At 38.8% G+C, this 72,089-nt stretch overlaps 1 protein-coding gene across 1 annotated transcript; it reads right to left on the reverse strand.

Moving 5' to 3' along the window:
- Positions 1 to 6,497: 6,497 nt before the first annotated feature.
- Positions 6,498 to 10,099, reverse strand: zfp64 (zinc finger protein 64 homolog (mouse)). The gene is made up of 6 exons (XM_053481995.1): positions 9,785 to 10,099; positions 9,499 to 9,654; positions 9,138 to 9,281; positions 9,004 to 9,066; positions 8,654 to 8,905; positions 6,498 to 8,219 (listed from the first exon to the last, which is right to left on the reverse strand). Exons 1-6 carry the CDS (start codon positions 9,831 to 9,833, stop codon positions 6,790 to 6,792), a joined length of 2,094 nt encoding a protein of 697 aa, XP_053337970.1. The 5' UTR covers positions 9,834 to 10,099; the 3' UTR covers positions 6,498 to 6,789.
- Between the last annotated feature and the right edge of the window lie 61,990 nt (positions 10,100 to 72,089).

The raw sequence follows: 72,089 nt of genomic DNA on the forward strand, positions 1-72,089 counted from the left end.
TTCAAAGGTCTTGTGGAGTCCAGGGCTGATTAGGTGGCACAAGGACAACCTATATTGCATTGAGGATAATGTTTTAAGGTTATAATGTTATGGCTGATTGGTTTACGTTTTTTTTCCTCTGCAATTTCCCACTAGAGCTAATCAAAGAGGTTGCACGGACACCTAAGAGTGTCTGTCAGTGCTTTTGTAATAGGTCATTATATGAACTTTAGTTTGCCAGGACACTTAAATTCAGTCAAATAACAACCAAGATGGAACTCATTCAAAATGTAAAAACCATCCAGCATTCCGTAACTGTGAGAAATGCATTGTAATTATAAATATAGAACAGGAATTTGGTCCAAATCTACATCAATTTAAAAGGTCATCAGTATAAATATAAAAGACTTGGGCAGAAATTGAAAAGAAGATCTTGGAAAAACTCCTGTTCCTTTTGTCTGCCCGGGATTAGGTACGTCTGCAAAATAATACATTCAGCTAAGAGAAATCCTTGGAATTTTCCCCCCAAATGTAGCAATCATCTTTACTCTTAATAGTGTTTTACAAGGGCTCAGGGCTGAGTGCTTTACTGCAGGGACAACAAGCTATTCATCTGGGACAATAAAGCAGAAGAAAGTTTCACACAGATCAATAAGGCTCAGGATAAAAAAATAGTCAATTTTATAAGAATACGTAGCAAATGGCCACTCAGAACAATCAATACATATATCTCAAAGCTCACTTAGAACTTTTTGGGTTGTTTGTCTGTTATGAATTGAAATACGAGTTGTAAAGCCAGTAAACAGCTGCAGGACTCAGCGCTCCAGCAAATATGAATCATTTGTGGGGGAAAAACAGCAGTCTAAAAATTAAAGCATATGATGGGTCCCATTCCAACATTTCCCTCAACTCAGAAGCTGATCAGTGTGATTGGGTGAGGAACATGTTCATAGTGGAGATTCACTGACACCTATAGGCAAATTGGAGTCACGTCACTCAATAGAAGTACATAAAAACTCAGTTAATTCAATCTTGCAGGCTTTACAGCATCCCTGGGGGTTTTCTGTTTAAAATAATACTTTACAGGCCCTCACAGTAGATTGACACAAATCTCTTGACAGAAGATAAATGCTGATTGTAATTATTATGACTTATATTACAGCGCTGTTGAGTTCCTGCTGTTGAATAATATCATTATTATAATTTTTGATTTATCATTTTTAATACATCAGCTTGGCTCTGACTGTACTTCAGGCTGCAAGGCAAATAAGAGGATTCTATCAATGCACTCACTCTATTGAACAAGGATATCTAAAAATCAAAAAGCCTAATATTAAATAGATTTAAATTTGTTAACGTATACACTGGCCATTTTAAATATCTATTCAGCCAATCACATGGCAGCAACCCAGTGCATTTAGGCATGTAGACATGGTTAAGACACTCTACTGAATTTCAAACTGAGCATCAGAATGGGAAAGAAAAGTGATTTAAATGACTTTAAACACGGCTTAGTTGTTGTTGCCAGATGGGCTGGTCTGAGTATTTCTGAAACTGCTAATCTACTGCAATTTTGACACTTAACCATCTCTTGGATTTACAGAGAATGGTCTGTAAAAGAGGAAAATCCAGAAAGTGGCAGATTTCTGGGTGAAAAAGCCTTGTTGATGCCAGAGGTCAGAGGTCAATACCCAGACTGGTTCCGAGCTGATAGAAAGCCAACAGTAACTCAAGTAACATCTTTTTACAGCTGAGGTATGCCAAAAACATCTCTTAACTCACAACACATTGAACCTTTAAAGCAGATGGTCTACAGCAGCAGAAGATCATTCCGGGTGCCAATTCCGGGTGCCAACAATTTGCATGGGCTCGCCAAAACTGTATTGTAGAAGATTGGAAAATGTTGGCTAATCTGATGAGTCTCAATGTCTGCTGTGATATTCAAATAGGACTGTTAAAATTTGGTGCTTTGTATCAACAGTTTAGGATCTGAGTATTTTTGATCACCATGTCCATCTTTTTATGACCGCAGCATAACGCGCTACTGTATGTCACAAAACTAAAATCATCTCAAACTGGTTTCCTAAACATGACAATGAGTTTACTGTACTCAAATGACCTCCACAGTCACCAGCTCTCAATCCAATGGAGACTTTAGGCAGTTCTGAAGGAAAGATTTGTGTAACCAACCAAATGGACCCCCAGAGTGCACCTACAGTAGTATAGTGGCTGGTGAGTATAATTAACTATGACGAAACTATGATGAAAAATAATCAATGTTGTACAAAATCACACCAAGCATAGTGTTAATTATTTTCCTAACAGCCAAACTTCTATTACATTTGCATCCATAAATCTATAAAAAGATGCCTTCTGTGCATGTAATGTCCGAGATGTGTAATATACAATAATAACAATCATCTCATCACAATGAACTCAACTACAGTCACTGTTACATTTATTTACTTGCTGCAATGAAAAACTTAATAGACGTACCTTTTGATAATCAAATCAAAGATATGCTAAGCTATGACCTATACATAGGTCTAGGTGTGTGTGTGTGTGTGTGAGAGAGAGAGAGAGAGAGAGAGGAAGAGAGAGAGAGAGAGAGAGAGAGAGAGAGAGAGCGGTCAGTTTGACTTGATAAAGCTATTAGCAATGGCAGAAAAATCAATGCACACTTGCTCCTGAGAGTTGCACTCAGATGAAGCCTTCGCTTCGTAAGAATATCCTGAAGGAGGATTCTGTAGACAGTGGCAACAAGGTCACCAAATATTGACCTTTTTCTTGTGCTTTTAGAAATATAATGGAATTGACTTGCTTTTGAGCTGTTGAGGTCTTGTCCATTTTGTATCATGCACTAATAGTGCTGAACAAATATGATCAGACTGAAGCTCTTGGCTTATATAGTGCATGTATATATATATATATATATATATATATATATATATATATATATATATACAGGTGCAAATTTATATATTAATATATATATATATATATATATTTGTCACGCGTTCACATCCCGAAACAGGCAAAAATTTATACACACTTTAGGGAAAGACAAACAGTATGATGTATATTATATTTCTCACTCTTACTCACTCATCTTCTATACCCCTTTTTGTATTCAGGGTCGTGGGACCTGGAGCCTATCCCAGGAGGCTTAGGGCATGAGGCGGGGTATACCCTGGACAGGGTGCCAATCCATCACAGGGCACACACACAAACAAACACAGACTACAGTCAATTTGGGAACGCCAATTAGCCTAACCTGCACATCTTTGGACTGTGGGAGGAAACCGGAGTACCCGGAGGAAACCCACCAAGCACGGGGAGAACATGCAAACTCCATGCACACAGAGATGGCAATCGAGCCTGGCTACGAATCGAGCCCGGGAGGGGCAAAGCGACAGTGCTAACCCCTACTTCACTGTGCCGCCCTATCATATTGCTATCATTTAAACAATATTATCATATCTTTTTTTTTCTGAAGAGTGTATACATTTTTTGGCTGACTCTGTATATATTTACGGCAAAGTACTAAAATCTTCTCAACAAAATGTTTCTTTGAGAGTTGACTGTCTTGCAGGCAGAGAAAAGAAGAGAGGAAGAGGCCACAAACATTATCAAGGTGGATTTGCTCGGCTAGTGGCATAGGAAATAGGTGTCATATGAAGTCTGGTAGTCAGGAAGATGCGTAGACATCGCAGTCATATTTCATGTGTTTGTCTCTGTATCTCCTTAACTGCCTCCGAGATCTTATCTCACAACTGTCACTACACAACACACAGGAAATTAGATTCACACATGTTCCGGGGCATAGACATACCGAGCAACTGTTCGGATGTGGAGGTGAACTTTTATCAGTGCGACAGATCAAGAGCTGTGTGTTAATAGTGGCCCTAATGGATCAGCTTAATGACAAATCTCTATCAAAATATTAATCTCATATGAATTATCATATAAAGTTGGATGCTATCATTTCATAAAGTAGTCTTAACACAGCGGCAACGCTTATTGTTCTTCTGGTTAAAATCACACAGCAACAACATTTTGAAATTAGATAATTTTATTAACTTTCATTTTAGTATAAAATGCTGTCAATCAATTTTTTGCTTTTGATAATGTTTTAAAATCTCTCTACTGCCATCTTCAGGACAAGATAGTGGAGGGATGTACGGAGTCATTAAACAAACACTTACATATGAGTTCATATATTAGAGTGCTTGAACAGCTTATTTGTTCCTAAAATTCAATGGAAATAATATCATTATAAATTATGATATAAAACCATATGAACAGGACAGGTACAGTTTAGTACCTGAGAGTGTAATATAAGGTTTAACATAATACCTAGCCTGCAAACCTTTAAACTAGTTTTACCTGTTGATGTTCCTGACAAATGATCTAAACAGACTTGTCTTGAACATCTCTGATATGACTTGCCGATCATAGGTTACAAAAGGAAAGCTGCATTAAGGCTATGGAAGATGAGTAGGTCAGTTTGTATGAGTTGATGATCATACACATGCACATGTCTAACAGCCTGAACTGCTCTATAAACACTTCAGCCAACATAAAACAAGCCCTAGTGCACCGTCATTATAAAACGTCACCTCAGTAGCCTGGACCAAGCTAAGTTCCTGATGATCACACCAACAATAAACATCATCAGCCATAACATTTACATTAACACCAGGTGAACTGACCAACCTTGATTACCAATTATACAGGGTTGACTGGGACCAAAGGCCAACCCATTCGGTCTGATTCCACAGAAAAGCCAAGGCAGCACAAATTTTTAAAATAAAGTTAATGCCCACCATGCATGGCACCCAAGCAGACAAAGAGCCCAAGGCTGCCGGTCCAGTCTCAAAACGTCCCAGATCTCAGTCTGATTCATTATGGCTTATGAAGAAAAAAAGAAATAAACAAAATATAGCCCACCAAAACCCAACTGCACAACATGTACACATACAGCAGTGATCCTAAGTGGCCAGGCCACCATATGGGACACCAAGTACAGTCTCAGGACTCACAGTGACCACCTCATCAACAGCTTACTGCTCTCTGCAGTAAGGCAGGGATATCTTATCCAAAGCCATCCTTATCATAATCCTCCTCAATGTGTATGGGCAAATCTACATATAACTTGCTTTCCATATAGTTTTTTAATATTATCAGGCATGCCACTTTATCGTTTTAACTAGACATTTGGCCACACAATAAAGTCATTGTTTATGGCTTAGATTATTGAACATAATCGATTATGATACTGCAGATCTCAAGATAATTACCATTACCCAACATTAAATGTTGCTTTTTAGTGACTCTGGTGCATTAAATCACCAAATCCCCACTCACAAGCCTGAGCAGAATTTATGAGTGGCTTTCAAGTTGAACCAGAATGAAACTAAGTTTCTCGTAAATGAAGGCGTAAAACCGATTGACATTTACAGAAGACCTCAAGCACAGCACTGAGATGGGACTCTTAGCTGCAGTAAAAAATCTGAATGATGGAAACGTTTTTAAAGAAGGTCATACATCCGTTAACGATGATCATAGCCAAGGTGGCTTAGAGTCCACTGCAGTTGCTTCCGTGAACATTCAGCAAGTAGGACACCTGATCTTTGAACATCAACTGACTTGCAGAAGAGATGCATCTATCTGTGAGAACTGTACACACAATCATTCACCCCCATACAAGTCCTGACCGTGGCCCAATCCCTTTCCACATCTTTGGGCCATTAAAGGAGTTCCTGGGAGGCCAGCATTACAGATGTGAAGCAGGCAGTCCAACTATGACTCTGGTATACTGAAGGCTTTCTGCCCTGATGGTATCTATGAACTAGTGAAGCAATGAAATAAGTGCATAGAATTGTATAGAGAAATAAAGGGATTTTTAAAAAATAACTGGGCCATTTTGATAGAAAAATCTGTACATCATATCAATTAATATTGTAGAAGCATCACTCCACAGATACAGGTCAAAACCTCCCACTAATTTTCACACCCAACTGTTTTTGCCAAAAAGATGTGGTTTAAATATTGCAGAAACTTTTGATCATTAGACTTTACACTAAGTATGATTAAAAAAAATACTTGAGCAGTATTTCTGTAAAAGGAAACATAGATAAAAAAAAAGAAGGATGTCTGGTATGGTTTGAGTTTAAGGAGCCAATAGTAACTGAAATAAGCAACCGTTAACAACCATGGTAAGCAGAAAAGCATCTCAGAATGCAAAACATGCACAACAGCAAGGATTCACTCCTGTTAGCCAAGAACAGGAACCTAAAGCTGCAGTGGGGTCAGGGTCACCAAAACTTAACACTTAACAGTTAGAAGCAACTGCAGTGGACTCTAAGCCACATTGGCTATGATCATCGTTAACGGATGTATGACCTTCTTTAAAAACGTTCCCATCATTCAGATTTTTTACTGCAGCTAAGAGTCCCATCTCAGAACCAAGACATTTTACTTATGTCTTTGTGATTTTATCCACTTCATTGTTTTGACATGATCGATAACTGCATGAATGAAAGGGCCTAGGGATGGTCCGATTAAAGTAAACAGTGTGTGTATACAGTATATGGACTGACACAGTTTAGAGGAGTAAACTTCAAATCTAGGGTTAAACCATTTTAATCTTGAGAAGGGGGGAAAAAAAACGTTCAAAATTTTCTATATTCCACAACCGTTATATTAGTTACAAGAGCCCTAGATAAGCAACATGCCACAAATTTTTATAAAAATATCTCTGTTAAACATAATCAAATTAAAGAATTTATGAAAAGTAAATGTGCTGGCTCAGTCCTCAATCTTGTCTGATGGATTAGAGTCAGAGAAGATCTGATGGGGTGAGAGCTGGTAGATGGATGCCTGTTGATCATGCTCTGACATTGACAAAGTGACATTGTGTACAAGAATGGAACTAGACGACTCAATGTTTATATCAGACACAAGACCATCGTCCAGTGCTGGATTCCCCTCATCTGACTGCTTCAGGTCATCCTCACAAGATGGCCCTTGAACATCCAGTGGAGATTCAAAGGTGGAGCTTGCTGTTGCTGCTGTAGTGATGGAGGTGTGGCCCTCAGTGACCACAGTGACCTCGGCACCACCCTGCTGGATGAGGGCGTGCAGGCTGTCGAGGTCTGAACATGAGGTGATGAATGCGTGGCTGCTTTCTGAAGATGAACTGGAACTGATAAAGGTCTGGGTCTCTATTGGGGTGTGTGAAGAAAGGTTTGTCTGCAGTAGAGGGTTTTCCTCACTGCCACTGATGTGAGTTAATAAGACAGTCTGGTGCTCGAGGTTGCCCTCTGCTGGGGTCATGTGTTGTACTGGGGTTAACAGACTAACCTGTTGTATTATTGGGTTTAGAATGACATTCTGCCCTTCTGAATTGAGCAGAACTGCTCCAGGTTTCGAAGATGGGACATCCACTGCTGCCTGGATGAACGTTCCCTCCTGACCTGGAGGAGGTGCTACAAAGATCTTCACCTGAGTATTTGCATAGGAAGGAACTGACCCATTTGTGAGAGTCAGTGAAATCGGCTCAGACTCTTTACCTGTTTGTTTTGCAGTACTATTTTGCATCTGTGTACTTTGTGTGAGTCTAAGCTGCTTTTCTGTATTATTATGTTGCCTCTGGTGACTTCGTAACGAATCTTCTCTCACAAATGATTCATCACACAGGTTGCAGCGGTATGCGCGCGATGCTTCGAGTCTCACTCGGTATCTTGAACCGACAGGACTGGGTGACTCCCCTCCTGTTTTACCTTGTTTGGCTCCTTTGCTGCGTCTCTCTCCAACTTTCTCACCATGGCACTTTTTTATGTGGACGAGCAGGTTGGCACGTTGCTTGCTGGCAAAGGGGCAGCAGTGGCAGGTGAATGGGCGCTCATCTGAGTGCACACGCTCGTGTCTCTTAAGCGCCCCCTTGCTGGTGCAGGAGTACGAGCAGCGGGTGCAGCGTAACGGTCGAGCGGGTGCATGCTGGCGGGAGTGTGCACGCAGCGCTGCCTTGGCTGTGCACCGGAAGTCACATTCTGTGCAGGCGTAGGCACCGTGGCGCAGGCGGGCATGCGACTTCAGGTTGGCCTTCATAGCACAGCGGTAATCGCATAGCTCGCATGCATACGGCTTCTCGCCTGAGTGCACACGTGTGTGACGCTTCAAGTCCGAGTTGATTTTAAATTTGGCGCCGCACTCACCACACTGGAATGGGGCATCTCCTGTAACGTAGTACCAAAACAAACAAACAAATAGCTTCAGCTCTGACTAGGACACACATAAAACAGGAATGATGCAGTCTTGCTGTACATCAGTTTTATGTAACTTGTGAACTGTGAATAACTTCATTAATGCCAAAGGCATATTAATGAGGTGTTCAGCAAGCATGTGTGGGTGTATTATGGTTAGATGTCCACAAATTTTTGGCCACATAGTGTATCCTCTGTATATTTAATGCCTTTGTGTAGATGCATGGCTCAAGACCATAATAAGTATGGACATTTAGAAAGCAATGCCATTTCTAAACCAAAATTCCTTCGATGAACAGGGCACTATTTTGAACAACCGCCAAATATACCATGCAACATTCATGTTTGGGTATTAGTATGATTTCTGGATGACTGTAAGCATACACACTTTGTGTGTGCGCGCTGACCTGTGTGTGAGCGCAGGTGCACAGTGAGCTGGCTGGAGTTGCGGCTGGCGTATGGGCAGATCTGACACTTGAAGGGCCTCTCGTCGTAGTGCACACGCAGATGCTTCTTCAGGCTGCTGCTGTCTGCGGCAGCGTACGGGCAGTGCTTGCACTTGTGTGGCTTTTCCCCGGTGTGCGAGCGGCTGTGCAGATTAAGCTTGTCCCGCCGACTAAAGCGCTTGTGGCACAGTTCACACTCAAACGGCCTGTCACCTGGGTGAGAACCCTCAAACTTATTAAACTATTTAAATAAATTCTAAGAATTGAGTAATTCAGGAATAAATTCAGGAATGAAGGAATTCAGTTCTTACCAGTATGAGTTAGCATGTGTCTTTCCATATCCTTTTGGCCGTACTGGGTTTTGAATGTACAACCTAACAGAAAGTTCTGCGTTAAGATTGGCAAGATCTTGCAGAGTAACCTAACCACAGTGTTAGTGACTCACCCGAGAAGGTGCAAATACGTCGCTTCTGACTGAGTGCAGGTTTCAGCTTTTTGGAGGCTGGTTTCTGGGTTTTTACAGTCTTCTTCACAGTCTTAGACACACAGGTCTGTAACGTGTCTTCCAAAGGAAACTCTTGCACAATTTCTGTATAATGCACATATAGAAAAAAAAAGAATATAAAAGTTAAACTCAGTTATTGTGATGAGAGCATAACCAGTTTTTCTGCAGCTTTGCTTATTTGTGTTGGACCAAGCCGAAACATGGATCACATTTATTTTTTAGCAGTCAAACTCTTTTTCCCTCTCAATTTCTCAGAGTGTGTTTTCATCCTCATTATGCCAGCAGAAATGAGAAGACCTACCAGCAGCTCCTGTACTTGTGTCTGAGATGTCTGTGCTGGGAAGCTGACATTCATTCTGCTTGTGTGCAAGAAACACTTCAAAATTGTTGTATTGCTGCTTGCAGAAGCCACAGATGTGGATGTCAGGGCTCACCTCCATCAGCAAATGGTTTATTTCTGAACAAAGAAAGAGACATACAGCTTTAAGCTCAAGCCAAAAGTTTAGCTCTTAACCACGTGATCTACTATTTTAAATCACAATTCTAAAGCTTTCAGCTGTAAAGGTAACTGTGAAAAATGAGGTTACCGTCTCGGCTAAAGGATGCCATTGTCAATTCTACACTTGAAACATACATAAAACCTGAACGTTATTATAATAAAATATGTGACATATTGCACATATTAAGTTTTCAGCCCATTTCTAAAATTTGCGTGTTTACATCCATCCAGCCTACCGCCAGAACACAACGGTGATAGGTGCGACATCTTTACGACAATTACTTAGCGCCAAATTTCGGTCACATTCCATCCCGCTAACTACTCAAGCTATCAAACAACGGCTTATTTAAGATACACAATAGTGCACTATGTATTTAACAAAGCGGTATTTGATATACAGCCTTCTTTTGTTCGCTCGCTCTATCAAGCAACCCAAGCGCACTGCTGCCCTCTTCTGTTGCGGAGGACTGCTACAGTATAATCAGCAGTAGTAAGTTTGCATTCATGTGCCTGATTTTATATTTAAACAATTTAGTTTATTATTGCTTTGAATATTCTATGAATTATAATAGCATAAAAGTCACCCCAGAAAACAAACAAAGAACCAAACGGGCATGAAAAATATGCAAGTAAAAATGTACACTGTGCAGAATTATGGCCCAGTACACAGGCCATTAAGTTACCTTCCTAGGAGATATTTATGAATGTAGTTAATTGTATATATATATTTTTTACAATAACAGCTCTGACAATAGTGCGAGTTGCAGACATATTGTATACATACAGTTATATAAATATGCTTATATCGCTATAGTTATAAATTTTACCATAACTGTGACTGTGTGTTTTAGATCAGGTGACTTTGCCAGCTGCGTCATGGACCTGGGTTTCATACAGAATCTCATAAATCAGGCCTGAAGCTTGGGATTTTGATTAGAAACATTTTACAGAACTTAATTAATTACTAAATTAGTAATTCATTCATTCATTCTTTTATTCTCCCTGTGCTCGAAGGGATTCCTACGGGTACTTCGGTTTCCTCCCACAGTCCCAAGATATGCAGGTTAGGCTAATTGTTGTTCCTAAATTGGCCGTAGTGTGTGAATGAGTGTGTAAGTGTGTGTATGTGTGTGTGCCTCGTGCCCAAAGTCTCCTGGGATAGGCCCTCCCGTGATCCTGAATACAGGATGAATGCGATGTAAGATTATTGAGTGAGTGAGCAATTAATAAAAAAAATAGTAATACATTCAGTCTTTCGTTTTCCCCGTGTTTGAGGGGGTTCTTCCGAGAATCTGTATTTCCTCCTACATTCCTAAGACATGGAGATTAGGCTAAATGGCGTTCCCAAATTGCCCATAGATTGTGCATGTGTGCCATGTGATGGAATGGCACTCTGTCCAGGGTGTAAGCTTATCATGTCCGAAGCTTTAGGCTCCCATGAGACTTACAGGATAAGTGGTATAAAGGATTAATCATAGTAAACAAGTTAGGAGTGAAGCAAACTTATTGAGTTAAAACAATCATTTTATTCATTTTCAATAGATACAAAAAATGTATATCTAAAATAATTGTGCAAAAACATTTATATGATTAAATATAATTAAATGGAAATCAGATTAAGTGAAAGGGCAGTAGTTTCAGTTGTAGATTAAAAGACACCAGTGAAGCACTCCCACTTAAGAGGAAAGTACAAACAGAAAGGTTGTAATGATGAGTAGCCAGCAGAGGGCAGCACTGCTACAGCGTCCACACTGGGGAAGGCTCTGTGCTTCTCACACTGCTGAGTTCAGAGAGCTGATCACAGACAGGATGAAGTGCAGGTATTGCGTTATGATTTGCAACACTTTTGCATCGTTATGGTTAACTTGTTAACTACAGGAGAAAGAAACAAACAGAAGTGAGAGGACTAATGTTTCTAGCAGCTAGATTAAGAGTAAAAAAAAGAGGAACTAACCAGTTTTCTGTAACTGTATGTGGAAACAAAGCACTGTGTTTAATTCATCAATAAATGTCCAAATTATAATAACTGATTAATTGATGTTTGTTAAAAACAAAACAAATTTTTTTTAGGGTGCTATCAAAGTAATCAACAACAGCAAGGTCCAACCTGAGTTACTGATATCAAACAGCCACGCGTGACATCTTTCTGCTTATCTCTTGTACAAATACAGAACTGCTTATTGGACCGATGCTGCTTTCGGTAATAAGAAACGTAACAATACGGATTGTTAAAAAACACAGACGTGAAATAGTTATGAGGGGTGTTCAAGTCAAACCGGGACTTCTAATCATGCAGAATAACATAACACAGTTATACGAGTAAAAACTATCTTTATTTCTCTATACAACCCCATGCTACACTAATGCACTAATCCCAGCATTTCATTAGTGCTTGGACAGTAATAGAAAAACTTCATGATTTGATCACCAAAGACAGGACAATGCACAACCTTATATACAGGAACTCAGCTGGGAATTATTGCCACATTCCCGTACTGTCCTGACCTCGCTCCAAGCCATTTCCGCATATTCGGGCCATTAAAGGAGTTCCTGGGAAGCCAGCATTTCAGACACCGCTCAGGCAGTCCGATCATGGCTCCAGCGCACTGAGGAAAACTTTCTACCTTGATGATATCCAAAGATTAGTGATATAGAGAAATTTTTTTTCCGTGTTCTGTGATTCACCACAATCAAAATCCCGCTTTGACTTGAACACAACTAATATTTTATTATTTATAAATATATATTGTTGAAATGTGTAACACTTGGTAGTGCATTTCAAACAATATTATGTACCTCAGCTGCCTGAAGCGCATTCATTAACAAACAGCAAACACAATACAAATCGAAATATCCAGTCCATTTGCTTCTTTGTCTTTTAATTGCTGTGCTGTTGTTCTTTCTCTTTGCTCTAACAATTCCCTATCTTGACCCCCAGCCATGCATGTTCTCCATGTCACTATGACTGCATTCGGAAAAATACTTCTTTTGTTTTATATCAGTCAAATTCAGATAATATACAGATTAGTGACAAATTAAAGGAAAAAAGCAACAGAACATGTCTTGGTACAATCAAAAAAGCTTAATTTCAGAAAATTTTTAAAAACTGCATCAGAGTGATGAACACCATTCTTGCTAAACATTGATTTTTTTTTTGGTGATGTGCTAGACAGGATGCATCTGTCAGAACTGGTCAGTAGTTAAATGTATATATAAATATAAATAAAAAACTCTTCAGAAAAAGTGATGATGTATTTAACCTACACAACCCGTTCCAATACTTTTAAAAATTCGATATGATGTCTGTGACACTTTTGCAAAGGTAGGCACTGTCAATTTTCACCAGAGATTTTCTTGAATTTATAGTGTAAAAAAAAACAGAAATCTGCTTTTTACGCAGCGTGCTTTGCCCCAGCACAAGAGAAAATGTAAATGAATGAATAAATAAGTGGATAAATAACAGCAGAAGCCGATAAGCTGACAGTAAGCAATGGCCTCTGCTGGGAGGATTTTATTTTCCGAAAATACTGTCAGTACATCATTTTATACTTCGGTAAGTGGCTTTTAAATGGAAGGTAATTAAATTGGAATATATTACTGAGTTTTGCATAATGATCTAGATTGCTTTTCTGATTATCTGCATTATTACACTTGTACAAAGGTAATCAGTAACGGATAAAAATATACATTAAAGACAAAAACAACAACTTGTCAGCTGATGCTCTTCATCTTAACATAGAAATCATTGCAGGATGATTTGTTAGGATGCAAAGCATATACTAATAAGATACGAAAAGGATTATTTAATGTTTATTATTTGCTTTTAGCCTGATCACTGACATATTGCTCTTAGTGTGTACATTAGCAGCCATGCAGCAGATGGGAAAGCAGATTCAATCAACGGATTGTCAAACAGATATTTCAAAAGAGCAGTAAAGCTCCCCGCAGGACTGTTTTTAAGCATCTATTAAAGTTCCTGTCGTTTTAACTTTCCATAATTTCTCAACATCCCATAAACAGATGTTATTCAATGTTAACATTATTAGTCAAACAGGCCTGTTTGCCCGGTGTTTATGGAAAAAGAGAGCTACGACCGAGCCTGTTTGAACTCGCTGTTCCACATCACAAATACAACAAGAGATAAAAAAAAGGAGTTCACTATCTCTAATGCATGAGATAAATGAAGCACTTGAGAATCACGATGAAGAAAAAAAGTGGAAGAAGAAAAAAAAACTTTAAAAAAAAAAACACGCCATCAAAGACTTGAGTTTAACAAGCAGAGGAGATTTAAGATTTGCAATTGTACTTGGCAGGCTGATGTGTTTATGACGAATGAAGACACGGGAAAAGGATGTTCTGAAGTTGTTTTAATGTTTGCTCTGAGCTGCGTGACAAATTATACACACGTGTAGCATATGAATTCCTGCAGTCACCAGCTGCCATCATTGCATCAGATAAAACAGGCAGTGTCTGGGAAACATCAGATGCCTCTGACCCCGTCTACATGATTGCACAAAGAGACAACATACACACACTCACACACATATTCTACTGCCTTCTTGCGCACGCTCATGCACAGACAAATGCGCACACACATCTGCACGGAAACACACTTGGCAGATCTGGGTTGATTGTCCAGACCAAGTGATGCACATGATATGATCTCTCGTTGGAACTGGAAGCACGCCGAACACAGAGTAATCGCTTGCGACAACACGCAGGACTGTGAACAGTGCTGAAAAGACTAAACATGATGTAAAAAAATCCACTGGGTGATTCATTATCAACAGCGGCAGAGGTGTCAGACATCAGTCCTGGAATCTCATGTCACTCCAGCGCTCAACATATTCTACCTCATTTAACACACCTGATTCGACACATCAGGTAATCACTGAAAGATTCATGTGTTGAATTTGGTGCGTTACAAAAAGGAACGAACTAATCTGTGGAGCCACGGCTCTCTGGGTTAGGAGTTTGTCACTGTGGAGCTACAGTATGTAGACGGTCACGGCTGTGACACGATCAGGATCTGAGTAGAATTACAAACTTTAGCACAACCTTCGACAGGCCAAGATCAGCGCTGGTGGCTTGTTTAGAGACAGTTATGGAAGAGCTTTACCATTTATTTTAGCATTCTAGGAAATGACACATTTATACCTCCTTACTTTTAAATAATTAATTTCAGTGAAATACTTAAGTGGCTTATTAGTTCCCACTGTCATCTCGCACCACCAGAGTTGAAGGTTCAAATCTTAAAACTGGTCTTGAGTTTGGTCTCCCTGTGCATTGTGGGTTTCCTCTGTGTAGGCTGGTTTCCTCCCACAGTCCAAATGCATACTGTATAGCCTGGTTTGATTGACATTTCAATGAGGTTTATTGCTCCATTTTGCACCACAGAGTAATACCTGGTGGTCAGAAATGGGAACTGCAGCAAGAGCTAGCATTTCATTCATGGCGACCTTAGCATGATAATTTGCAAGCTGTAATAAAGTACTTTCCCAGTTCAGGACATATTGGATGGACTATGGCAACCACGGTGCCATAGTTACGTAGCAGCATCATTATTGCTCAGCAACAACGGAGGATGTTAACAAGTAATACTAGCAACAAGTTGCAGGCTAACCAAGCTAAATTGTGCTGTACAATAACTGATTTGTATCTAATACTTTTATAATCTAATTGCAACGTAGAGAAGGGTGGGCAGCAATGTTTATCTGATGTCTCTCCAAATATGGGGAAGGAACAGGAGGTTGTGAGGACTACCTCAAGTAGTTCTCTATGCTTTTCATTGGTTGTAGGTAGAGAATTACAAGTTGCAAATTTGCCTGTAAAGGAGCATAAACATGGGTGTTGAGGATGGTGACCCATGCTTTAGAGAGGAGCAAATGACAGCACAGGAAATGACAAGGTTGCTAGTTTGTTTAACAATATATCTGTGATGTACAAAACCCTTTCTATTGTAAGATATAGTGCATTATTATAATTGGGTGAGGAAAAGGGGGATTATGGAGTAAATAATGTCAGTATGACAGGAATGCATGAGTAGCATGGCTGACCTTGTGCCTCCAAATTCCTGAGAAGCTTTTAAGAAGAATTTTACCATACTGCCATCTACAGTCTATATTTCACAATTTCTTTAAAAATCAAAAATAGATTCTTTTTCAATTTATTTTAGTTGGTTGTGTTTTGTGTATATTTTTTTTAGATGTAGTTGGGCTGGGAATTTTGGTAAAACGTGGAAACCCTTTCTGATGATATTATATCAAACTAGGGCTGGGCGTTTATGGGCGAAAATGAATCAAAACTGACTTTTAAACCACCTAACTGACATAATTTTACCAATGTCAATTAGTGTTAAGTTTTTAAAATGATGTTAATAGTTTCTGTGTGTTCCTGTACAGTCCCATTAAAAACATACTACAGTGGAACCTTGGATTCTGGGTAACCCAGTTTGCCAACTTTCCACAAGACAGGCAAAAATTTGTAATAAAATTTGACTTGATAAACGAGCGAGTCTTAATATACGAGAACTTGAACTTGAGTATCATTGCGTTTCATGTGGCATGCATGCACTTCTTGTTTTGATGCCGAGCGTTACATGATAACTACTGAGCCAATGGTTCTTCTCTCTCTCGTGCTGCAGAATTGTGGGTAATCGTCTCCCCTGCTCGGTCTCAGTGTGCGTGCGTCACTCGTATAGTCAACATCCGTGCGCATGTGTTTACTTATATTTTATTTTGTGTTTGTGTATGTAGAACGTAGGCTTGTGTGAGGGTGAGTCTCTATTCGGTAAACTGATGTGTGTTTGAAAGTCGTCCTACACAGCAGTAATCATCAGCAATCAATAATCATTAATTGATCATAATTGAGGTAAAATGTTCAATTAATAGTGATACTGATTTGATACTGCCCAGCTGTACATAACAAACAAAGTTGAATACAGGATTGTCTAAAACCGCTCAACACAAGCTGCTTCACTCTATACTGATTGACTGTATATTGTTCACTCTTTACAGCTTATTACAGGGTTATGCAAAAAAAAAAAAAAAATCACTAATTGTAGCCTGTAGCATAAGTCAAGTGTGATGGCCTCTCGACTTAGGTTGTCAATGGTTGTGTTGTTATTTATACTGTTCTGGCTTGTCACAATAATCTATAGTCATAAGCTGCTGCTGATGTCCTACTGACAATCATAGATAAATAAAGATGTCTCACTTTGGCTAACGTCGTGTAAGAATTAAAACAAATACTCTTATTCAAACCACAATGCCTTAAAGTCCTTAATACTGATTATGATTACAGATTGTGTTCTTTTTTAACTATCACAGACGTTTTTTCATCCCTAATTGTAAGGTAAATCAGGGGTGATCAACTAGCAAACCGCTGTCCAGATGAGGATCGAGAGAATGATTCCAGTGGATCTAACCAAGCTCTAATGTGGCACGTTGACGTACTGGTATGGAAGAAAATGGCCCATTGTTCAGTGACTGTAACGAAACCGCACAGCTGCTCTAGTAGATCATCTGTTGCAACCAATCATATAAATTTATGTCAATTATTTACCTGAAGAAAGATCTTCCACAGACTTCCATAGAGTTTTATTTTATTTTATTTTATTTTATTTACTCTCACTGGCCTGATTAGGGAAGTGATGACATGACTTAATGATGAAAACAGAATGTTTATAGACGATTGGACAGAGAAGTATGTGTTTATTCTCCCTTGCTCTATGTTCCAAACACATCTGTTCAGAGCCCAGTGCGAATCAAAACATAACTACAAATTGCTTAGTCGTATTTATAGCCATGTATAGCCATAAACTAATCTTTAATGGAGAAATGTTAAAAGGTGGCTTTTGTCACCATTCAGTCATGTTAGTTGCTTATAAAGGTGGCTCGTTTGGATGCAAGAAATTTTATTGACCTAGAACTTGTTAATTTAAGTAAGATCTTACGTAATGTAAAAGTGTTTTAAAATGTTAAATAAACAGATAAAACCATTTTTTCCCCATTCATTTTCTGTACCGCTTATCCTGTACAGGGTGCAAGTCCATTACAGTGCACGCACACACATGCAGACACACACACAAAATCACACAATATGGAAAATTTGGGAATGCCAGTCAACCTAATCTGCATGTCTTTGGACTGTGGGAGGAAACCGGAGTACTCAGAGGAAACCCACCAATCACAGGGAGAACATGCAAATTCCAAGCACACAGATTGGAGGAAGGAATGCAATGTTAACTGCTATGGGCACGGTGCTGCCCTGCTATTGTTTTATAGATAAAAAAAATTATAATTGCTAGATTAAATTTCTTTACGCACCCTCCCAAAATAATAACATCGGGAGTACATAACTGTAAGTAAGAATGATTTACTCTGTGCCTCTTCTGTGCTTGATGGCATTTTTGGAACTACAAATCACCAATAAACACCTCAGTTTCAGTGTTTAGCCCTGGGTTAGACATAAATGGTCGAATAATCAGAGGTTTCCATTTTCATAAAATCTTATTAATGGGTTTTTTCTCGAACAATGCAGGTCTGTAAGTGACGAGTAGCTCTGGGATCATTACATGGTGCCTCGACAAAAGGCTAAATATCCAGATATATAAACACTGAGATTGCAAGGCTGAAACTAAAACAGTAACCCGCCGCGATCACAAGTACACGCGTGTTTGACTTTCCCCAGTGAAATGTAATTTGAAGTACAGACAACAAAAGCTTTTCAGATAATCACCACCTGTCTCAGCACAGCTCCACTTAGTGTGAGATACACAGTCAAGATTACCACTCAAAAATAATCATGTTAGCTGTGTTGTTTCCCGGCATACATGAATAAAATATGCAGATAAAATGTATGTGTTTGCCATGAGGACATTGTCCTTCTCACTCTTGGCTGCTGCATTCTGTCCCCCCCCACACACACATATGATTGATACGCTCCCTCCAAAGCATTTTTATCAGATGTCATCAAGGATGGACCTTTCATACATAGTGTCCATGTGCTGGAATGCCATGAGAGAAAATAGAGAATAATAATAAATATAGGAATAAAAATATCATACAAATGTCAAATAAATATCATCAATCAAGTCTCACATAGTATTCAATGTTGGTGAACAAAATATAAAGAATTTTTAACTAAATAGACCAATATCACGTAAATTTGAGTTGTTAACACATCAACACTGATTTGGAATTATATATCAGTATACTGGTGACAGGATCATTGGCACCCAAGGTTCATCCATGCTTTCAGAGACAAAAGGCCAGCCCGTCTAGTCTGAACCCACAGAAACACCAATGCAGCACAAATTGCTTAAAAAAAAAAAGTCAACACTGCCCACGATAGTAAGCCACCAGAACACCCAGAGCTCACAGATCCCAACAGACAAAAAGCCCACAACTGCAAATTGCCAACCCCGAGATCCCAATCTGATCGAGCACCCATGGGATGCGCAAAGCAAATTAATTTGATTTATTGAGGCCTCAGCCCGCAACCCACAGCACCCAAAGGATCCGCTGCCAACGTTCTGGTGCCAGACACCACCGCAAAAACCCAGAGATCTTGTGGAGTCATGCCCCTAGGGGCCAGGGCCACTCTGGTGGCAGAAGAAGATCTAAGTGGTTTTAATTTGAATGCTTTTAACCTTATGGTGGATCGTTACAAAAAAAAGCTAAGGCATCCGTTGGAGTCCCTTTTTTTTTGTTAAATGAACTTGCAATTTTAAGTAGAAATTTTATTAAAAGGTATCTGAGACATGCTGCACTGAGAAACAAATAGTCAAGAGAAGTCAGGATAATGATGTATGTTAAATTACAGTAATTTACATATTTATATTTCCCTAAAACAGCTGTAAACTGACTGCCCATTAATGTATGGATGGATTAATGAAAGGGTTCAAATGAGCAAAAGAACACTTACAGTCTTGTATAGTCTTTATATTTAGATATTCCCAATCGTCCTGATCAGAATCTTAAGCTGGAATTAGGGATCATCGTAGGAAAACCCTAACCCTAGGAAAAAACAGGAAATACTAGGCCATGTAGCACAAAAAGAAGGTGTCAAAAATTCATAAAGAAATACACATATAGTGTATGCACTGATGAGACGAGTGCTCAAAGATTAGGGGGTGTGGTCAGGGGAAAAAAAAGGAAAACTTGAAATATCTGGGTTCTGTGACAACAAATACTGCTTTCCTCATTTATCCAACTTTAGAATATAATCCGAAGTCTAGGACATAAAGTCTCATAAATCACTTGTTAGTCATGTTATTGCAGCATGTTAGCAGCACCATAATGAGAGAAAAATGTCACAAGGATGATTGGATCTGACAGAAATATTGTTCAAATTTAGGTCAGATAAAAAGAAAGAGGTTTATTTATACGTGCACCGAGCACTTCTTTTTGCGTTTTTCTTTATTTTTTTTATATCATGCCCCAATGTAATAAACCTTTCAGAATTATTTTGCACATGAGTGCCAGTATTCTTTTGTATATGAATATTTTAAAGGAAAAAGAAACACAATTGTAATTCACAATGCCCTTATCTGTAATAATTGATTTAAAAAGCAAGTACAAAAAATCATAACACAAAGCATGCAGTGGTTTTAATGGCATTTATTTCAACACAAATGGGATCCAATTATGTGCATATACTTAATAACGGACTATTATGATGTTCTTGTTGTAGCCAAATCGGAGATATAGCAAAAAGAAAAAAAAAAAAAAAACGGTACCAGTATCACATTTTGTCAGAAGTAAGTTCTTTGGTATTTAAGACAGCAAAAAGCGATGCAATTGAGGGATTTTTTTCGTGTAGCAAAACTTTAAAGAAAATAACAAGTGAAGCCCAGGCCACCCAGGAATAAGAGTGACACACACGCACGCTCGCACAGTCGGGTTGTCATCACTGAAGCGCGGCTCATAATTGGACGGAGGTGTTGGGAGATAATGAAGGCCGATCCCACACCTGCCACACCGTTGGGATTTCTTCTCACTGGCCACTTATATCTTCTGCAGTCCCTCTGTCTTAAGGGCAAGAGTGTGAGAAACAAACTAATGGGTAAAAAAAAAAAAAAACAAGGTGCTGCAGGGAAGTTCCCTTTTAAGACTACTGTACCTCCCCTCCACCCTCACTCGAGTATACAGGAGTCCCGAGATACTGTCTGGTGTCAAATATTTCAGACGAGCAAATGCGAAAGTGCTGCAGCAGCAAATTTAGTTTGAGATTTCTTTCGTGAGGCGCACTCTAAAACTGGGTTGTCTTCAGTGACAGCAGCATGTGCAGAATGATTTAGATGACTACCTGGAGCAGGTTACGCATCCGAGAGACGAGGGACTTGGAGTGGCCTAGCTTCCTGCAGCAGCTGCAGTACACACTCCAACCACGCTTCAACACTCTTTACAAAAACGAGTCGAAGGGAAAAGCTGAAAAAGAGGCTGAAAACACCCCAAAGACTTTGCAACACTGTGAAATACAACTAGAGCTCCAAACTATGGCTACTGTTACTTTCCCTTTTACTGCTTATTTAGGAACATTCTTATAAAAAGGTCAATAAAAAAGAAAAATCTCTTGCACAGATGTGACAGCACAAGCGAAATGGATTTCTGCTGGTTCCAAGCTGAGACAATAAGCAGACTTAAAAAGAAGTCACTGGTGAATGTTTAATGGGAGCTCACTGACCTGTAGGCTTTGCTGTAGAAAGCAGGTCATGGCACAAAGGCCGTGTAGCACGCACGCATTCTTCACTCCTTAATACCACCCTGTTAGCTCTGGCGTTTATCAGAGGTCACGTATGCCAAAGCACGATTCTGGAACGACTTCAGAAAGTGTAGTTAGCTGTTTGTGAATGGTATTTTCTAAAGGTTACTACGATCATTTGCAATTGCTTCTCATACTGCATGGGATACAGTAAACAGTAAAGTACAGATTAAAAGGACTGTTTTAGTTAATCATTAAAAAAAAAATTGTGCGCAAATGGCGTTGTCCTATCCTGGCCAAATCCTATTCCCAATTACATTTAAGAATGTCTCAACAATTTAACATATAAGGCCAGGAATACCTATAGCCCTGTTTATTCATGCAATTATCTAATCAGCAAATCATATGACAGCAGCCCAATGCACAAAAATCATAAAATACAAGTCAAGAGCTTTAATTACTGTTCATGTCAAAGATCAGAAAAGGGAAAAAAAAAAAACACTGTGTGAGCGCCTTGTACGTTAGGTTAACAAAAAACAACAGTTTGTTGATGAAAGTGTTCATATAAGAAATGTCCGACCCAAAAAACTTTAATCCATTTTTGACAACAGCGTTGAGCTGAAAAGCATCTCATAACACACAACATGTCATACACTGAGGTGCATGGGCTACAACATTGAGGTTCATGTCTGCCTTCCAGGAACAAGGATCTAAAGCTAGAATGAGAACCAAAAAAAAAAAAAGTAACTTAAAAAAAGTCCATGCAATGTTTTTCCAATCTTCTAGAGGCTGTTGCGTGTGAAAATCTTAGGAGATCAGCAGTTTCTGAAAAACTCAAGGCAGCCTATCTGGCAGAAGCAACCACGCCATGGTTAATGTCACTGAGATCAGATTTTCTCCCCTATTTCGTTCACTACATTAACTGAACTTTAACTGAAGCTGTTGACATGGAGCTCACTCACACCTAAAAACCCAGGAATTGTTTTTAAGATTTTAAGATTATAAACAATAAAGAGCGTGAAGCTGTAACTAATATATCTATGAGCAAATTTTACCGTAACAAATGACAATCATGGCAAATCCTTTATCTGCAGCAAAGGCATGCTTGTTTTAACTCAGCAGCAGGCTTTGAAAGTGCATTTTGTATTCCAGCCTTGTCTGGCAGGTTTATCACGGACACGGTATTGGTTCATTTGTACGCTTCATTGTATTTGCTCTCAAAGAAGTATGTGAAACTACAGAGGCTTATATCACATGCAACATATTCAGTAACCATAAATCCTCCCTCGTGCTGTCCCCTCCGGTGATACGTCTCTCTTTACGTTTGCTTCCATTTGCTAATGTGGATCTGATTTCTTATAATCGCACTGATAAGCAGTGGTGCAATGCATCTGGAAATAACCGACACCCAAAAGCAGGGGCCTTATCGAGATGAATCTGTGCACTATTACAATCCGGAGTTATCCATCACCATCCATCACAGATCTGGCTGCAAGAAACCGATTACACACTCCTGAACCTTTATGGAGATATTATATTGCTTTCATCTGCATTTTTTATAGGGTTCTGATTTGAATCTCATTGCATATATACTGCTATCTTGTGCATCGTCGAAATGCGTTTTCTTAAATGTGTTTCGCTTTTGTTATGTCGTTTACGCCAAAAAGATCACATTTCTTTTTGAGCAAGAAAGAAAAAAACACAGCTCAGTCCGTTTTTAATACTATTTGCTCTTGGCCCACAGAGCAAAGAAGAGCTGTCAATCGGCGCTCCCGTTGCTAATGAGTCGGCTGGTAAAATTGAGAGTGGTGGGCCCAGCTGTCATCCGCTAGGTGATGGTTTTAAGACCAGGCACTGATACTTCATTAATTAACCTTCACATTCTATGTAGATCCGCTCATCAAGATGCAGTTAATTAAAGAAAGGTCATTCCAAGGGCTGCTACGAGGCAGCATCATTACAATGGAGAGACAGCACTATTCACAGAAAGAAAGAAGAAGAAAAAAAAGAGAGAGAGAGAGAGAGATGAGAAGACGAAGGAGAAGATTGGAAGATGGAGGCTAAAGTGCCACAGGCATTATCTGAACTCTTAGTGTGCTTCGAACGCAAGACTCACTCTTTGCAAACACGTTTGTTTTTGTATGCCATGCACTTTTCCCCACTTCCCTTTTTCTTGCAAAAAGCCCTAATGGATAGAGTAAGTGTAAAATATTCATCATCGCTGATCGACAGCATCTATCTTGCAGAATCCTTTTTCCTGGCATCTTTTCCTCCTTGATTGCTAAGGTGAAAGTGACTGTAGCTGACCTTGTGTTCGTGACACAAAAAAGCCATCCTAAGTAAATAAAAAGCCTGGAACATCAAATAGTTATGTTTTCTATCTGTGGAGCATAAGTTTGAGCTAGTAACTTATTTATTGTCTTATAAATAGGACTTTTTACTGCTTCTGTGGACCTCTGTGTCTATTTGCAAATAGACTTTCTTCATGGTGAAACTGCATATCTTTTTCCTAAACACACACATGCAAACAAAATACAAGCACATAAAACAAATCCTTATTCTATTCTATATTCTATTTTATATTTAGCATAAATGAATCACTGAGATACTATTATCTAGAGCAGGTTTAAATTTTAGACATAATTCTGTAAACTGGAACATAATAATAATAATAACAATAATAATAACAATAATAATAACAATAATAATAATAATAATTATTATTATTATTATGTGTGTGGAAGTTTCCTCCGGGTACTCCAGTTGCCTCCCACAGTTTAAAGACATGCCGATTAGGTCAATTTGGAATTCCCAAATTACAAATAGTGTGTGATAGTGTATGTTGCATGTGTGTCCTGCGATGAATTGGCACCTTGTCCAGGGTGTACAGCGCCTACTGGCCAAAGTCTCATGGGATAGGCTCCAAGCTTCATGTGACTCTGTACAGGATAAGCAGTATAGAAAATAAAGAAATGACTAATAATAATAATAATAGTAATTACGCTCAAGGCAATATTTTAACAGTAAACAAATTGTTGTAATTTATTTAGATCTTTGGTCATGGTTAAATAAACATTCAACCATGACAAGCAAAATTGATAAAAAAAAAATATATATATATATATTTTTTTATCATTACTACCATGTGTAGGCGGCATGGTGGTGTAGTGGTTAGCACTGTCGCCTTGCACCTCCAGGGTCCGGGTTCGATTCCCGGCTCTGTGTGCTTGAAGTTTGCATGTTCTCCCCATGCTTGGTGGGTTTTCTCCCACAGTCCAAAGACATGCAGGTTAGGCTGACTGGCGTTGCCAAATTACCTGTAGTGTGTGTGTGTGTGCCCTGCGATTGATTGGCACCCTGTCCAGGGTGTACCCCGCCTCGTGCCCTAAGCCTCCTGGGATAGGCTTTAGGTCCCTGCGACCCTGAATACAGGATCAAGCAGTGTAGAGTGAGTGAGTACTACCATTTGTTCAACTTTTAACAATGATCTGGATTGAAGCTTGCAAAGCCGATTTAGAACAGCTCAGGAGAAGCTTTTTTTTTCCTAAAAAATTTACACATTCCTTAAGAGGTCTATGATCCCTGCATCTAGGCTGCTCCCTCTTCACACAAATACAGTAAGATCATCACACAAAAAAACATACAGACTGAACTTGTGCCCCCTTGACACACATGTTCTCAGCTTTATTCAATTTCGAAGTAACTTGCACACACTAGTATACCTATTTTTCTATTGCATATAGATAAATTTTGGCATGTTGCATCATAGTGTTGCATTTGTATATATGTGTGTATATTTTAGTGTATATTTCTTAGCATATTGTACAAGGTGCACAGCTAGTTCACATGTCATGTTGCAATCTGTGTGCACTTCATTTTGTCTCATATCTTTGGTTGCATGTTGTAATACAGTATGTGTGCATGTCTCTGGAATCAGATAACACAAACTTCACTATAAGATTTACACAACGTATATCTTATGATATGCAACACATAAAACTATAAACCTAATTTAGCCAGAATCAATTTTAACATATGAAGTGAAAAAACCTCTGTGGTAGCGATTTACATTAAGCCTCACTTAAGTAAGATTATTTACATTATCAGTTAACATAAAAAAATGCATAATATGCAACGAAGAAACAAATAGTTAAGACATGAATTGCCATTTGTTTAAATGATAATGAAATACACCCATGATTACTTATGTTTATTCAACCATGACCAAAGATAACAACAATTAAATTAAACATATTTTTCCTAAATATTAATATCTTACTCCAGATGTATATAGCCTCAGCTCTAAATTTTGTCAGTTAACAATTCATTGTTTATTTGTGTGGGCTTTGTTTCTTTGGTTGTTATAGCCCAGGGTGGCATGCATCAAGATCAGCAAGACTTTTGAGAGAGAACCCTGCAGGACATCATGTACCACAAAGCCATGACAACCTTCAGAAAGAATCCCTTAAAGACGTAAGATTGGTTTAAGGCGTGTCAAAAGAGATGACCCCTGTCATTGAGGCCAAATGTGCTTCTCTTATCAAGTACAAGCAGTCACCCACTGTAGAGAACTTGCAGATTATTGGGGCTGCCAGGAACAAGGTTCAGCAGTTCAATGTAGGCATTAACATGGCAACTAAACTAGGCAACATCAGCAGGATGTACAACATTATCAAGAAAGGACCAGTTTAGACTACTCCCTTCAATTCCTCCATGGGCGAACTTAACCAGAAATATAGGTCAGCAGATGGAGAGATGGGTGGAACGCAATTCTACTCCAGAGAGACTACTGTGTCACCTTCATCGCTTAATACGACTGAGTGCCTGCCGACCATCTAAGAACTCGGTGCAGAGATGATGGCAAAACGGTTTAGCATAGTTGTTGACAGCTTGGCCACAAGTAAGGCTCCAGACAGTGATAAAATTCACTTAGTCCTAATCACCCACTGCAGGGGTATCCTACACCTTCCAGTACATGTAGTCCTCCACCAGTGCTGGCAAGGATCTTTATCCCAGCCTTATTGGATGCCAAGATTATTACCCTCTACAACAACAAAGGTGATGGAAGTGACTGCAGCAGCTACAGAGGAATCTCCCTCCTCAGCATCATCTGCAAAGCTTTTGCTGGGGTTCTTTCTACCCGCATGCAGAAGCTGGCAAACTTGGCTTCCGAGTCTGACAGTGTACAGCAGAAATTATTTTCTTTCTTTTCCAGCGCTAATGGAAGTGTAGAAAACAGCAAATGCATTTATCAAACTTGCAGTAAGGGGACTGTGCTAATCAACGATAGTTCTTCTGAGCCCTTCAGCATCCATAGTGATGTCAAACAAGGCTGTGTGCTGGCTCCAACCATTTTTTGGGTCTTCTGAAGCATGCACCAGGACGGCAACATAAGGGATCTACCTGTGTACCAAATTGGCAGACCTTTCAACCATGCCTACTTTAGGACCAAGACAAGGGCAGGCAAAGCCATAATTAAGGATATGCTCTATGCTGTCCAGAGTGTACCCTGTCTAGTGCCCGAAGTCTCCTGGGATAGGCTTCACGATTCCTGTGACTCTGTACAAGATAAGCAGTATAAAAAATGAATGAATGAAAATTAACTCAGCAGTTGCACAAAAGCTACTTATCCAAGGCCTGCAAGAACTGGTCATCCTGGGAAAAAGATGCTGGGATGGAACACAGAGCCACTCTCAGTCATCACCACTTAATGTCCTTCATCAGTCCACCCATCTTAGATCCACCTTCAGCTGCAACCTCTCCCAGCATCCATAAATCAAGTGTAAAACAGTTTTAAGTTAATGGAAACCGAGATAGCAGTGTTTAAGGCCTGGAAAATCAGCATGATCAGCACTCAGGAGAGTCATGGACTGTGTACACCAGATTTTACAGATGCCTCAACACGTTCCACTTTAGAAACATCATATCCTGGGCATATCATGCTAAACAGTGTCCAATGTAAAGGTCCTGTCTTGTGCTTGCCTTCCCAATGTGTTCACTTTAGTCAGACATTTCAGGTTGTTCACAACATGAAGGATAGCAGTATTTCAACTGCTCCCCACTGGTCTTTCACAACTGCATTTCAACAATGTTTGCAATAGAGAGAGATGAAGGCACTTGACATTGGCAGCGAGTCCTGGAAAGGCCTTGTGCAGCTGACCACAAAAGGTTGAATAGTCTGACCTAGGCCCTGACCCAACAGCTTTATATAGGAAAAAAGAAACTGATGAACACAGCAGCATACAACTGGACTCATACTGTAGGAAGCACAGCAATTCCAACAGACCAAAAGCTAAATGCAGATAAGACATTCAGTACATTGGCTGACTTCTTTTGTGTGCTATATTATGCTATTTTGTTATGAGCTTGCATGTGGTGCAACAGAAAAGACAAAATAGCCATCAACGGCTACGAGCTAAGGAGAGAAAAATTGGCCATGCTCTTAGGGGGAGAGATGCTAGCTAATCATGTGTTCTATGTGAAAGAGGGTAGATAGCACTTTCCTTTAATTGTGTTTTGCTACAGCATGAAAGGTGCAGTTGGCTGGGTTTGCACACCTTGGTTGTGTATGGCAGAGCTCACTACTGGGTGGTAATTGCTAAAGTGACCAAATTTGTGTAAAATAATAATTGTAAAAAAACAGACAGTAATTATAAAATAAACACACGAACACAAACACACAATCTAATTAAAGATATGATCAAGGGCGTAACTTTGGGTTCAGCATGGGGGAGAAGTTGAGATCCCTCCCCAGGAGATTTTTATTACCATCAACATTCTTAATATATCCCAAGTAGTCCAACTGAATAGCATATAATCATTCACTTTGTATAAAAGCACCAAATCAATCAGTTATTAAATAAAAAGTTAATAAACTTTTCAGTCATAAATTACACCTATGGGCATGATTATAGTAAAGAATTAAAAGCTGATTCTATTGGTTAATGCTGCATCCACAGATATATTTAGATAGGTCTGCTGTTGTGAAGAATAAGGACAATTTTATTTTATTTTATTATTCTTAAAGTTTACCCTTAAATTTTTACATTTTATTATTATTTTTTTTCTAATACATCATTTACTACAGGGCTCAAACACTCCCTCAGATCTCATGGGTGAATGCTTTGATTGGCACTTGGAGGGAACGCTATCACAGAGTCTAGCAATTATGTCTTTGCCGACTAAGCAAAGCCAACAAACTGCTGAAATTGGCCAAAAAGAGATTAGAGAATTAATTTTGCCTTTGGGGCCCAGCCAAAAATGAAAATGTAAGCTCTCACCAAAAACATAACACATCATGATGTATTTACTGGCATCTTAACATCTTAACAAGCCCTAATAGTCAACATCACTGTACACATATCCAGATTTTATGACATGTAATTGAATGAATGCAGGCCCTGTTTACAGTGCCAGCTGACTTTCTCGTTGCTTGCAACTCTCACTGCGGGACATTATGGTCTTCATTTTAGAGTTTGTTTAAAAAGGGACTATGAATAACTTCTTAAAGCACAATCGGCAGTCTAAAAAATGCACAAGGCTTTTCTGGTTCTCAAATGGAAAAGGAAAATTGAAACAGCATGCTGTGCTCAAGGGTGTCTGAGTTTTGGTGAAGGCAAGTGCACTTATTTCATTATCAAAAAAAAAAAAAAAACATACCCACCGTGTTCTTGATTTTGCAGACCTGATGTAACATTTTAAAAACTTCATTTAATTTCTTTGGCAAAACTATGGACAATTGTAAACTGCATCTGTGAAGAAAATGTGAGAATGTCTTATTCTCCCATCTCTCTCTCTCTCTCTCACACACACACACACACACACACACACACACACACACACACACACACACACACACACACAAACACACACATTAATAGGTCTTGAGCAGCTTTGATAGAGAATACTGCCAGTTAGACACATCCTGTCCGGGCAGAAATCTGCTCAACAGAAGAGTGGCACTGATAGACATGTTGATTAGTTAAAAGTTTTTTTTTTAAAGGGATTGTTGTCAGTGCAGAGAATAAACCAAAAGAAGAGATGATGGAATGAGGCCTGTGAAGCTGCACAGTGACATGCCATGATGAAAGATGAAGAACAAGAAAGAACAGAAAGGGCTGGGTGGGTGTGGCTTTTCCCACCTCACCACAGTTACTGCTGACCCTGGACACAGGACATTACAGCAGGTGCAACTGCTTGGTAGGCGATGTGGCATTATGGGTAATAATTCTTTGGACGAGCGTCATGTAGAGCCCTGACAGAGAGCTGCAGTACTTCATCAGCAGTGCTGTAAATCAGCCAAGCAGGCAGGGAAGAGGAGAGGAGGGGAGAGAAGAGGAGAGGAGAGGAGAGGAGGGGAGAGGAGTGGAGAGGAGAGAAGAGGAGAGAAGAGGAGAGGAGAGGAGGGGAGAGGAGGGGAGGGGAGAGGAGGGGAGAGGAGTGGAGGGGAGAGGGGAGAAGGGGGCAGACAGCAACATTGTTTGATCTCTTTCAGACAGTCTAATAATCTGCTCCGCTCTGATTGATACCTTCACACAACTTCAGCTCAAGATGGCAGTTTGTGCAATACATGTTTACATTTCTTTCTTCCTTCCCATCCTACAAGCACTATGCCTCATAATACTACATAGGTTTTCTCTATACTTTCCGTGTAGAAGTTTTATATGATCTGGATATAGAAGATAAAATCTGGAGAAAAAAAAAAAAAGTTTGATCTAATTATCTTGGCAACACAACTTTATTGTATGAAGGTGTAATGCAAATATGTTCCATCATATTGATTTGTGTTATTAGAGCTTTTTGTTCCGGAAGCTGAGGTTTAGATTATACATTGCCATCTTTAATGAACTTTTCAATTTAAATTCATTAGAATGCTTCTTCCCTTTTTAAAGAATTTATTTGTAAGCAGTTGCACACACACCAACAAATCTAAAATTCAAGCCCCTGGCATTACAGTACTATTGACTAGCCCTATGCTCTAGGTACCCCATGGATTGTTTTTCATGGATTAAAGGTATACAAGTGGTGCTTATCTGATGTGTTCATTAAATAATATAACCAGCAGGTAGAAGCAAAAAACAATAACTGAAGAAGCAGGTGGAATTAAAAACATATTTCCAGAGTGATACAACAGTAGTGTTCGTGCTATTGTGTTGAATAAAAATCACAATAAAGTAAAACCATCCGTGGGTGCGAGCCAAGTGAGCAAAATTGCCCATGTTCCCTGTACTCAGGCTTCTGTGAGATCATGTATGTGAAAGATTGCAGATGGAACTTTCCTTTGAGTGTATTCCACTGCCATGGGACACCTCATCCATGTATCAGCCGACTGCACGGTGGGACAGACCAGCATGAGGAAACGGTATCTGCGTTCCTGCCTTATTAAAGTTATAAATTGACGCAAGTGGCGTGTGTATCAGATCACATTTATTCGACACTACAGTGTGAGTTCTAAACACTATGTGGAGCATTTAAACAAATATGTTGCTCTTATGCTTATTTTGTTTAGCGTTGTGTTTTGTTTTTTGTCTTGCTTTTCAGTATGCACTTCATCATTTAACTAACTTAACATAATGCCTTCTAACATTACTACCTAACTTGGAGTTGCATGGAGAATATAGAATAAGACTTTTACAGGTGGCTTTTGCTCTACAAGAAAGTCTAGGTATAATCATTATATCACTTAGCACCGCCACCTAATGCCTCGATGCCGAAATATCGCAGGCCCGCGGGCTTCTGTAAATATTACCTTTCTTGTTATCTCCTGGACCTGTTTTTCCGGTAAATGTTGAGAACATGTAACATAATACACTTCCTGGCAATTTGCTTTCCGAGGACATTGTAGGTGACATGTTATATTGTATTTGTGGCTCAGGAACAAACAGTCAGATTAATAAGTAATGCTGATCTTCAGATAATATGTTAACCCAGACTCCCTGATGGTGAATATCTGATTCTGGGTTAGATTGTAACTCTAAACGGCATCCCACTAAAACCAAAGTGCCTTTGTGGATGATAAACTGAGTAAGGTGTTGAATTGATCATGTTCTATTCACAGGATCAGCAGACCAAGAAAACTGATCCTGAGATCTACCCTCAAACCAGCGACTAAGGCCACAATCCATGTTCTTTACCCTCAATCACAGCATGATTGGCTAGCTGAGTTGTGTTAGACTTCACATCCTCCATTTTGATCCTCGATCAGTTGTCAAAGGCCAAATTGAGCGCACATCATGATGGATCTGTCAGCCATTTTATGTATCACATAGATCAAAACATGAGCTGATGTGAGGATTGGCAAGCTAACATGAAGCTTGATCTGAACGACACAGATCACTGCAATCCTTCAAAAGCGATGTTAGTGATGTGCAGTGAAGGGCACAGCGCACATCCATTTGCATCCCCTGGCTCATCCATGATGAGAGGCCATTGTAAACATAATTATTGCGGCTAATGATAACGGCAGATAGATGATGAGTTTCTCTCCAGCTCATTTACCTTTGGCAGCCATTGCAGGTGTACTGAAGATTTTTCATTCCGCTCCAAAATAATGCTGAAGTGCTATTTTTCTTGGGAATGGTGAGACAAAAGTCACACTGCGGGAATACTAAATAGCCTGCACTTCCTACTCTGTGCATATACGTATGAATTTCTTTCTTTTTTTTTTTTTTTAAATAAATAAAAACAGTGTGTAAGCGCAAATAATTTTGAAATCTAGGGCATTAATCCATAAACAAATTCAACAAGAATAGCCACTTGGCGAAATGAAAATGGATTCAAATTTATGGATGTACCTTAGAGGCTTAAATTCACTGATCTACGAAAGAGAGAGAGAGAGAGAGACTGAGATATATGCATCGCAATCTCTTTGACTGTAATGCCATCCACCCAAGGCAATGTATTATTTGTCACATTGGTTGGTTTCTCTTGCACATTTTAATATTATCTTTTTTTCATCTCTGCCATGAAATAATTCTTTATTTTTTCGTTTTTATGGGATTAACCGCGAGGCTTCCGAGTATCTGGAGGTATCTTGTGTTTTGTTTTATTAGTGAATTATTTAGACACTGGTAAAGTAGCAGACAGAGTGAGTGAGACAGAGTGAGGATTGAGGCCTGCTGGATTTTTCCATTCTCCCTCAATCACTTACTTAATTTGGTTTGCTACCGTGGAACGGGCAAAAAGATTTCACTATAGCTGTGTTTCTCGATGTGCCGGGGTGTGGTGTGGTGAATGATTTCCCAGAAGGCAGAGCATGCTGAATTGGTACATAATGATAAAGAAATATCAAAACATTAGGGGTGAAGAGATTTGAAAATGGATTTGGAATGAAAAGGCAGAGGACGCAGCGCTGGGTCTAACTAAAGTGCTTTCACTCAGCATGAGTTTTTATGTTCTAGCCTCAGGAATGGCGCAATATCACATAAGGCACACACACACACACACAAAATACAGCTCCTTTTAAAGCTCCTTTTGACACAAGGTGATTTATGTATATCCTATTTATAAGTAATTTTTTTTTTACTTATATTTCCCTTTTTATGTTTTCCTTGTCATTTTGTGTTGTTGAATTTCTTATTTATTTATTTTATCTGCTAGATTTTTTGCTTGGAAATTGTTACCACTGTTTTAGATGATCTTACCTTGTATCAATGGATTTAACATGAATCATGAAAATCAGATTTTGCAGTTTTTTGGTCTTATTTTTGATATAATTTTAAATAATATAAATAAAGAGACTTGCTTTTGGAGAATGAACATAAGTAACAAAAAAAAAAAATCAAGGAGAAAATGACCTCCTCTCAAAAGAAAAGGCACTTCTGTATGTGCCCTGTGATGGACTGGTGTTCTATTCATTGTGTATTTCTGCCTCACACTCTATTCCCAGGATAGACTACAGATTCACTGTGGCCCTGACCAGGATAGAGTACTTACTGAAGATGAATGAATAAACCTTTTTTCACTGTCTGTCATCTCCTGCTATATGTGCAAAAAACCTGATAAAGTCTTAATATGCGTCGATATCAGGCGAGGATTTAATTTATATAGCCAATTTTTGGAGCTAGCAGAATGCCAAATGCATGGACTGGAATATTAATTAAAACTCAAGTGTACTCAAAAGCTAGCATAATCCTGTATTATACTGTACAAAGTACAAACGATAGTACAAAGCAAATAATCAACAAATTACAAAGCTAGAGGAAAGCTGGAATATAAAAAGGGTGTTAACTGGGTCTGCCATTACAGGATCGAACGTGCCACTGTTGTCTTTATCGATCTTGTTTTTCTCCAGATGTGATGATGCCATTCCTGATCTGCCAAACTCCACATCTGTTGAATTTGTTCTTCTGGGATGGAAGGAGGGAGAAAAGGAGAACCACACATCGAAATATGTCTACGGATCTAGATAACTGACTTGATCACTAGTAATCGGGTCACAGTTTATATCCATTTTAATTGCTATTTTCTGACGCTGTACCAGTAAAGTTACTGTTAAGTTCAAATGGCCTAAAACATGTTCTTGAGTGAAAAATAAAGTGTCCTAATTCCTGTTCAAAAGGTCATGGCTATGAGTTATAGTAGAGTAAGCACCTGAAAGCTATTCCCCTGCTAGCTTTGACAGAGAGGCTGTCATTTCTCCCTTTAAAAATAGTGTAAGGTAATAAATGGTCATTTGTGAATGTCTTAGCTACTGGCAGTAACTGCTCTGAAACGTCCACTCCCTCCTAAGAGAGATTAGTACAGTGAAATATGATCCCTTATGTGAGGCCTGCATCAGACAGTTTTTTGGCAAGATCAGCAAAAAAAGAAAAAAAAAAGGTGCTTATGTTCTTTTTTTAATATATAAGTTTGATTGCAGACTTTTGGTTTTAATTAGAATGAAGTCTACAGTCCAAATCAATTCCAGTTCTATCTTATGAAAGTTATGTAATGGATCGGCCCCTTAAAAGAAAGACACATACTTTGCATGTGAATTGCAAAACACATTTTTTTTAAATATGATAAATATTACACATTTATAGATACCCTACAAATACATTAGTGGCTTTTCACAGTGCATGTGTATCTATTTACAAATGTTTTTTTTTTTTTTGCAACAATTTACGGTTTACATGATGTCACATGTTTACCTGTTATTTTCATAATTTAACATTCTGAAATGCACTTCCACATGTTTTCCATGTGCTCATGCAGTACTCACGTGTGAAATGTACAGTAGGTGTTACTTCCATAAGAGGGAACGCTTTATGGCAGTAAGTGCTATTACAGATATGCATATAAGTGTAAATCTGCTACTTCTTGCTTACTTTGCTAGCCACAAATCCTACACTTTCTCCCATTATTGTTGCACTTTCAGTGCATCTTACCCTCAGCAGCAGATGTAGCGGGGCCACGGATTCGAGGATCACGGTGACAGTTTTAGGTGGAGGAGTCTATTATTAGTTTACCTTTCCTCCATGGCATTTTATCACTGCTGCGTCTGATGGCCTCCCTACTTTAAAAAAGAAGAGAAGTTGTGCATCTCAATCCGCCCATTCATATTTCATGGCGCTTGGTGTCATAAATAAAGCGAGCGCGGCTGACCCGGGCTATTAGTTACACACCTAGCGGAAACTGTTGGATGCTTTATCTTCTGTGTGGCACCACTGGTCCCTACCTGGAGAGACTGGGAACAGGATAGAGGAATAAACAAAGAAGACTGACATCCTGAGAAACTAACAAACATTGACATGATATTTGCACAAGTCAATGCTATGGCCTTAGGTTCGGAAGGGAAATATCAGAGGACAGTTAAAGGTGAAACAAATCCATTGCAAATGTTTGTCTTTGAGTGAAAAAGAAAAGTTTATTGTATGCATGTGTTGGCTTCCTGTCATTGTTCTTTGTGTGTGTATAGTAGTAGACTGTGGAGGTCAAGGCTGTCCTGTAACATTTCACAATAAACTGTCTTTCTGTGCTTTCACACATGCAGTTGTACTTCTATATGGATTCTTTCACCTCTGCAGGATACTCTGATAGCAGTAATTTGTTTAACACATTTACATAGAGTAGTTATCTGATATTGCGTTTGCGTCACCCAGTAATCAGATTTCCTTTAGCAGCATTATCTGTTTTCCAGTTCTGCCTTGTGAAGTCATTACTTTTTAGATCGAGTCACTTTATTGTTTTTAATATACACATTTTACTCATTCAGGTTATGTATTTCTTGGAAGAAAGCACCATTGCTTTAAGATGGGTGGAAAGTCATGAACTGCAGTACTTGACAAGATTCGCTGTAGTTTCAGATTGTTATTTTATTGTTGATCACCACTACAGACTTTATAATACTTCTTGTAACTCCAATTGGGAGTAGGTCCATTAAAAGACAGCGTGTGCATTTTTAAAAATTATTTAATTCCATGACCCTATCTGAAATAAAGTGGGTTTCTGTTGAAAGTCAAACAAACTCTTAGCATTAATACCTAAGACATCATTACTGGCCCAATTATTTAGCTATCCTTAGTTTTAAATGCTTCAAAAGAAACAGAATGGTCATGAGCTGCAAATTGCATAGAGCACAAACCTGAAGACATATCAGCATTTTACAGCTCAACATCCAACCTGCGGAAATGTGTTCTAGTTACCCATTATATGAGCTACAGTATACTAGCTAGTCAGATCTGTTAATGTTTTATAATATGAAAGATCTGTGTTAAACTAACGACGTCTGTAATCCCTTTGATGGTGAGTAGCGATTCCCTGTTGTATAAAATATCCATCCATAAATGATCTACTGTATACTGCTTATCTGGGAGCCTTCCCAAGTCACTGAGGACACAAGGATGAGGTCCCAAAACATTGCAGACGCAGGCACACATAAACATTCATAATTACACACTACAGGCATTTTGTAAAAGCCGTTCAACCTAGACTGCATGGCTTTAGATTGGGAAAACTGGAGTACCTAGGGGAAATCCACAAAGCATTGGGAGAACATGCAAACTCCACACACACTCAGAATTATTGTGTGACTCAGACCTCCATCCATTGAGGTGTGAGGCAAGAGTGCTAACCACTAGGTCAAAGTGCCACCATGGTAAATGCATCTGCCACAGGTGCCACAGCTCATAGGTAGCAATAAGTTAGTCATTTGTTTAGTTAACATAAGAACAGAATAGATTTCAGATTAGATGTTGACATGTGAATTATTCTTTAGTTTTATTTTCATACAGTACTTACTTCTGGGAATCATTTGACAGAAAAAGCTTTAAAAAAAAATGACAAAGTTATTAAATTGTTAACATACCAGTGAGATCAGAAACTACCTAGGACTTTGATGCCGTATATATGAATGAGTAAGACTTGGCTATTGCAGTGGGTGCTATACAGTAGGTCTCTCTCTCTCTCTCTCTCTCTCTCTCTCTCTCTCTCTCACTCTCTCTCACCCGAGCTATCTCTCTGTATCTCTGCCCTAACACCCCCACCTCCTGTGAACTGATGGCAGAGTAAACAGAGGCCTTTCACTCATTCACCTCTATGCCCTGGTCTCCATCTGTCCTGTCTGATAGATAACACTAACATGTTCAGCTTTGTATTGTACCATGCTGTGACTGGAGCCCCATATCAGCACAGGCCACCATACAAAGCATGTGGAGGGGGAAAAAAATGACATGGCTCCAGACATGATGAACCTTGAGTGCACTCAAATGATATGTGAGAAAGTGCTATGTTATAGGTCTTAGAATTTGCAAACTGTACAGTGCATTGCCTTTAAATGTTTATTGCAACAGGTAAATATATATATATATATATATTTTAAGATTATACAGAACAGTAGAAAAACTGTTTAAATAATTCTAGCCTGAACAGGTTTTGTATATTTTTATAGATACATTTATATTGTAGTTTATGATATATTTGGTGTTTTTTTAAGCCCTAAGCCAAAGTTGTCACAATGTACTGTATAAGCATATTGTATAACTCCGAAGAGATATTTTATTGCTATATTTATATAATCTATTTTTGTTCAGTTAACTATCCTGTCCTATGATCAATCTAAATCACTTTACAGCATCTGTGTTTGTTGAGTTACATAGCAGTCCTAAGCCACTCCATGTCGTAATTAATAATGTGCTGCACCTTTCTCCAATCTCCTTCCCTTTGTCTTGGTGTTTGTAACCATGAATTGAGAAAATTAATACATGGAATAGACTTAAGACCCTATCAATTCCTCTCAAGTCAAATTAAATTCAAATTCCAAAATTTCTGGAATCTCATACCATTTTAGACGGGAAATATTCTCAAACATTTGGAGTAAGGAGATACAACAAGATCCAGAAATTGCATTATTTGGAGTAGCTCCTGGAGTACTTGCACTCTTTGAAGCACAGTATGATGCCTTTCTGTCATTATTGGCACGATGTTTATTGCTGATACACTGGAAATCACCCAAACCACCATTACACTGCAATAGTACATATATGTCACATCACATCATGTATATACAGTATGTATGCATATAAGTATGTATATCCAAAAAAACTGCCTATAAAAATATTCTTCATGCCTAATCCAAAAGTCCCATATGGACAATAGGATAAAAATATAATTTTATACTGTTTATGAATACTTGTAATCGACTTCATCAATAAAATGTGAAAATGATTGATTGAACTGAAATTGTTGTTTCTACCTATTTCCTGTTTCTTTACAACTTGGTTAAAGTGTTGTGTTATCACTATAATGGAAAACCAGCAGAAGAGCAAGAGTGCAGCTCAGGTTGAAATCATTTTGACATCAATTGTTTAAAGAGAAAAGGTAAAAACTTGTGTAAATGAAAACATTGTCTGGCAAGAATTCACTCAAGTGCAGGTTTATCACAAGAAGTCAATTCGACTTCAAAGCACAAAGCTCAACTCATCTCCCATCAACCTGACTGGAGGCCACCTGAAAATCAGCAATTGACATTTCTTCTCTGATCTTGTCTCATCCATTTTTTAATTGTGATCATTCCCTTCTTGTCAGTCCCACAGGGCCAGAAGACTGCCATGGTGGCCACTGTCATCCGTCTGAGCTGACAGGAGAGAGGAGAGAGAGTGAGAGAGAGAGGAAGCGACAGAGAAAAGAGAGAAAGAGAGTGAAAGTGGCATCACGCTAGTTCCAAACCTGGTGCTGATGTGTCAGGCTTATCACACAGCCGAGCGCTCCTGAGGTGACATCCTCCACTGAATCAGTGACATTTCACGGACGGTGCAAATCTATCTGTCTTTGTCACCAGTCCTAACCCCCTCCCTGCCAGCTCGCATGCACGCACGCACACACACTTACACACACACACACACACACGCCACTTTTGCATTCCAGGAGTTAGCATATTGATCATGGTGAAGGCAGTGGACTGTGCAGTGTTTTTTTCCAGCCCAAAAAAATGGGCATTTGCACTGCCTGGTCACTGTCACTTTGCATTGAGCTGGGTTTTAATCCTAGAAAGGGTGTGCATTGTGTTTATGGACCATGCATGTCATTGTGTTTGGTATTTGACAGGGAGGTATAATGGCTCCCCAGATACCAGGTTGGAGTTTTTACAAGTCTTTTAGAATACATCACATTCAGATTACAGCAAGTAACAGAAATCCTTAAACAGATGTATGTACAGTGCATCGCAAAAAATTGGATACTGTGGAACAAAAAACTATTATCTCAAAATATTTTTTTTTTCCCTAAGATCAATCAAAAAAGAATTTACAAGACAGACCTGTCCAATGCCTGGACAGATTATTTGTGCACTTAGTACATTAGTGAGGTTCAGGTCAGGCAAGTTTGCTGGCCAATCAAGCACAGTAATAGGATGGTTATCAAACCAGTTAGTTGTATTTTTGGAACAGTGAAGAAAGGGAAATCATCATCTCCATAAAGCTTGTCGAGAAATGGACACATGAAGTACCTTGTGAAGCTCTCCCAAGTTCTTAAATCAGCTTTGCTTGACAGTCTTCTTAAAGGGGTCATATGGTCCATATGGTCCATGGACTTTTTCAAGCTGTTTGGACTGAAATGTGTGTTAGGAGAGTGTGTACACAACCACTCTACAGTGATAAAGAGCCGCCCAGTGGTTTTCTTTTCATTTATTAAAATAACATGCCCCTTCTAAAATCAGGCCAATCTCACATGCCTGTTGATGTGACGCCACACCGACAGAGGCCGCTCCTACTATAGTTGATTGACACTGGTGTTTTAGCAAAGACCCGCCCCGAGTTAGAAGAAGCTGTCGGCCATTGTTTTTCGCCGCTGGAGCAAAATGGTGCCTAAGCCGCTGAGGACGCAGTGGCTAAATTTTGTTTTTGAAGCTAACGTCCCCGCCAATCTACCTAAATGCGTTCATGTTTGCGCTAATCATTTTTCACCAGACTTCCTTTATAAACGCGGGTCAATATAAAGCAGGTTTTACTAGGAAGCTGCTCCTGAAAATCGGATCTGTACTAACGCTTCGTGTTCCTGCTTCATCTTCACCAGGCTCGGTGAGTGTAATTCCTTTTACTATGACTCTTTGCAGATCGCCTTTTCTAATAATCACGATGAATGCGGAATGTAAGTTAACTTACACTCTCATAGAACATGGTTATGTCGTCTTCTCTATGTACATCCGTCTCTATATAATCCCTAATCGCACGTTTATAATAAACAATGCATTAAGGTGATTGTCTAGTTGCAAACTGTGTATGTAGTCGGAAAACTATATTATGCTTACCTTTGTAATGCTAGATGGTTTATAACGGTGTCTGTCAATGATTAAGAAGTCATGTAAGCACATCAGTAAACACATTGCGTTCGTATCTCTCCCAGTACGCTACTTACCCTGTGTTAGCTTCTACGCTTTTTTTGTCGTTGCTCGCAGCAGCGTAACAGCCCGTTAATTCATGCCCATGCAGTGATGAGAAAGACAAACGAGTCGATGCATGTCCATTCTTTTAATTTCTGTGTTGTCTGGCGATATTACAAACTTCCGCATAGGTTCCGTACTTAAATCAAACCAAAAACTATTTAAGAAAACAGGCTCAGGCTCTTACTTATCTCACATTTTCGCGTTTTTGCACTTGGACTGCATTACCCACAAAGCATTGCCCGCACTGGACTACACTCCCGTGGCTATACCCCTGATAGACCTGATCAAGAGATACACTATTTATACTGTATAAATAGTAGTTTAGGCAAACATACTTATGAAATAAATACTCAAAATAGAACTGATTTTCACAGATATATGAGAGTTTCACTTTTGGAATTAAATGACGGAAAAAATTAAACCTTTTGCTTGGAATTCCAAGGTTTTTTTTTAGATCACATTATTTTTTTCAGTTAAATTAACACTGTCAAAGATACATACTCAATGCATAAATTAATAAAATAGCTTCAATGTTCAGTACAAACATTAATACAAATTATGTTAGTGACTTTGATAATTGGCGCTAGACAGTCTGGGTTTTTAATATTTTCTCTAGAACTCCTGATCTCCAGGAATTTTCACTAACAATGTTTTTTAGAGTTCATGATCATCAACAACAACAACAACAACAACAAAATCCAGCGATTGGCATTTCTGCACATGGAAATATGGTTTGAGATGACAGGAAGGCTTTGGTAAATCGAATAAAGATACAAAAAGCATCTCAGATCGCACAACATCCTGAACTTTAAGGGGGACCATGTGCCCATTATAGCTTCAGAAGCCAAGTTCATTTCCAGCTGTTGTAGCTCTTTTAGTTTAGGGTGTTGTGCTGTGTGCATTCTGAGATGCTTTTCTCCAGACCCTGATAGAAAAGTATTAACTGAGTAATAAAATAGGAAATTAATTCAAGGTTTAAGAGCAGAGAAAACTTGGGACATTATCTCAATAAAAAGGCCTTTTTTATAAGGAGTATAAACATACTGTTTGGAAGTTTCTTAATGTTTATCTTAGTCTAAATTTAAAGTTTATCTTTAGTTTAAATTTGGAGTATTTTTTATTATTATTATTGTTATTTCTTCCACTTGTTTTCGCTTAGCTACCGAAAGCCTGTAGTATGAATGATTGCACCTCTTATGCTTGGTATGAATTTGTCATCACTTGTCAATCATTTTGTCCCAAATGAACAAATAAATAAAGTATGAAATACAAAAACTTAATTTTCAAGCAACTGTCAACCTGTTTTTTTCCCCCAATCCTTGAAGGTGGCACCAAAATGGCACTTTCATGGAGGAGTGAAACAGAGTAAGTTTAAGGTCTGAAAAATTCATTAACTAAGGGGTACTTTAGCTGAAGCACTAACACACTTTAGGGACGTATGGGACCTATTTTAACTAAAAATATGGTTATAATGTGTGGACATAGATAAGTTATCACACTTTCCACAGTTACAACTTACACGTCGTACATGTATTGTACATGTTTATATGCTCTTTCAGGATAAGATAAATGTGGAATACCTATAATCAGATCTTACTAAAATATCAGTAATGCGAGTTTAGAAGATTATATGTTCTCGGTATGGTAGTCCATATTAAAATTACTTTACTTGCTGTCTTGTGTAAATCACTGATATAGACAATTTCTTTCTCTGTTGCATGTTTTCTGTAAAATGCTTTGCTCGTGTGACCAATTTTACCACCCTTATAAATTATAAAGGTGTATACAAATACAATCTGCTCCCATTTCATTTTCTATACTTTTTATCCTGTACAAGGTCACAGGAGGCCTAGAGCCTATCCCAGGGGACTCGGGGCACTACAGTAGGTAGGTTACACCCTGGATGGGGGGCTAATCCATCACAAGGCACAAGCATGCACATGCTTACACGCTTGGGCGATTATGAAGATGCCAATTACCCTGAGTTTGCATGACTTTCGACTCTGGAAGGAAACTGGAGTACCTGGAAGAATCACAATTTTACACAAACCCCACACAGGCAGATACAAAGGCAAGACTCATACCGTTGATCCTGAAGGAGCAAGGCCACAGTGCTAACTGCTACCCCAACATTTCAGCACCACCACAACTTAGAATTTTTCACTTTTACTTCTATTCTATACTTTAAGTTTTAATTTACTTTAAACATTATTTGCTGTCCAATACTGCATTTTTAAATATATTTGTTAGTACACAATTTCCAAATTTTCCAAAAATAGCCACAATTTAAAACATTTTTTTGTTGTTTTACTAGAACACACAAGTGCAGTGTTAACCCTTTAACATTTTGACTCATGACCCAATGATTTGTATTTATCCAAATACACATAATTACAGGTTTCAGAGGAAAATAGGTTAGTACTCTTCTGTCTGTAATGGCATGTTCACACCTGTCAAAATAAAAGAAAAGGTTTTACTGATCCGCACCAAAACAAGGTAAGGATGTAAGCGCTCTTAATTCATAAGTAAATTTGTTTTCTGTTCCTCTTGACAGATCATTTATTATAGTCGAATTATAGTCAGATTAATTATCTGATCAGCTTCACATCTGTTTAATAATTTAAATGCTGTAATACCTTTAGAGTCTCTGTGACTTTATTTCAGGTCTGTGCACCATATATAGTTCTCTCCATGGCTTCAAATAGAGGGGCACCATATTGATTAGTTATTCTGTTAATTAAAGTCGGTCTCCAGAGAAAGAATCTCTTCCAGAATTAGAGCTGCTCTAGCAGACAACGAGAGCACTAGGGAATGCAACATCTGTAGCATGTAATGTCGGGGTTAAACTTGTCCTACGCTTGCACGTGTAAACTCCACCAGCAGGTGTTACAGTGACACTGTGTACACACAGCCACACACACACACACAATCAAACATACTGCAGTAAGTGAGGAAATATGACGGTGAATAAACAGCTCTTCCTGTGCCATATGTTTGTAGCAAAAAGGCCATGAATGAAAAGCCTGCAAATCAATGGGGACAGGAGATGAGGTGTCTGGCAAATCCAGTGGCGACTGACATGTTCTCCGTGTAATCTCCTGCATTGTGCTTGCGTGGGGAAAGATTATCCTCCAGTGACGGGCTGCTAAAAGGTTGCCTCAGGAAAGGGCAAGCGATACTACCCCTCCTCCCTTGTCATACTCCAGATTAGGTTGGGAAAATTTCTCCTCCTTCCTCTCAGTGAAACGTTTTCCTATTTGCAACCCCCTCTTGTCGCGCAACGGCACCGAAGCAGTGACACTGGATTGTGTCGTGGATTCTGCGCTAATTTTGACAGGTTCCTAGCAGGATTATCAGGCCTCTCCACAGGCCTCCGCCACTGTACGCTACATTGCATTGTGGTCTATTTACGAGCAGAGGAATGGCCTCAGGGATGCAGTCGCCTAAAGCATGGCATATTTGCATTCCAATCTCTGTCTTCATGATCAGAGCGTGTGCTGCTGTGAAGGAAATGTTGCGTTTGATTTGTTTTCACCCCTTTTTGCCCCCTTTCTACTGCCACTCGTTTGATATCCGACAGGGTCCAGTGTAATGGAGCAGTAATGACCCGCGTTGATGAAGTGGTGCGAAAGCTGTAATCTGTCCGCAGCAGAATAGCTGCCGCTCTCTGTGACAGTAAATTGAAACTTAACTCTCTGCCACAATTTACCAAGGCATAATAAAAGGCGGTGAGAGTCTGGTTGAGAGGGCGCTTGTAAACGAGTAGCACACATTGCTGTAAAATATAATGAAATGCAGAGATGAAGACTGCATGAAGGTTGTTTGTAAGATCCCCTGACTTGATTGAGAATTATAATAAGTCCGTTCGATCAGTGTTGAAAGCATAGCCATAGTTTGTTTTTCTATATGCTTTCTTTTTAAGTATTCATAAAGGCACACATATCAGCTTGGTCTCCCAGATGCAAGAGGCCTTTACAGCCAGGCCCTGTGTTAGTATAGATCATTTTTATTGCACTGGTCTGTCACTGAATGTCTGTGGGTGTCTTTGTGTGCATATGGATGTGTTTGTCTTGCTGTGAATGCACGTCCAGATTTATACACTACCAACCAAAAGTTTTTAAATGCCTGGAGTTTCTTCTGTTTTATTGTAATTTAATAAAATAAATAAAATTACCGAAAAGAAAACTAAATACACTGTCAAATCCTCAGATCTGCATTAAAACCTGGCATATTTAAAGGGTAAACCTGCTATGCCTACAGATAAAGGACTCATAAACAGTGCCAGTATTAATTCACTCTTTTTATTTTCACATTAACTTCCCTTACATTGTTCCTAGTGGATGATGTGGTAACAATTGTATGAGAAGATCAGCCCAGGATTCCGTATTCCCAGCCATTTCCAAGAATTCAGCTTCTCCTACAGAACTTCCAGATGTTTCCAAGCCAGTTGTGAGATACACTATATGGACAAAAGTATTTGGCCAAACCTGAAATTTCATTGTATCCAAATACATATACTTTAACATGAAGTTGGTCCTTCTTTTGCAGGTATAAAAGCTTCCACTCTTCTCGTAAGGCTGTCCACAAGATTTTGGAGTGTTTCTGTGGGAATTCAGGCCCATTTATTCTGTACGGCATTTATGTGGTCAGACACTGATGTTGAATGAGAAGACCTTGTTCGAAAGCATAAAGGTGTCTTTGTCCAAGGTGTCTTGGTATGCCGAAGCTTTATGATTGCCTTTCACTAGGGATAAGGGGTCTGATTGAAACAGCTGAATTCAATTATTAACCAAATATTTTTGACCTGAGTTCTGTGGGTTCTCTGAGTTCAGAGGCTTAACATCTGTAATATGGCTCTCAACTATATTGTTGAGAACCTGATTCTATCATGGAGCTTCAGCCCAACAACCTTGGTGAAGGAAACTCATTTTAGATTTTTACCCAATTCGCGTCAGAATCTTGATATCCTGTTGTGAAACCCACAAACGGAATTGGAAACAAGGCAAGCCAATGAAAGGGTATGACATTTACTTTTAAACAGTTTTAAAAATAACATGAATGCTTTAACATGACATGAATGCAGACACAACTCATACTGGTGTCCACCAGACTGCCCTAGGGGTACCACCATGGCAGGGACTGACAGCCTTGCAACCACAGCTTTTAACAGCTGCCTTTACATTTGATGACTTGAACACAGCCCATTCTGCCTAGTGACTGACATCTCACTGAGTATGAGAGCCCATGTACTGTACATGTAGCATACCATCTACCCGCCCGCAATCTTGAAACTTATGGATGCAGATCCTCCCAAGCCCTCAAAGTATCTCCATGATTCCCAACAATTTCCTAGTCTTACTATGTAAGGGCTAGCTAAGTTGTTAAGGTTTTGAACTGATGATTGGATGGTCAAACCCAGGTTTAAACCCCAGCACCAGCAAGTTGACACTATTGGGCACCTAAGCAAGGTTTATCAATTGCTCAGATGTAAAATTAAATAAAAATGTTTTGGTTGATCTGAATATCTGGCAAATGTCATAAATAAAAGTGAAAGGATGAAGTCAGTTACAGTAGAAGGGACAAGTGTGTGCTTCACACACACGCACGCGCACGCACACACATACGTACACACACACAAACACAAACATTTTCAATGGTGTGTGGGTGGCCCCATTGTTACACAAGTCCCTTTATCATGTCAAGGTCTCCTTACACCGTGTTATTTGTAATACATAAACACATGTTCCTTAATTTGTGTAGTAAATATACTAGTTTCTTCTGATTAAATTCAATTAGATTAGATCAACATTGTCATTTCTAAAATTCCGCACTTTTCACCTTCGCATTTCTCAGTTCACTATGGATGTCTTTCATTTTATTCCGTAATTGTTGTGAATTTAAAATATATGCTAAAATATAACATGCTCACAACATTGGACATGGATTTATATGTCAACAGACAATTTCACACTGCTCCAGGGTCAGTTTGATCTCTAGTGTGAAAAAGGAATATGAATATGATTATATTTAGCTGGTCAGGGTGTGCTCTGAAAACAGTGAAGTGGACATTGTGAGTTAATAAAGCTGGGGCTGGTTCACATAGTGTGCCCTTGGAGATTGCTTACATCAAAGCACCAATCAAAAACTGGTGCAGATATAATTTGTCATCAGGGATTTCCTGCAGGAGAATTATAGAGAAGATACAGGGACCGATCAATACTATGGATTTTCGCTGCAGTGGCTGATTGTCCAATTGCCGTGAAACATGTGGCGAGATAGAAGAGCCGTTCTGAAGCAGACTGCCGACTCAGCATAAGGCCTGTCAGATACTTATAGGCTGGTCGCAATAGAAAATTATCATGCTGCAGTGGCCGAGTACTACTTAACCCGCTCTCTCACCTCATGTGCAGCATGTGATTCATTGGATCCTGTCCACAGAAAAGAGAGAGAGAGAGAGAGAAAGAGAGAGAGAGAAAGAGAGAGAGAGAGAAAACACTGCACACAATCCCCCCGGATGTCAGACTGAATTAGCAAGAAGCTGCAATGAACTGCTAAATCCTCTACCAAAACTGACCCCTTAGATTTAGTTCACTCTTCATAAACCCTGTAAACTTTAAAGCCAAGACAAATTCCAGCACGCATGACATTTCAAATATCTGTTTGCATACAGCAACAGAATCACTTCACTTTTCAAAGATAGGACACTTTTTGGTTGCACGTTACTAGTGACATTTCATCTTATATTTATGCTGCATTGCTGTCAAAAGAGGTGAACAGATAACATGAAATGTCAGGCTTGCATACTTCATAAATCAATACCAAACTTTTAATTTGCAATAAAGAATCAAGCAGGGAGTTCTCAAACACATCGCTTACCAGTTATTTAAGTTAACCACTGATTTAATAAGGGTAGCACAGCAGGATAGCCAGCTACCTCACAGCTTTCTCACCGGTTTCCTGATTCTGAGAGAACGTTCCTGTCTATAAATTGTTTCACATATTCTCTTTCTAAGGTCTAGTTTCCTTTGGTTCTCCAGTATTCTCCCATCTCCCAAAACATTCCAGTAGATCGACAGCCCATGATAAAATAGATAAAATCTGACCAGATAAAATTGATTACTGAAAAACGAATAAGTGAGCATTTTAATATTCACATTACACTTTTTTGAAGCCTCTCAGCCTCTCTATCTCAGCTAAGTTAAAAACATTGTTTTTGTAAGGTTAGATCTTAGGCCCAAAGCCAGATTGGACTTCAAGCAAGGAACATTAAATCGCTAACACACTAATTAATAATCCATTTAGTTCTTTTCGCTGGTGCATCATTATCATCTTCATATCAATATCAGAGATCAATATCATCTTTGTCTGCATGTTCTCCCTGTGCTCGGTGGGTTTCTTCTGGGTACTCCAGTTTCCACCCCATAATCCACAGACATGCAGGTTAGGCTAACTGGCGTTCCCAAATTGCCTGCAGTGTGTGTGCAATGGATTGACACTCCGTCCAGGGCGTACCCTGCCTCGTGCCTCCTGCGATAGGCTCCAGGCCCACCGAGACCCTGTATACAGAATAAATTGGTATTAAATAATAAGTGATTAAGACCTTCCAAATGTTTCATAGCACTGAATATGTACAGGTAAAAGGGTTGAGTAAATGTTGTGAAACACTTTACCCATAATACTATAAAAAAGATTCATATATTAATGCAAAAAAATAATAAAATTATTTAGCAATGCCAAATTATTATATTTCATGATAACATGTAGATACAGTATGAGCAAATTGTTGTATTTCATGTATGTTATATTTGTTTTCATGAATTAAAAAAAATAATTCTAAAACATGCATATACAGGAGGGTTTTTTATCCAGGTTTTTGTCCCCTATGTCTTTTGCCTTTGCTTTTTACATACAGTATTTATATAAATATTAAAATGATACAAACAACCTACACCTCCAACAACTCCCAAACTTAAGCCTTATCCGTATATAGCAAACTGAAGACTGTTTGTTGAAGAAGTCAGTTCGGTGATTTTACATTGTCAGAGAAACAGACTTCAGGCTCAAGCAAACGCCTAAAATATTTCATGGAATGATAATGATAATGATAATAACTATGGCAAAATCAATACATGCTATAGACTAATGTGCAGTAATCCACTTTGAAAAGATGAGAATGTCCACAAAGCACCTATTAAAAGAAATGTCTTTTGTGAAAGCATCAGACATTGCATGTGCTGCTAGAGTTTCCTCTCAGATATATGAGCTCATTAAGTTCAACAAGAACATCTTCTTTGATGTTATTTGCTCGCTTAAGAAAGATGCCACATGTATTTATCACATCTCAACCCTCTGGCTTACTTCTTATAGAAAGACATTTCTGCCATGCAAGCGGTGTCATAAAGATGATGTTTTCTGGGTCAGGAATCGTCTTGGTGTGTTGTAAAAGAAGAATTGGACAATAACCTTTCTCATACAGAGGAGTGGCCCTGATGATGCTTGAAGCTTTACTGCCACTAGAAGTAGTCTTGGATAGAGCCGTTAGCTTCACTCCTAGTGATGGAATAGATGTAGATGTTTCTCAGCATATTTGCAGGAGGGGTGACTTACCCTGACCTAAGCACACAAGACTGAAATTAATATCCAAAGATATTTCAAATATGCTTTGTTGCTGTATCTTCGGCATCATGTATGTGATCAGACTACTGTGGTCGCATAATCCGCCTTTTTTTCTTTCACTCTGTGGCTTTTCAAAGACATGCCTCTCTTGCAAGCTGGGGATTTGATCCACGATGTGAGGTTGTAAGACACAAAACAAAACGTAGCATCCATGGTTACAGATATTCGTTTCTTTTGTGTGTCTCTTGGCGCAAAAGCTGATGCTACGTTTCAGTATTTTAATTTTCTTTGTGAGGGCAGGGTACGGGGTGTTATTTGCTCAAATGTGATTAAACACACTTTAATTAAACATGTACTTTTTTTGTATTTTATTTTCAATGGATATGACCTTGGGTAGTTAATTAAACATCTACAACATCATTTAATAAAAGCAGACATTTTCTCTTAAGATGAATTTAGAGACTGGTGGAAGAGTGTTGCCCAGTCCATGCCTGACCCAACTATAGTGATGTAGCTGAGACTGATCAGCTCTTAGAGCCATAGTTCACAAAACATACAGATTGTACTATGAACAAACAAAGATTTAAAGCCAAAAGGTTTAAAGCCAAATCTAAATGCAGATAAAAATATTTGTATTAGTAAACAGATAGAGATCATGGTTTTATGTTACCTCTAATTTTAAAGTATTCCAGTTCTTTTCCTGTGTTCCATGTAGCGAACACTGAATTTATTTGTACATCCTATTGGAATGCATGCATGCATGCCTCTGTGTGTGTGTGTGTGTGTGTGTGTGTCTGTTTGTGTATGATTATGTACTGCTAGTTATGATGGGAAGAGGCACATGAAGGACTGATACTCAGCACTGAACAGTGCTCTATATTGGAACAGCCACTGTCTAATGATAGAGATATCGAGGCCTGTAATTGTTATTATTGCCAAAGCCAAATTGAAACTCATAACCTGCCTGACTCCAGCTATCAGTTGTCATTAAGCAAGAAAACAGGTCTCTCTATGGCATGCGCTCACTGCCACGAGCTGTCTGTTTGCACACAAGTAATTGAGCAGTAGGGTCATTTTGAATGCTAAAAAAAAGTACCAAATGAACACTGGATTGGAGCTTTTTTATTATTTTTTTTATGTGATTTAATTTTACATAACTATCTATTTTATAGCCCACTACATTATTAATTTGCATGGTGTAGTGTCAACAATTTTATTTTGACATTTGTCTGGTTTGCAGTGTGTGTTGCTCTCATTATATCATACCCAACAGAGAGAATGAGGAAGTGGTGCCACAGACACACACCAAGATGTGACAGGTCACCGACTTTGTTAACTGCGTGTTAAGTGACAGCTTCTGTAGACTGTTTGTCGAACCTGAGTGGTTATTTGAAGGTATGTAAAAACTTCATTCCATATATGCACATTTGCTACTTATACTATATTTTATTTCATTAAAAACATGTTCATTTAATTCATTTTAAATCTTTCAGTAATATCTATAGCAGGACATTTTTCTGACCTCTACATTTGCTGCAATGTTTGGTTTTGACCAAGTGTTTTTATTGCCCTAACTGCAATAAAACCACAGCTACAAATCTTGACCATTGTTACCATCTCCACCCTACATTTTTTGTGTCACACTGTGAAACTAAATTGCAGGCCCTTTATCAATGGCCTCTTGGATGACATCTAGAGCAATGAGATAGCAGCAGCTTAACGAGTCCGATCCTTCACCTGCTGTTAATGCAATCTACGCCTGACATAAAAGAGTGCTGAGTTTGTTTAATGTGCAAACAATGCGATTGAAGATTGCAGCAACAAAAATCTCTATATTTATTATGACCTGTAAACATATCTATAATAAGCTATAATGGATTCATCATTATCATAACAGAAAAAAGCATAATTATTTATGAAAATGCATTGCACTTTATAGTGGCTTCATAAGAAAATCATTGGAAACATTAGGCATAAGGTAGCGCCTACTCCATACTAATTTGGTGAATGGTTGGAATTGCTTTTTTCCTCTTTTACTTAATAATACAACTTCCATTAGTAAATTAGTGGGTTTTATATTATATTATCTGACTATTCAGTCATGTTCAAAAGTTAGCACCCTTACTATTAATTCTAATTTGTGTAAAAACACAATAAAATTATCTGATCATAGCAGGTATTAATATTAGTATTAATCTATACAACTTCGGACAAACAGCACAAAATTTTATTCACTGTGCACTTAATTATTTAACAAAAATGAAGCCAAAAATAAAACAAAGGAAAAGTAAGTTCCAGCCATTAGTTGCTGCTAATCATCAGCCCTTGATTATTTGATCATTGTCATGTGTGCAGATCTCTATAAAAGTGTTGTCAAGTTGATCGCTCTACAGTGAGAAATATTATTCACAAGTGGAAAGCATTTGCGATGACGACAGCACAATTAGAAGAAGACTGAACATGTTCATGTTTAGTTCGGTTGAAAGGGTTGCCAGGAGAAAATCTCTGCAAATAAGTATTCTACTGTCTACAAAGTGATCGTATGTCTACAAAGAACTTGAAAGCATGACATATCGGGCAACAGGATGCAACAGGACAATGATCTGAAGCACACCAGTAAATCTATATCAGAATGGGTGAAAAAAAAAAAACAAGATTTTGGAATGGCTTAGTCAAAGTCCAGATCTCAGTGTTTGTATTTGTTTTCACACATGCCATCACTCCCAGCATTTCCACAGTTATATGTTTGCTTTTTTGCTATATACATGTGTAGTAAAGATGTGTCTGCAAATACAATATATCCTGCTTTATTCCTCAGTCCTGGCACATTATACCAAATGGGGTGAAAAGTTTTTTTTTTTTTTACTGTACTTGGAAGTCAATGAGCCAAATTCTTTTTTTAAGATCCGGTGTGGAAAAAAAGCAAGCCACACTTACCTAATCAAATAGTTTGTCATTTTTGGGAATTGGGTACAAAACTTTGACTTTATGAAAGTCTTCATAGAGCCGGACTGCTCCACTGGCCTTGGGTACCAAGACCACCATGTTGCTCTAGTAACTGTATTACTCCTATATCATCCTATGTTAAGCACTGCCCGAAGTTCATCCTAAACCACTTTTTGAGGTTCACAGGAACAGTATACAGTAGGAAACAGTACAGGAGAAGTTTCAGTGTAATTCTCCATGAGGTTAGTACAGCCCACCTCTTTCCAATCACTTAAACCCACAGTTCACCAGGGGTGGCTAACCCTGGCTAATAGAAACATGCCATAAGTTGGGGCAGTGTTTTTTTTCCTTCCACAGGTGTCCTCTCATTGGTTTATAATGAGCAGCCTGGAATAGTATTTCCTGACAGTTTTTAGAACCCAACAACTGGGATATTATAAGGCATGTCCGGAAACAAGGTCAGTGCTCCTACTTCCAACATGCTGCACTGGTGCCAGAAGTGCCCTAGTATCTTAAAATGCCAACAAACCAACCCAGGCTTTCCCCCACAACGCTGAAGACAGTCATGCCCACCTGCTGAGAAGGGGAGACAAACACAAGGGAGGAGGACACAGAAGCAGAAAGGGAAACACAGGTGCAGGGGGCAGGTTTTAAAGGGAATGCCTGCTCCTCTGCACAGCTAGAGACATGGAGCAAAACCACAAGTAGAGTGCAAGAGGTAAGTCAGAAGAGAGAATGAGAGCAAGAAAGAAAGTAAGAGAAGCATTACAACTGCCTGCTCCTGAGTACACACAGTGATCCTCTGCCAACTTTCCTGCCTCAAAGCCACTGGAACCACTCTGCTCTTCCCAGTGGCAGCCACGTGTTGAACTGCTCGTGCAGCACCAGCTTAATAACGGCCTGAGCATCACCTTCCTTTGCAACCATCTAGCAGCGGCAGGGATCTTGGGCTGCTCATCATAGTCACTTAAGTACATTGTTGTGTATTTAAAGCAGTGTAGTGAAGCAAATCAATAATGTTACAAAACTTTAAATATGTGCAAGCAGTTTTTGTAAAAAAGCCATGAGATGCATGTACTGTGATGGGAGCGTTTGCAAACTACTATGATCTGCCATCATGTTTCAAAATAATAATAATAATAATAAAAGAAAAAAGTTGGAGGAAGAGGCTGATGATGCTGTAAACTGAAGTATTTGCATTGCTTATATTTTTTTTCTCATGATCTTCAGCAATATTTGTGATAAAAAAGGTTTTGTATATACCAAAACCCAACACAAAAAAAATCTAATTTAATGCCACTGCTTTCTGTTTGACAATTAAATCAAAGTTAAAGCATGACTTAAATTAAAACATGCTTTATTTTTTATTAAAAATCAACCAAAATAACACAGTATTAATACTAAATCGCATACTTAAATGACCACAGAGAGAATGGCAGACCGTTTGTATCAAACCTGTAGGAAATGGGAGTTCACACACCCAAACAAACATAAAAAGCTTCAGTGTTTGTGTTTTTTACACACATGACTGAAAGAATCAGTTTGCAATTATTAACTGCTTTATTTGAAAAAAAAAATGCTGTATTTTTAAATAGTATAATTGGTATACAGTATAATTTCTAATTCTTATTAGAAAATTCTAAACCTTTGCTTGGGAATCGCTCTCTATATCACTTCAGACCACATCACACCACCCTGTCATTGATTATTTTCCTATAACAGCATGCCAGGTTATGGTTTATTTCATTCTTAATGCAATTCATTATGAACATTGCTATAAGATGCAATTCATTTTCGTATATACCTTCATGATTGCATTATACCATTACAGTTGTAGTCTATCTCCTTGTAGACTTTCTATAAAGTGCTATTGATTTTCATTCCGTCAGAGTTTGTACTATTAGCTGGTAAATATCAGTGTTTTTTGCTGTTATTTTCACAAGCACTGCACATGGGAGTTTTACAGCAGCTCTGCATTCACATGTAAAGTTATAAACCTAGGAATGGATATTTGAGCTTTTGATATTTTTCCCTCTTCCACTATCTGAGATTCATCATTTTCAAATTAAAGGGGCAGCTGGCCCGTGAACGTTAGACTGTCACAGTCTGGTTGGTGTCAGCAGCAGTGGTGTCTGCACTTTGAGCTGATTTAGCAAGTGCTCAGCTGTGGCAACATCATTCATATATCTCACAATATCTGGACAGCTCAATATCTCAGGCATGGGGAATTCTCCATTACCTATTGGTAGTGAATACTGTAATGTAGTAATGTAGTAACCTCAAGATCCTTGTAGATGTCAGAGTGATGATGGCTACATGATGGCAGAAAGGAAAATTGTGTATCTCTGACTCATCAGAATTATATATATATCACATTTTTACTGCAATACCCAACAAACAGTCATGCCCCGTATATGGAGACAAGTACGACAACCTCTTATACTCCCAGCTTATTATTAAGTTATTCAGCTATTCAGTTACCATGATGAATTATTCAGTAACTATTGTGAGAATAATATTTTAGGTGTGCAGTTATGAAGAACGTAAGTGTCCAGCCACAAACTGGTCATGGCATTTTAAGGGGAATCCTAACAATATTTTTTTTTACTTGTTAAATATCTAATTCTTAATCCATAGGGTTTAATATGATTTTGGCCAACGCATTGCAGCTATAACTGTTTTGGAAAGGCTTTCCCCAAGATTTAGGAGTGTGTTTATGGAAATTTTTGACCAGTCCTGCAGAAGCACATTTGTGAGGTCAGACACTGATGTTGAACGAGATGACCTGGTTTGCGGTCTCCACTCTAATTCATCCCAAAGGTGTTCTATCGGGTTAAGGTCAGGACTCCCACACCAAACTTGCTTATCCATGTCTTTATGGATTTTGCTCTGTGCATGGTGGAAAGGGGCCATCCCAAAACTGTTTCCACAAAGTTTGTAGCATGAAATTGTCCAAAATGTCTTGGTATGCTGATGCATTAAGAGTTTCTGTCACTGGAACTAAGGAACTGAGCCCAACTCCTAAAAAAACAACCACATATCATAATCCCCTCAACCAAACTTGGCACAATAAAGTCAGACAAGTAACGTTCTCCAGGCAACCGCCAAACCCAGATTTGTCCATCAGATTGCCAGAGAGAGAAGCATTATTCATCATTTCAGAGGAAATTTCACAACTGGACTTATTGCACAGGTGGCATCCTATCAAGGTACCATGCTGGAAAAAGTGATTGGAACACCTGAATTCAATGATTTGGGTGGGTGAGTAAATACTTTTGGCAATATATATTTAGTGTTGGTGTTCACAGGGGTGGGACGGTGGCTTAGTGGTTAGCACCGTCCACTTGGAGTGTGGGTTTGATCCCGGTCAGATTCAATTCCTGCCTCTGTGTGCATGGTGTTCTCATGTTCTCATGTGCTTGGTGGGTTTCCTATGGGTACTCCAGGTTCCTCCCACTGTCCAAAGACATGCAGATTAGGCTAATCTTCGTTCCCAAATTGCTCATAGTCTGTGTATGAGTACATGTATGTATGTTTGTATCCCCTTTAATAGATTGGCACCCTGTCCAGGATGTACCCCTCCTTGTGCCCTGAGTTTTCATGGATTGGGCTCCAGGCCCCTCGCGACCCTGTATACAGGATGAAGTGGTATAGATGATAAGTGAGTGAGTGAGGTGTTCACAGGTCCATGTATTTCTTGGATTTTTTTTCAGAATAATTCCAACAGATAAACACACTGCTCTAGATAACTCCTAAATGTGTGAGAGTGCATTTAATGAGCATCATGACTGACTAGTGAGTTGGAACACTTACTTGAAGTGATATGTTGTATGTTGGTCTACACATATTTTTTTTCTCGAACGCTGCCTTCAAATATTGTATGATTTACACCTATTATGTAGAGAAAGAAGAACCGTTGAAAGAGTAGAGAAATGTGTACTACAAGAATTTCCAAAAGACCTGCATGACAAAACTTATAAACAGACTATTATAGGTACAGTCTCCTGTCCTAAGTCCCCAGCAGACAGAAGGAACCGGTAGATGTTGGCTCTCTATAGCTGTCAGTGAGCAGTGAAGCTGAAAAAGATGACTGGAGGGATAGTGTGTGTGAGAGAGCGAGAGAGCGAGAGAGAGAGAGAGAACTGAGGGCCCTTGCTTCCCCCCATGATACAGAGCTGAGCAACAGTGCTTAAGGTGAAGGGGCCGAAGAGGCAGCAGAGTAATTTAATCGGAGGCTTTACCCAATTCCCCGGGTGGCTGAGTTGAAGAAAGGTCATAAGCGGAAACAGGCCCGACTGACCCCTCTCCCAATTACGGGAGACGCGATGGAACATAGCGGAACGAGTGACAGTCATTTAGCAGTTCCTCATCGGAGAGGAAGGAAGTCGCAGATGGATGATAAGGGAGTAAAAAATGATTTGCCAGGACCTGTTAGCCAGGCCTAGAGCCTTGAGCAACTCCCCCCCCCCCACCCACCCAAAAGCTTCTGTCAACCATGCACACACATATATACTCTCTCCCTCTTGTGCTCTCTCTCGCTCTCTTTCTCTCTGTCCCTCTGCCTCTCTTCCTTGCTAGCCAGCTCCCTCTCATGGCTCATAGTCCGTCCTTGCTGTCTCCCTTCTCAATTCACTCCCTCTCCATCTGTCTATCCTGCGTTCTCTTTCTTCTCTCTCTTCTGTACTCCTCTCTCCTGCCGCACTCCCCTACCCCCCCCCCCCCTCCTCCTCCACCCTCTCTTCCTCTCCTCTGCCCTGGGGCCACGTGACGGCCCTGCATGATTATTGGCGCAATCACTCATGTAACAGGCTGCCCAGCTTTCCGTGGGGCCTTGCGTATTTGTCACTGTCACTTCCCCCATGTGCTCCACCATTGTCTTGGAAATTGTATGTGTAAGGCAAGAGATGCCTGTGACCCAGTTCGACAAGGGAGCCGGCAATGTGAGGGCACTCATCACTACACGGAAAAAAAATGGAATGGGTGGGGGGGACGAGTGTGTGTGTGTGTGTGTGTTAGTGTGTGTGTGTGGTGGTGGTGGTGGTGGTGGGGGGGGGGGGGGTCGGGGGTTGGTTGAACAGAAAAAAAGAGAGGGGAAAAAAAGCAGTTTGATGTGTCCTATTATGTGCCTCGGCTCGAGCCATAAATAATTGTGACAAGTTTTTTGTTACGCGTGAAAGTCCTTGACTCTGCCTCCTGTTCCAGAGCCTCCTCTCTGGCATGGAGACACTGCCAAACCCAAACGCCCCAACTCACACACACACACACACATACACACGCACACACACACACACACGCACACACACACACGCACACACACACACACACACACTCACATACACACCTCCCCAGATGATAGATGGCACAGCGCAGCAAATGACAACAGGATAGATTTTTAGTTTGTGCTTTGGAAGAGATCAGTAATGGTGCTCTGCTGTACAAAGCAATAAATGGGAAGGACGAGTAAGAGGAAGAGAGGCTAGAAGTAAAGATTCATGGTTGCACCAAGGGGAGGGTGGTGGGATGGGAATGGCTTATATTTGAATAGCTAAATATGAACACTTGTACGTTTACTCGATGTTTTGTATTAGAAATGCATAGCTATCCGGAACGGTAAGTGATATTTACTTGGCACTTGTTTTTTAAGATGAAGTGCAGGACAGTTATATTTCCTCTTGGTGGCTTGCGACGTCACGTGAAAGAAAGACTAATCTGTTCGTGGCGACTTTGAATATTCATCAACGTAATTACAATACGCATGCGTATGCATTGAACTTTGCGTAATGAGAATGGACAGCAGCGAAATCGCTCTCACTCTCATTACAAATGGATGTGACTTTTACCTGGTTAGCTGTGTGGTAATGAAGTGCCATCCACTCATCTATTGCCAAGTGATGGATCTCTGGGCTTGGTTAAAATACCCACAGTAGATCCTCATTGCCAATTAGACGACTGATAGATGACATTATCAGTCATGTTAATGAGGACAGAGTGACATGTGTGCCCGCTGTGATGACCAGGCCTGTGGATCCTCCTCTCTCTACTGCGCCAGCACTTCTGAGCTGAGCAAGTTTGCTCCATTTTTTTTTTTTTTTTTGTAATTTTAAATACGCACCTATAGACATGAGCAATCTATGCATCAATTTCCAGACAATGCTATTATCTGTAAATATTGCACCAGTGAACTGGAATAGATCTGTCATTTTGTTCTAGTGAATTAAACACCCGCTTAGGTGTAATAAGGCAGGATTTATTGCTGTCCGTCAATCCGGTTCTTTTTCAGACGTCCCCAGGTGAATTCATTTCACTCATTTTCTATGTAAAAATGACAAAATCAGGACACATGAAATTGAGACTCGATTTGGTATTACCACTTTGAGCCAGAAACCTTAAGTTAGATGTTCATTTTACACACACACACATGAACAGCACCTGTATATTCATATACATACATAAATATAAACTGCGTACATCCACATATATACACATGCACAAAAAGACAAATAAGATTTTTAAACAATACATTTTTTTTCTCGATTGTAATGTACATGATCTTCTTTATCCTATGTATAGAATATATAAAGACATATTCATTATTTTTTTGTTGCAGTATATGTTATTTTATTTGTAATCCATACAGCTAGTCAGAAAAGAGCTTTGAGGTTCTCCATTAATCTGTCTTTTTTTTTCTCCATAAACACATTTATGGGACAACAGAGGGAAGCAGAAAATCATATTATTGGTGCATATTAACAATTTCCTGTAATACACATTCAGCTATGTATACAGATTGTATACAGTATGCACTGTGTTTCCTTTCCTTTTCTATTTACGTTTTTTTTTTTCTTTTTGTATTTTTCCATTCCAGGCAAAATCAAATCTGACAAATGATTAATGTAAACACTTTATAAGTATATGTATGATTAATATCTAATATAATATTTATCAATAAGTAGAAAAAAGCAGCATAGAGTCCAGTCCATTCATGTACTATTATCAGGCTGTTTTTAGTGCTTTGTTATTACTCACCGAAATACTTTAGTGGAATGTTAAAGCACACAGTGTTCGTGTAATTGGCATTTCCTGTGCAAACCCAGCAACACCCAAGCTCTTCCTCCGGTGGACATCCTAATTAAACAAACTCGCATGAGCATTATGGCCAAGGTGATAATTTATGGCATTGCCTCGGATAGTTAAAGTTGGCTTCCGTAAAAATCCATCATGTACATCACCGGACATTACCACCCTAATTAAACACCCAAATGCCTGCAGACATCATAAAGCTGCAAGAACAAAAAAAAAAAAAAAAAAAAAAGAAAGAAATTACATCTGCCCTTAATAAAGCACTACATGTGCAAGATCAGAGTGTAAAAGAGCAATATAGATGCAGAAAAATAGAGGCAGTTATCCCTACAGAAATGTGCATGCAATTTATCTGTTTTAGAGGCAAATATTTCTCACAATGTGAAGCTGATTTATTATTTGAAATATACTGATTACAACCAGCCTAGAAAGTGGCATTAAAATAATGACTCCTGAGCCTGCTGCAAGATTGTACATTTAGCACTGCAACAACCATTAGGAATAATCTGTCCAATTAAAGGTTGTGTAATTAATTAAGTGCATGTTCTGTGAGAAAGTCTAGAAGGAAGAATTTATCAAGCCGCTGAAATATGACCTATCTTGTCCAAAAGACTAATATGTTTAAACAAAAGATGAAAATTGATGACAACATTATTTGGAACAAAGTGCTCACTGTGCAACTGCAATACATTTGTACTCACTTTCAGCATCTTCGCATTGTCCTTACAGAATTCATGATGTATTACCCCAGGCAGCCTGGCGATACCTTCAGATGAGGGCCGGACTGCGCGTCTCAGGTCTGGATTGATATCGAGGTCGTATTACAAAACATCTTAATAAAACATGCTGAATTAGTCAGAGCGGTTTAGGTAAGACATCAACGTGAGGATTGATGTCATGTGACGTGAATGTATTAATTCATTAATTAGAGCACGTCTTCCATCAGTTTTAGGATGACAGCGGCGTGTTAACATAGTAATCTGTCAGAAAAGGTGCGTGGGAAATGAAATCGATATTGAGGAGAGAATATTCGTTAGCATTTAAAGATGAAGCTTACAAATGCTGCTACTGTATGATGTCTTTTAAAACCTGCATAATAAAAAAAAAACTGTAGAAAAGCTGTATGATTGTGAATCTTGCAGGGAAAGTGTGATGGCTTGACTTTATTTCCTACGCAAGAGGACAGGAAAGCCTCCTGGTGTAAGCGCAAAAACCTGTGATCTCTCCACTACAGCATCAGTGCCAAAGCCCAGTGTGTGTGGGCCTTGTGCAGTGTGTGGGCATGAGGGTTTTGTGTAGGTGTGTGTTGATGGAGTGATATGCATGGGGTGAGTATATCTGCACGCTGGCATGTGTGCCCGGGCATCATGGGGTGATTTGTTTGCATGCATTTTAAGTCGTGTCTCCTATATATCCAGATGAACGCGTGTTGGTTATTTAAGTCTGCACCATCCAAATTATTCGTGTGCAGATCTCCACGTTCAGCTCGCCACGCTCATTAGAGTTTTGCCGCACTGTCTCTCCGAGCCAGCATCCCATATGGCCTCAGAAGAGCTGGCCAGAACTGCGCCGTGTCCCATTCCAACACAGGAACACATGTCGGTCAGCACTCCCAACAGGATGTGGCTTGGAGGACATATTGCACGGAGGCACGCTGCAAAAAGCAGAGAGGCCTCATAAATCAGCAGCGCAATCCTGACGTGCCACCCACGCTACTCACGTTAAACAGACATACCATTGTTCCGCCGCCGATCTCAGAGCACTGACGTGTCCTCGTTCCTAGCCGAGTTGAGCAATGGACTTGCAATATCTGCCTGTGCTGCGGCATGCCGTGGGATCTGTGACGTGTGTACCTGGATCTCTGAAGAGAAATTGCCCTTAGATTCTTGCACAGGTTCACACACACACACACGTTCACATTTACGTAGATATAAACCTATAAGATGAGGATCAAATCTGGAATATTGACAGGAAAGCAATATCATCATGTAGGGTTATGTTTATGTTGCACTTAATGTCATGTGAAAGAAATAGTTACAGCAAGTATGCTGATACTGGGAGAGAAGAGCAACTGATTAGCTTGATGCAAGGAAAATTGTAAACATTCATAGGTCATATTTATTGGTTTTTCCATTTCATTAAATTTTTGTTTTATGTGGTTTTAATGTGGCAAGCCCAAATATTAAAAATAAATACATAAATAAATCTTACGAGCAGCAATAAAATGGGTGGTACACATGGGCTATTTAATATAATATAAATTATTGGTTTTGATGTGAATTAGTTGGGTCTTTTTGAAATAAGGCTGATTTCCTTTGAGCACAGACTGTAGATTTAGTCACGGTAGATTGTGCCGAATGAAAAACCTTCTAGATTTACCTTACTTCCTTTCTTCATTCTGACTGATATTTTTAGATTATCTGTTGTCATTAGCTTTTAGAATAATTACCACGATGCAACTGGATTTTTTTTTTTTATTGTGCTCCTCCTAAACCCCCAAAAATACCTTTGGAGGACAAACAGGACAGATGAAAGAACTTAGCCGGCTTTTTTTTTTTGGTAAAAAAATTACAATGCTTCGGTTTTCCCTGCTTGTTAGTTAGAAACAGATTTTTTTTTTTTGAAACATCTACCTGTGTGTGTGTGTGTTTGTGCGTGTGTCTAAGTGAGAGAAAGAGAGAGAGTATATAGTGGTAGTAGTTTTCCCCACATCATTCTTGTTATGCAATCGATGCAACTTCATGACATAATGCATTGCTCAAATTGAATAGTTTAGTTTTCAAGCTATTAGATTTTAGCCTTCTCATCTAACATCACGCCCAGCCATCACTGCGTGTCTAAGAATTGATATGAAGATGTTCATTTTCTATTTTAACGGCTATTATTAAAAAAAAAAACTGACATTTAGTAAGTATGATGGTTTAACTCTTTCCTTCAATATCCATCATCATGGGGTGAGAAATGTGTCAGCCTAGTCGCTGTCATCTGCTGTCAAAACACCGCACGGCTTGTCACAATAGTGCACAGGCACATAGACAGGCTGCATCAAGTACCGTGTTATTGAATCAAAGCCCTACACAACAACTGCACCTGTAGACTCGCCGCTATAAACACACCTAACAACCACCAATATGCACACAGTGTCACTGTTCAAAAAGTTGGATCTACAGAGTCTGTGCTTTGAGTTTGAAAAGCCCTCTTGGCCTTTTTAGTGGTAGGGGATGGACGTGCACATGTGTAGCATCCCAACTATCCCCCAAAACTGTCATCAAAAAGAGCCAGGATGACAGCTACTAGTCCTGAGATAGTGAACAGCAGAGAGCAGGGGGAAAAAAAAAAAAAAAAAAAAAAGAGGAAGCACTGAGTGCCGATAAGAGGGAGAGACAGAGAGAGGGCGGCATAAATCCTTTGTCCTATATAAAAAGAAATACTATCCATGTCAAGGAAAGGTGGGATGCCCTAAAATGAATGATAACAGACTCATTAAAAATAACGGCCGCCTAAATGATAAATGACCTGCCTCGCGAGAAGAGCGGCATGAGGCGGCCTCTACAAATTAAGACCGCGGTGCTCTGTTAAAGGTGTTATTTCCCCTGCCCCTCTGCCACCAAAATATCAAGCTGCCATGCCATTATTCCCCCTTTATTACCACCCAGCCAGCAAGTCCATAGAGATTTAAGGCTAGGGCCCACATTATCAGCCTGTGTTATTTTGTTAATTATCCAGATCCCTGATTTACGTGGCATTGGGGCTTAATTAAAAAGTGGAATTGCATCAAATTGTTATGGGTTTTTTTTATATGAAAGAGCAGTCCGTTTCAAAGCTATGTGTTTGCAGAATGGGGTAGTCATTTGATTGTAGAGATAATGAGAATAACTACTACGGCCTTGATTACACCATATGGAGCAAAATACATGGCCTGGATTTAAATGCGCACCTTATAGACTCGGTATATTTACGGGAAGTGAACAGAAACAGCAAATAATCATGTGACTCTCTCCGACTCACCTCGGTCACACTGGTATTACTTTGATGGTTTCATCATTGCTGTTTAACTTTTTAAAGCGTATAGCATTTTATTCCGAAAGTGGTAACAAAGCATTAAGATCTTGTCATGTAGACAACGGGGAATTGTTCAGAATAGCCACTTATTAGCATGTAAATCATAATTAACATGTGCAGTCAAGCTATTCTTATAACCACATTGTTACTGCCAGTCTAGATGTAAACAAGGACATTTAAAGGTAGTTAAGTTATTTGTTCACTTTATTGGAAGAATACATTATTAGATATAAAAATCTATTTTATTTCTTAGGTGTGAGACAGCTTAGACTGCAACATTGCAAAAAAAAAAAAAATGCAATGAGCTAGAAGCATCTGCTTGACATTATTTTGTTTGATGGCTCAAGCAGTCACACTATTGTTCTTCGTAGGAAGTGTTATCTTTATCTTTAACTTTATTCCATATGTTTTTTTGGTGCCAGTTATGTTCCTGTCGCTTATGCCGTTTTGACACAGCTTCAATTCTGATATGTTCATTCAGACCCTGTTTAGGGCTGGTGTAAGCATGGCTGGCTATGTTGTTCTTCTGTTTTCATCAATTTTCAGCTTGCCTTTTTCCCCCGATGCAACGAATGGTCAAACATAAGCCAATTGTGACATCGCTCTGCCTGAGGTACAGCATCCTCTGCTGATGTTGAGAAATCACATGTCTCACTTTCCTGTGGAAATGTATCTATAGTTACGGGAATGTTGCTCAATTTTTTCCCCCAAAACATTTTACAAATGCTGACTAGGGGTGTTAACACAATGCCCTTATCTGTATCAGTTTAGTGCTACAAATCTATGTGTACAGTATGTGTCTGTATTCAGCCAAAGGCATAATAAGACATACTCATGCTTGACAAATATGACTTTTCTTTTTACAAATACTCATGAGAATTAATTATTTTCTACTATAAGTAATAAGTAATTTAATTATTCTAAGCCCAATTAACACATTCTATCTTGAGCCTCTAGCAGTGATTATAGCCTAAATATATGTTTTTTCAGAATTTTATTTGTAACATATTAAATATGATCTATCTATCCAAAGGTCTTGCAGAAGGTCCTATCAGTGGCAGCTTGGCAGTGCTTCATGGGCTTGAATCTCTTAACCCACTGATTAGCAACCCAGAACCACTGATCAGTAACCCAGAGAGCCACGTCTGCTCCAATAATGATAATAATAATTATAATAATAATAATAAATAATAATAATAATAATAATAAGTGTTCATGTTCAAATGTCTAATGCCTACAACTAATATTATTGTAAAAGCATCTCTAAAACACTTTACCCCAAACACTGTAAACCATAAAATTTAGAGAGCAGAAAATAGTTTGCTGAGACCATACTCAAAGCATGCTCCGTCTGCATGTTTTTCTCATGTCTTAACATCCTGGATAAAAAATTATAAATGCATGGTTACAGTAGTATTTCAGGTAATATTTTTCACCCAATGAAATGCCAGTTTAATGGGCTCACTTTTAATCAATATGGAAGAATTAAAAGCATATTTTTAATAAAATTTATACAACATATTCTGTAATACACCAGTCAGGTACATTGGCAGTGAAACCATTATGTGCTGTGGTTTGCAGGATGGGGCCTCCATGGATTGGACTTGTTTATCCCGGACTTGTGGACCAGGTTGGAAGTCTGGGGCTCTTTACGTGCTGGGCTCTGGGAGTGGCATGCTGTGGTCTTCTGGTATCTTTCTATGGTCAGCAATTATATCTTTTGCTAATTTGTGCTGCATTGGCTTTTCTGTGCGATCGGACCAGTCGGGCTGGCTTTTGGTCCCTGTGGGCATGGGCGAGCTTTGGGTGCTAATGATGCTGTCAAAAGTTTTCTGGTAAATAATTGATAATCAAGTTTTAATGTGTTAATGGTACTGTATGTGGTATTAATGTTATGGTTAATTGGTTTATGTACAGTAGCACTCCTAGTGGAGTGGAGACCAGGTCATCTGATGCAGCCCTCCATCCCTTTTTTTTTTTTGGACAAATTACTCTTACTGTACATAAACTAGAGGTGTGTATGGGGTTATTTTCCTGTTGAAAAACAAATGATGGTCTCACTTAGTGCAAAGTAGATGGCATGGTGGGTAACTGCCAAATGCTGTTAGAGCGGTGCTGGTTAAGTACACTCTATATTTTACCCAAAAAAACGTCACCAAAAGTGTCACCAGCCAAGCACCACACCATCTCATCTCCTCCTCCATGCTTCACAATGGGAATGACATGTTTAGGAACCATCTGCTTGCTGTTGTTCTTCCAAAGTAATGATTTCTTTGCCACAATTTGTTTATAAATGTAAATGTTCATGTAAATTTGTGGTTTTGAAAGCTGGATATTTAAAGAAACTTATCCTCTGCAGCAGAGGTAGATCTTGTCTTCCTGAAACGATCCTCCTGAGTGCCTGCACTTGGGGATACAGTCAAAGTTCTGGAGATTTTTAGGATAGACTGACCATTTAATCATGGACCCTCTTTTCTCTTAACTTAACTGAGTGTTTCTTGTATAAATATGAATTTATACAGTAGTTGTAGTGGCACTAATAGGGTTATTAACTTTATACCAACCATTCCACTGCACAAGACAACTGGTAGTCTAAAGCACATTAAGAAGACAAGAAATTTTACAAATTAATCTTGAAATAAAACACATGTACAGTAAATAAAAAAACATTCCAGGTAAAAAAAAAATTTGTAAATTTGATAAGAGAATACCATGATGTGCCAAGTTGTCATCAAAGCTCAATATCTAAAACAATTTTGGGTTTTTCAAAACTTTTTTTTTACTACATAAATCCATACATGTCATGTTGAAAAAAATTAAAACATAAAAAATGTAATAAATAATAAAAATAAAACCTGAAGTAGCAGGTGTGTCCAAACTTTTGACTGGTAGTGTACATCTCTTTATTTCACACATGCTATTATCAGGCTACAGATATCACATTTCTGGAAGGTGGACATCACGGAGCAAGCTAGCACTATCATACTTTTTTTTATCTGTCTTAGTGGTGTGTGAATGGGAGAGTGTTAGATCTATGTGTTGTCAAGCTGTGGAACAACAAGGCAAACAGTCCTGGGCTTATGTCAGATAGATGTCAAGTCCAGCAGAGGAGAAGTGATATTCCCTTCCACTCTTCTTGTTCCTTATATACTCTGACAAAAAGCTTGCACACACTATTACTATATACATGAATACTATCACACTATTATATGCAAAATATTACAGTAGATTATCTTTAACTTTTATTCCACCTCGAGTATAACATGACATTATTCCAACAACCTTATGCAGAGTCATAATATTTATTTCCATCCAGAGATGTTTTCATTTCTGGCCAAGATCTAATACCGATGATAAAAAAGTCGAACCACTCCATGGTGACCAATCTTTGTGTAAGAATGATTCCTCATGCTTGCCGAGCCACTCTTTACAACCTGGTATTCAACCTCATTCAGTACGTTCAGGTCGTCAGCTGACTTGATTTTATAGCCTAGACCAACTGACCAACCCCAGATCATAACAAGGCCTCCAGAGGCTTCTTCAGAGGGCACTATGCATGATGGGTGCATGTACATTCTTTCTTACCCTGACGGACCCATCATTGTGGATTTTCTTATAGCCACACAGTTGTTAATCCCAATCCTGTAAATTCTCATTACATTCTGTTTGTAAATGCTTTTACTTTTACTATTAAACATAGATGTGGTTCCTGCGACTGAGTTTTTCAATGCAGCATACAGAATGTTTAAGTCATCTCTGGCCACGGTCATTTATAAACTACATTTCTTCCCCATAGTTGACGGTTCAGCACTATCCTTTAAGAGTTTAATCATGCGTTGGACTCCCCTCTTGCCCAATTCCAATAACTTCAGGAATGTTTTAATGTATTAAGTAATTAATTAATTAATTTATCGCTTGAATCAAGGCCAATAATTTGACCCTTTTGAGACGCAGTAACATTTTTTTCACAACCATGAGGTAAGTCTTCTGACATGGTTGTTTATGGAATGAGAAGCTAGTCACTGTAGGGTCAGTTAGGGTCACCGCAGTAATTATCTAATCAAAGGCTCTTAAGTATTTGATTATTTAATTCCTTGACTTTTTTGGCCCGAGCAATTGAATATGTGAGGCGAGGCACAGAAAGAGATGTTTGTTCACAAAGACCTTTGAACAGCATGAAGATGTCCTTCGGTTGGTCCAGCTTGTACCTCTATTGATGTTTCACCCGTTTCTATAAAATTAACTAAAATTCTGTTTAAGATTTCTAGCTATTTGTCCCTGGGACAGTCCACCTCCGCAGATTGACCAACAATACAACAATTTAAAAAATTTTCTTTGTAGACATTTGAAGACACTGAGATTTTTGTTTTCATTTTGTTAAAATCTAAAGTTACTAAAGGTTTTTTTTTTTTTTTTTCAGCATGTCTTAAAATACATGGTATCTATTTTAATGAATTTTTTAATTTGGCATTTTCATAATATTAATCCATTTGGAAATAAGATCTCTGTGTGTGTGTGTGTGTGTGTGTGTGTGTGTGTGTGTGTGTGTGTGTGTGTGTGATTTCATTAATTTGTGAGTATGATTCACATTTCTGCTTTCCATATCTATTTAATAGTTTACTGTTCACAGATTAGGTCAATGGTGAATTCCCAGAGCAGTGTGTAACTGGGTCAGTTCACTAGATTTAAATCATTTAGTCAAAATTGCTCATTTTAAAATTAGAATAAAAATAAAACAAATATTGTTACTTTCATGATCATGTCCCTTATGTATGATATGAATAAACACCATTGCTGAAAAATGATCTTTTAAAGGGCTTGTTTGTAACTTTGAACTTTTGTTCATTTGTAATTTGGGCATTGAGATGAATTGCTATTTTAAAAGTAATAATAAAAAAACCCACTAATCTGCATTTCTCTTTCTAACCAGTCAGGTTTTTCTGAAATATATATATAAAGAACCAAAAAAGAAAAAAAAAAGAAAAGTAACAAACATGTTCAAGTTTTGTACTTAACGAAACTAAGAGCGCAGCAGTAAAGTTAGGTCTAAAGATGTGTCTCTTTATCCCAGCCTGCAGATATAAGCAAGAGTAAATGGAGAATTCGCTTAAAGTAGGTCAGTCTTCTCTTTCTCCTGGGTCAAACACGCCTCCCTATCTAGGCTGTGTTGGAGTTGACATGACAATGTCAGATGTGACAGTGCTCTGCTGCTGGAGGACTGAAGATGTGCGAATGCGGTGCATCAGGGGCCACACGGTCAGGGTTCAGGGCCGAGAACATCATGAACAGCAGAGGGATTGTAAGTGTGTATCACAACCTGTCTGAGATTGAGCGAATGAACATGGCATGTTATAAGGACGAGACAGTTGAGGCTTTTTAATGACTTTTGAGATGTTCTTGGAGTGTGTGTTTGAGTCCACAATTGAATATTTCATTGGTTTTGTTGTTTTAAAAAAAAATAGTGTTGACTCAGTGCACTAAAAATACCTGAGTGTCCCTGACAATTCGGTAATAGTTATTCACAAGGTGTGCTGTGTCAGTGGTATTATTTTAAACTAGAGGGAAATTTGTGTTCATACATCAGCAGCAGCAGCTATGATACATCATACGTCATCAGTCTCACTTAAAGCCAAACTACACTGACTGGCAGTACTGGGAGCCAATCACCAAAGAGAATGAGTAAGCGTCTTGTTGGACAAACAAAGGTCTTGTTGGAATTTGTCTTGTTTGGAATTGTACATGCCAAAAAAATAAGGATCATTTGTTAGCTAGGACGCAGTGTACGTAATAAATGACAAATCATCTAATCAAAGTCAACTAAAAGTTGTTTTAGATAGACAACTTGTATCCAACTAGTAAGGTGTTCTTGTGTTTCTCTTTATTTTTGTATTTCAAACCCGGTTATTTAGGGCAAGAGTGACTCACCCAGTGCGCCTGCTTGCCTTCAGTGTGTAACTTATATTTATAGCTCTGTGTTTTGGCTAGAGTACTAACATTATCTGGCTTGTGCCTAATGTGTTTCACAGACTGGAGAAAAAAACCTAGAGATTTGATAGTGAAATAGATACACTTTAGGCAAGGTAATGAACATAGATTGAGTAATAAAAATACTCCCATCAGATGTTATGTGTCAGGAAGAAATAAAGAGGATAACATCAGTTTAAGTTTTCTGATCTCCTTAAAGCCGGTGTACCAAAGGGACACTGCAATACTCAAAACTAAGTCTATAAGACAGTAATTGGGCAAACTTAAGCAAAGTTTTGTAACCTTCGGGACATTGTAAAACTTCATAGCGTGTTATTTAAATACACTCTACAAACAAATTAATGTTGTTAATAATAAGGTGATTATGAGCAGGGATATGAGCTAAGACCATTTGACAAGGTTGAGATGTGAGGATGTTGGCAATGTCATAAGCAGCTGACATGGCAAAGCTGACTGTTTTTCAACAGATGGTAAGGGAGGGCCAAGTTTCCCATAAAACCTCATTACAATGCGAAAAGGAAATGTTTACCAATTTGTTAATATAGTTAATCACTCTTGGTGAAATTAAATATTTTAGTGAATGAAATGATCAAATAACTGAGTACAATATTGCACTCTTGGTGCATTTACCTCAATCAGATTTTGATGGGCAAGCTGCCTCTGCGAAGATTTTCTTTATCCACACCACAGATAGAAACTCTAGAAATTCTCCCTTTATCCACACCATAGATAGAAAAGCTAAACTTCTAAACTAACATTTTCCGGACAGTGCACTCTTTGGTGGTCCCTCCTGGATGCATGATATATACACATGTTGATTGGGTGATCTCTCACACCATGGAAACTCATAACCCGCTGCCAATCAGTGCAACAGTAGTAAACATGACTGACATCTCAAATGTAAAACTATGAGTTCAGCTTCAGTAGTGGTTAATTGAGTAGCATAATGCAAAACAAAAAGCAAAAGTAAGAATCTATCTGACATGGAAAAAGACAAGTTATGGCAAGAGTAAAAAACACAATAATGTAAATTACTGCTAATTTAGCAACAACTCACTTGAGTAAATGCATACTGTAAGTAGTGACTAAGACAATTACTCAAGTAAGAGATTGTAAGTGAAACTACTCTATGGATGACCTGTTTTGAAAGTCTACTACTGATATAAGTAATCCAGAATGGGTCAAATTGAGCCGAATGTTCTTTTCTTTTGTTTTGTTTTTTAAAGTTGTTTATTTATTTAAAGAGAATCAGGCCTCGAACTGGCAACCTCACCCTGTAAGGAACTGCCACTGGAATGACAGATATATATCCACAAATAGGGATATTTGTCAGCCGATGTGCCCAATGGCACGTGGACAGATTTATTTGTGATACTCACTTACTGGAAACATTAAATTATATCCTTGTAAACCCTTGGGCTGTGTCCCAAACTGCATAATTTGTCAGAACATTATTGTCGCTCTTTAGGCATACTACTTAATGTGCCCTATGCATTTTGGGATGCAGCCCTGTAATTCTCTGTGCACTCACAGCTATGAGGAAAATCCAGCATCTAGCCTTTGAAATAACATTTTTTTACCATACAAGGCAAAATTCTAAATTTTTACAGCCTTAAGGAGTTTATAGTACACTTTTATGATTACATTAGAACCACACAATTGGTGATTTTTTTTTCCTTTTGTGCTATCTTGGGACATTGTCATTTGTAGAATTTGGAAGATGCAGTAAACAGAAATGACTTACAGATGTGTTTTCCTACCTAGAAAACATCCTTAAGCTAGTGCAGCTTAGCTAAGGTTTTATAAAACCATTTACGTAACCACTGATATGATACTTTAAAACTAATCTAATTTAACTCTTATGTTAAATCTTCAGTTTATCCCTTTTACATAGTACATACTGTTTTTTCTGGAATTTTGGAATTTCCTTCTGGATTAATAAAGTATCTACTGTATCTATCTATCTATACTGTGTATATTATGTACTGTATAACTTAACAATTAAGTGTTTGATGAGACTGAGAGGGTTCGAGGTATAACCATTTTTAGAAGCTAAAAATGTTTAACAATCCTAAGAATGCTCGAGATTGTTTTTATTTATTTATTTATTTATTTTTAAAGAACACATTGATACACATTATAAAAAGTTTTTAATTGTAGGTATTGCTAAAATTCACTTACACAGTGTATGTGTATTTTTTTTTGTCTTTAATTTTAATGATTACAGTTTACAGTTCATGAAAGTAAAAGTATACCCTATACTGTAGATTCTCAACTAAGATGAGTTGGCTGGCCAGTTGAGCACAGTAATTCTGTATCATGGTCAGCAAATCAGTTAGTAGTAGTTTTGGCACTGTGGGCAGGTGCTAAGTCCTGCTGGAAAAGAAAATCGGCATCGCAATAAAAATGATGATAGAATGGTATGAGAATACGGTACACAGTCCATCACTTTTTTTGGCTGCGTCGCTCCAGACTGATCAGAGTGCCCGTGCTGGACCATGCTGAACCATGGAGCAATGAAAGAAGGTGGCCTTGTCTGATGATTCATGTCTTGCTACTGTATGTGCTTGTGCATTACTTATATCGGAAAGAAATGGCACCTGGATGGCACTATGGAGAGAAGACAAGTGAGCAGGGGCTGTGTGATGCTCTGGACAATGTTCTGCCGGGAAATCTTGGGTCCTGCCAATCATGATGTTACTTCAACATATGTACCACCCTAAGCATTGTTGCAGACCTTCATGGCAATAGCAGTCCCTAATCACAGTCACCTTTTTCAGCAGGATAATGTGCTTTGCCACACTGCAAAAATTGTTCATCAATGATTTGAGGAGCATGAAAAAGAAAATTCTCAAAGTGTCAGATCAGAAATCTGTGGGAAGTGCTGGACAAACAAGTCCACTCCATGGAGGCCCCAACTTGCAACTTACAGGACTTAAAGATCTGCTGCTTAGATCTTGCTGCCAGATCGTGCACACCTTGTGGAGTCCATGCTTTAATGAAGAAGAGCTGTTTTGGTAGCACAATGAATGCACAACAGAGATTTGGATAAACTCAAGAAGGATTTACCTACAATTCATCTAACCTAATATAACATCCTAGACTTAAAACACAAGTAACAGTTCAGACAATGCTAGGT

Source organism: Clarias gariepinus, chromosome 22 (genome assembly GCF_024256425.1).
Source record: "Clarias gariepinus isolate MV-2021 ecotype Netherlands chromosome 22, CGAR_prim_01v2, whole genome shotgun sequence".
Taxonomy (NCBI): domain Eukaryota; kingdom Metazoa; phylum Chordata; class Actinopteri; order Siluriformes; family Clariidae; genus Clarias; species Clarias gariepinus.

Excerpts from the sequence above, each read along its gene's own strand:
- zfp64 (XM_053481995.1), bottom strand. The coding sequence starts at position 9,833 with ATGTATGTTTCAAGTGTAGAATTGACAATGGCATCCTTTAGCCGAGAC. Across the intron at positions 9,282-9,498 it reads CACAAGTACAGGAGCTGCTG|AAATTGTGCAAGAGTTTCCT; the intron begins GTAGGTCTTCTC and ends TGCATTATACAG. Across the intron at positions 8,906-9,003 it reads ACACATGCTAACTCATACTG|GTGACAGGCCGTTTGAGTGT; the intron begins GTAAGAACTGAA and ends GTTCTCACCCAG.